The sequence below is a fragment of the Heptranchias perlo genome, chromosome 6 (assembly GCF_035084215.1).
Source record: "Heptranchias perlo isolate sHepPer1 chromosome 6, sHepPer1.hap1, whole genome shotgun sequence".
NCBI classification, from domain to species: Eukaryota; Metazoa; Chordata; class Chondrichthyes; order Hexanchiformes; family Hexanchidae; genus Heptranchias; species Heptranchias perlo.
In genome coordinates, this window is record NC_090330.1 from 8995392 (window position 1) to 9067480 (window position 72089).

The following is a 72089-nucleotide window of genomic DNA, read 5'->3' on the forward strand; positions in this document are numbered from 1 at the left end:
TCCAGTCTCTCCACATACCTGAAGTCCATCATCCCTGGTACCATTCTAGTAAATCTCTTCTGCATCCTCTCCAAGGCCAATCACAGGTCCATTCATTGATAAAGGGTGGAGAATACAACCTGCTGAAAGCTGATTCTTTTCTTTGCTCTGATTTTGTTTAGTTACAGTATCAAAGGTCACAATGTAGGTTCAGATGAATAGTCCTGTTTTTTCCAGAATACACACTGCACCGTCTTCCTATTACACATCTAGCTGTGTCTTATATGGGTTCAATCTCCTAGCCTCCAGCATCCTGCCTGGAAACCCTGTCCAGCTGTTGACTAACCTCTCTGCAAAGAAATCCTTCTGGGTGACTGTGCTATTCTATTGTATTTAATCCACAAACAAATGAACAGTAAAAGCAGATGTCAATTGTTTGTAGAACTAAACATACATATTATAACTTATAATTAGAAAAATTAAGTAGCCATGGATTGTATGTAAGTCTGTGGAGATTATTCTAAGCACCTACAACAACCAGATTGAAGGGCCTGAAAATTTTCATTTTTTATTACTTGTGTAAGAGCCAGGTAGCAAAAAGAAAGAAAGACTTGCATTTATATAGCGCCTTTCACAACCTCAGGACGTCCCAAAGCGCTTTACAGCCAATGAAGTACCTTTTTTAAGTGTAGTCACTGTTGTAATGTATAGAATCATGGAAAAGTTACAGCACGGAAGGAGGTCATTCGGCCCATCGAGTCCGCGCCGGATAAATATTGGCCAGGGCACCAGGAAGAACTCCCCTGCTCTTCAAAATAGTACAGCGGGATCTTTTACGTCCATCTGAGAGGGCAGACTGAGCCTCGGTTTAACATCTCATCCGAAAGACGGCACCTCCGACAGTGCAGCACTCCCTCGGTACCGCACTGGAGTGTTGGCCTGGATTATGGGGCACAAGTTCCTGGAGTGGAACATGAACCCACAACCTTCTGACTCCGAGGCGAGAGTACTACCCACTGAACCACAGCTGACATTGCAGTAGGAAACAATACATTTCTAACAATAATATTTCCTGTAAGGATTTGGCAGAGGCTTATGATTAGAAAGTTGATTTAAAGATTAGCACATTGGAAACATAAAGGATCTCAATTGCATGCTATATGTACAGTTGAATAAGCCTTTAATCCAGACCTGCACACAAACCATCTAAATGCCTTGATTAAATTATTGCATTGAGATCACTCCAGGATACCCATATAAATGAACCATCTTAGTACCTTTATTAAATTACTGCAGAATAATCACAAGCAGATTTCCATTATTCTTTATTTCATTGTCATCTCTCTTTTTTTTCAAATGTTCTCCCTTTATTGGACCCCTACTACCTAATGCTTATCCCATTCTGTAGCCAAGAAACAGGCCGTTTGATCTGCTCCTAGTTATCTGCCAGTTGCACTGTGTAACTGGTTGCTGCGAGGTGTACAGGCAGCTTCCACATAACATTCCCAGTGTCCTGCCGGCACTCGGGGGGAAATGCCTGCTGCTTCTCCCTCACGTGCAAAATTGAGAGAGCGGTCTGTGTCTAGACATTCTGAAAGAAGAAAGATTTGCATTTATATAGCGCCTTTCACGACCTCAGGATATTCCAAAGAGCTTTACAGCCAATGAAGTATTTTTGAAGTGTAGTCACTGTTATAATGTAGGAAATGCAGCAGCCAAATTGTGCACAGTAAGGTCCCAGATAATCTATTTTAGTGATGTTGGTTGAGGGATAAATATTGGCCAGGGCATCAGGGAAGACTCCCCTGCTCTTCTTCGAAAGAGTGCCATGGGATCTTTTATGTCCACCTGAGAGGGTAGACGGGGCCTCAGTTTAACATCTCATCTGAAAGAGGGCACCATCCAACAGTGCAGCACTCCCTCAGTACTGCACTGGAGTGTCAGCCTAGATTTTGTGCTGAAGTATCTGGAATGGGACTTGAACCAACAACCTTTTGACTCAGTGGCAAGCGTGATATCCACTGAGCAACGACTGACACCTATTACGTGAGGCACCAAAGTGCAGCATCAGCAAGCGCCATATAGAGGGGCACCTCAGTTCCGCCACCACTTTCTGATTAACGCACTAAAGTTTTCTGGTGGACTTTAGTATTATTGAAACAATACACATCCTAAAATGTGCACTGCATTTTTTTTATAGATATCTAACTATTTCCCATGGGACCAACGTGTTAGTTATACAACTCTTTTTGCAGCTTCTTGTGACTTCACTTCTGCATTGTTAGTTCCTCCTGCTCACACAAGTGGTCCACGGTCATGTGACCGAACGTGTAAACAGAGTCCTGCTTGAGAGCCATCATTCTCATGGGTTAAAGAATGTCTATAACGGTATCACTCAGAGTCAGACAGTAAACGTGTTACAAAAGAGATGTGTTACTTAGGTGTTTTTTTGTATGGTTTCACTACTATTGAGAGGCGAGAGGCAATGTGCCATACCAGAGGGGGTTATATTAATGTTTCTCTACCAGTTCGAAAGCCATAAAAAACATGTGCTGCATCAAAGAGTGTTATCATGTGGAATGTGCTAGAACAAAGGTGTCTTAAGTGGTTTCTCCATTAGCAGATGGGAGTTAATATCGGGACTCATTTCCTCTGTGTGTCACCAAGTGCTAACTGTGCATTAAAAGTGCTGTCAGTTTATTTGTTAGTGTTAATAGAGTAGCTACTACCTTTTTCCCATGCTGGGAGTAAACAGGTGTAAAGAATGTTAATGCGTATACTCTGTAATCAGGGTATTTTTGTTTGTTAAGGAGCAGTTTGGAAGTTTTCTCCCTAAATTTCTGAGGATTGACGTTTACCAGAAAGACGTTCTAATGCCCGTTCATAACTGTTTCGTAGAAGCAATAAGAAGATACGTAACGTGACTTGAAACAGTAAATGCAGCATATGGGGTGTTGGGGAAGCTGAGACAAAGGCGTAGAGTGAGGCAGAGAGTGCAGAAAACTCCAGGCTGGGAAAATAGGCCCTTCCGAGACTGGGATCGAGAGATTTTTGATAGGTAAGGGTATCAAGGGATATGGAACAAAGGCGAGACAATGGAGTTGAGGTACAGATCAGCCATGATCTAATTGAACAGTGGAGCAGGCTCGAGCAGATGAATGGCCTACTCCTGTTCTTATGTTTCCTATGAGAGCGCAGAAAACCTCAAGCTGTCCTAAAGGGAAAAGCACTGTATGTGCTCGAAGGGTAGGTACATAGAGCAATTTCCAGTCAAGGCCATTAAGTATGTTCCTATGACATTGCATACCTGTACTTGAGAAGACAAATCTCCTTGGGTATTGTTCATGATAAGTCAGATAATATGTTGGTTTTACAAAGCTATGAGCATCTTCCATGTAACATACAACACACTATCTGCTTCTAAGCTCCAATTGGCCACAATTGGACCTTGGCAAATCCCAAAAAGGCCACAAGGTGGAATTGCTGTAAATAGGCAGATATTGACATCAATTAGAGGCTACTCTGGCTCCTCCACAAGTTGAGAAAAACAAGCAAGAAATGACTGGCTTTTATTTTTCTAACGTTGTTTTGCATCTGTAACAAATTGTGACACTTTAAAGTGTTACATTTGAAGAGTGACAGACTCTGGATAGATAGATAGATCGATAGATAGGTAGATAGATAGATAGATAAATAGATGTACATTTGCTATGGAACAAAGTTGGTTTGCACTACAATGTGTGACAGATGGAATCTGCTGACACTGGAAGAACATGGCTCTTATAAAAAAAGAAAACATTTTAAGTAGTAGAGTTGCATTCTACAAATGGTGCAGCAGGTGCCTCTGTGGTTATGTTTTTAAAAATTCTTGCAAGTGCTTAAATTCATTGGTACAGTTTTAACCATGGCAATTGTGGGTGACTTAATCATAAACTTTACCAAAATAAGCAAACATTGTTTTATATATATAAAAAATACAGAAAATGACCCCAATGTCATATGGTGTTAGCGGCTTTTCCCCGTTACTGTCGCAACTATGGGTTGTTAATCCTTCAACAATAACTTCCGCTTGATTCTAGCTCGAGTGGTTATAAAATAGCAAGTTTAATAGACTTGACTCACAACAGCGTTATAGTCATAATACAACTATCTACAGATTACATTAAATGACAAGCAATCAATATAATCTGATCTGTCCATGAACCCAAGCTGATCAGACTTAACCTTCGCAGGCTGCCAGTGGCAATGGATTTCCAGCCAACCCTTATTATGAGCTCTAACTTTTGGGAGGGAGCATGCCCTATCTTTATACTATTCGGCTGCGTTGTTCAGCAAGTACACACCTCTGTCCTTCTCTCCTGTTTGTAAACCCACAGCAATGTGGTTGATTCTTAACTTGGAAATATATCGCCGTTCCTTCATCATCGCTGGGTCACAATCCTGGAACTCCCTACCTAACAGCACTGTGGGAGAACCTTCACCTCACGAACTTCAGCGGTTCAAGAAGGCGGCTCACCACACCTTCTCAAGGGCAACTAGGGATGGGCAATAAATGCTGGCCTCGCCAGCGACGCCCACATCCCATGAACGAATAAAAAAACCCCATCATATTGTGCTGACTCTCCAAAAACCACCAAGGATTGTTTAATGTCCTATTGTTTATGTAGTCTTTCACTGTTATCAGGTCGTAGTATGTTTATACTAGGTTAGGACAACCTATCACTTGAATCTTACTTGTTTTTCACTATTCTAATGCCTCACCACTCTTTCAATGACCTCTTGGGTTTTTGTGAGTTATTTTCCTCACAGAGATGCGGACCTTTGCCCTCTTACGTACACCCGCCCTCTTGCTAAGATGCATGACACTATGCGAATCAGTATTCTCTACGATTTGTTTTAAACCATATTCTTACACATGGGATCAGGTTTTTTGGCACATTTTTTTCATCCCAAGGTAACAGTTAAGAGGTGGTAAGATGGGGAGCAGAGCCCAGCTTCCATTAACATACTGCGTACGGTTCCTGAATTAATGGGACCATGGAAACATCATGCCAAACAGCAAAGATGTACAGTCTAAGGTGTAAGGTTAGATAGGCATTCTGGAGTTGGATTTACCTTTGGGGGCAGGGAGACACTGTGCAGAAGTTTCCTTCAGGGGTTTGAATGGGTTGGGTTGAGTCCATAACAGAGTGGATTGTGCATGATCTGTGGAAGGAATAATCACTAATAAATTCAATGAGGAATTCGGGAGAAACTTCTTTACTCAGAGAGTGGTTACATCAAGTTACATCGAAGCTACAGCACAGAAATAGGCCATTCAGCCCAAGTGGTCTATGCCGCCGTTTATGCTCCACATGAGCCTCCACCCTCCCTACTTCATCTAACCCTATCAGAACACCCTTCTTTTCCTTTCTACCTAATGTGCTTATCTAGCTTTCCCTTAAATGCATCTGTGCTATTTGCCTCAATTACACCTTGTGGTAGTGCGTTCCAAATTCTTACCACTCTTTGGGTAAAGAAGTTTCTCCTGAATTTCCTATTGGATTTATTAGTGACTATTTTATATTTATGACCTCTAGTTTTGGACTCCCCCACAAATGGAAGCATTTTCTCTACGTCTACCCTATCAAACCCTATCATTATCATAAAGACCTCTATCAGGTCACCCCTCAGCCTTCTCTTTTCTAGAGAAAAGAGCCCCAGCCTGTTCAGCCTTTCCTGATAAGGATATCTTCTCAGTTCTGGTATCACCCTTGTGAATCTTTTTTGCACCCTCTCTATATCCTTTCTATAATATGGAGACCAGAACTGTTCACAATACTCCAAGTCTGGTCTAACCAAGGTTCTATACAAGTTTAACATAACTTCTTTGCTTTTCAATTGTATCCCTCTAGAAATGAACCCTAGAGAATGTGGAACTCACTATCACATGGAGTGGTTGAGGTGAATAGCATAGATACATTTAAGTGGAAGCTAGATAAGTACATGAGGGAGAAAGGAATAGAAGGTTATGTTGATAGGGTTAGATAAATAAGGTGGGAGGAGGCTAGTATACCGGCATAGGCCTGTTGGGCCAAATGGCCTGTTTCTGTGCTATAACATTCTATGTAATTCTATGAATGGACTTGATGAGACAGATGTCCTTTTCTTCTACCACGCATCATATTTTGGATACTTACTGACCAACAGCTGAATGATTTCTTTCTTTTTCTGACAGAACGAGCTGGAACTTTATGGTTCTCCCAGGTCGTCACCTGCATTTTAAGCAGTTGTCCCCATCGTTGGATCACTAAACATTGGAAAAATGGCAGCGTTTCACATTTCCTGAGCGAGCTAAGGTAGAATTTGTACCGCTTGCGTGCTTAAAAGCAAACAGCGTCGTCTTACGTTCTGCTATGTACTGTGTACAAATTCTAGTATCTCTTACAGATACAGACAGGAAGAATGGCGAAGATGCTCGAGGTGTCGTACAATATGGTTCATGTGGGGACCCTCTCCATGGTGCTGATTCTGTCTCTGGGAATCCCACGCCTGACTCTATCGTGCCCCTATCCTTGTGCCTGCTATTTCTCCACTGAAGTTCACTGCACTTTTCGATCGCTGACAGTAGTGCCAGCCAGAATACCGAAGGAGGTGGAAAGAATCAATTTAGGGTTTGTACTCATCTGGATATGGCTGCTAAAATCGGTCTGATTTCTTTGATCTGTGAAGTATAATTACATAGTTAGAACGTCTACAAGTGCAATAATGTTTCCATTTGCACTGAACATATTAGCTGACAACAATTTTGCTGGAAAATGATTAATTTCAAGGCTGAATAGAATGATCCTTGTATAAACTCAATACGGGAGTTGAGTGATTGACAGTTATGGTGTCAGCCATGGCACAGTGGTAACACTCTCTCTCTCGCCTCTGAGTCAGAAGGTTGTGGGTTCAAGCCCCATTCCATAGACTTGAGCACAAAATGTAGGTTGACACTCCAATGCATTAATGAGGGAGTACTGCACGTTGGAGGTGCCGTCTTTCAGGTGAGACGTTAAACAGAGGCCCCGTCTACCCTCTCGGGTGGTTGTAAAAGATCTCATGGCACTATTTCGAAGAAGAGCAGGAGAGTTCTCCCCAATGTCCTGGCCAATATTTATCCCTCAACCAACATCACTAAAACAGATTATCTGGTCATTCTCACATTGTTGTGTGTGAGATCTTGCTGTGCGCAAATTGGCTGCCGTGTTTCCTACATTACAACAGTGACTACACTGCAAAAGTACTTAATTGTCTGTAAAGCACATTGGGATATCCTGAGATCATGAAAGGCACTATATAAATGTAAGTCTTTTCTTTATCCTTGCTGATAAGTCAGCACTTAAATCTACCATAAGAAGTAAAGATGAGTAGACAACCCCAGAAAAAGTAAGCATCTTATAGTAGCTCAGCTGATAAGTACAGTGCCTGGTATGGAAAGTTCAGAAAGATTTGATGTCCAGTCTGTGCTGAGTTAGTTTTTTAGCCCCCAAGGTGCAGGAGAGTGATCTGCTTCTTTCGTATTCTTACAGCTTTAACAATATAGAATCTGTGACCGAAGTTTCATTTGATGGACTTCAAAAGCTGGAGCTTCTAATGCTGCACGGAAATGATATCCAAACGCTTCCGGATGGAGCTTTTAAAGATTTGCAATCATTGCAGGTAGTATTTGGTTCCTGGACGCGAATATTTAAATTATTTAAGATCATATTTGTGATTTTTTTTTGTACAAGGGTAAATACCATAAAGAAACTTTAAAATATGCAAGGTTTAGAAGGACGTCTGAGCAAAGAAAGGCCATCGAACCTTTGTCTTTCTCAGAAATCAGCGTGATGGGCAAGATACTGGTTGCTTGGAAAGTGGTGCCAGGGATTTTGAATAAACATGGCTACCTGTGGATGTTCACCTGACCATCTTTTCTATCCACATTGCCAACATTCATGATTCTCAAAGGGAGTCCCAAAGTCGCATCCAAGCAAGACTCATGAAGTAGCATAATCTATATGGTTGCACTGAGACTCTCCTGTCTAATCATGAGTGTTGCTTTCTCTGCCTTTCTTTTTTTGGCCCACCTCTTAACTCTCATTGCCTAATCTCTCTCACCCTCTTCCCTTCTTTCTTTCTCTCTTTCCGGACGCAATTAAACTTGGCATAACCTGCGTTAAATATATTGGAAATGGCGGTTGCCTGAAATGTGGTATAATTTGGAGAGTTTTGCTCATTTGCCGAGAGCTCCTTGCTGTACTGCTGTAGGCAGAGAAAGTTTTTGTGTTGTGTGTTGTTCCCTGATTCTTTGCTGTAATAAATTTCTCTCACCATTGCAACTCCTGCGTTTGAATCTGAGTTGTTTTTGTGACTGGAAGCCTGTGGCCAGTGGGGTACCACAGGGATCGGTGCTGGGTCCCTTGCTGTTTGTGGTCTACATTAATGACTTGGATATGAATGTAAAAGGTATGATCAGTAAGTTCGCTGATGATACAAAAATTGGTAGGGTGGTAAATAGCGAGGAGGATAGCCTCAGTCTGCAGGACGATATAGATGGGTTGGTCAGATGGGCGGAACAGTGGCAAATGGAATTTAACCCGGAAAAGTGCGAGGTGATGCACTTTGGAGGGACTAACAAGGCAAGGGAATACACAATGAATGGGTGGACCCTAGGCAAGACAGAGGGTCAGAGGGATCTTGGTGTGCAAGTTCACAGATCCCTGAAGGCAGCGGAACAGGTAGATAAGGTGGTAAAGAAGGCATATGGGATACTTGCCTTTATTAGCCGAGGCATAGAATATAAGAGCAAGGAGGTTATGATGGAGCTGTATAAAACACTAGTTAGGCCACAGCTGGAGTACTGTGTGCAGTTCTGGTCGCCACACTACAGGAAGGATGTGATCGCTTTGGAGAGGGTGCAGAGGAGATTCACCAGGATGTTACCAGGGCTGGAGCGCTTCAGCTATGAAGAGAGACTGGGAAGATTGGGTTTGTTTTCCTTGGAGCAGAGGAGGCTGAAGGGGGACATGATTGAGGTGTACAAAATTATGAGGGGCACAGATAGGATGGATACTAAGGAGCTTTTTCCCTTCGTTGAGGGTTCTATAACAAGGGGACATAGATTCAAGGTAAAAGGCGGGAGGTTTAGAGGGGATTTGAGAAAGAACTTTTTCACCCAGAGGGTGGTTGGAGTCTGGAACTCACTGCCTGAAAAGGTTGTGGAGGCAGGAACCCTCACAACATTCAAGAAGCATTTGGATGAGCACTTGAAATGCCATAGCATACAAGGCTACGGACCAAATGCTGGAATATGGGATTAGAGTAGACAGGGCTTGATGGCCGGCGCGGACACGATGGGCCGAAGGGCCTCTATCCGTGCTGTATAACTCTATGACTCTATGACTCTAAAATAAGTAGGGACCCTGCCGTGCGTCATGTGAGACAGTGTTCAGGAAGTCTGGTTGCAGATCCTCTAAACAATAAACATTGCCCAAATCATGATAATGAGCTTGTTGTTAATTAGTTATAAAGTGTCATTGACTACAGCCACTCTGTATTCCAGGTGTCCCTTTCCTCCTGGCTGAAGGAGAAGCAAGTGATTGCAAGCAAACTATAAAATGTTAATACAATGGAGAAAAATATTTTAGCAAGTCATATGTAGTTAGATTTTGAACGAAAGAATATTATCTACTTTTCCCCTGCATTTTTCTGCCTAGTTAGTTTCTGCCTAGTTAGTTTCTCCCACTGTTGACCTGTTCCAGATCCCTATCTGTTTGTGCTGTAGATTGGCGCTCGAACTTTTCCTTCCACCATCTTCTTTATCCCCTCGAGCCTCCCAAGATGATCCAATAGAGTTCAGTAAATCTCTGTGTGGGCAGCACAAGATCTGTGAAGTTTATGCATATTGATATAGTGCCTTAGTGCTTTGGTATAAAACATTTTGCATACTGAACCGATTTTGTTTTTGTTTTGAATTGCCCCTTATTGTTGAACTTAATTATTCTTCTCTTGCAGGTACTTAAAATGAGCTACAATAAAGTGAGTACCTTAACAGGGCAGATATTTCAGGGACTGGTGAATTTATTACGATTGCACATAGACCACAACAAGATTGAGTTCATCCAACCGGGCGCATTCTATGGGCTGACTTCCCTGAAACTGATACATCTCGAAGGCAACCTGCTGCAGCAAATCCACCCAAACACCTTTGTAACCTTTTCATTTCTACAGCATTTTAAAATTTCATCAATAAAGCACCTCTACCTCTCTGATAATTCCATTAGAACACTGCCCAGGGAAATGTTGCATTCAATGTCGCAGCTGGAGAGCATCTACCTACATGGGAATCCGTGGTCATGTGATTGCAGGTTAAAATGGCTGCTGGACTGGGAAAAAGAGACTGGAGGTAAACGATGACTCACAGACGGCGCAAGTGTATATGTCAAGTTATTTTACCTATTTCTTTTGTGCTCAATAAAGTGAGGAATGTTAGTGTTGGAGAATGGAGCACTTTCCATTTTCCAGTGACAGCAACAAGCACTCCCAGGCGAGGTACAGTACCTCTAGATGCAAAGTGAAGCTCCCCATTACTTTTTGAACTGGCTGGTGCTCTTGTTTCTAGAAAAGGGAAGTCTGAGCGGTAACCTAATAAAGGTCTTTAAAATTACGAAGGGGTTTGATAGGGTAGATGTAAAAATATGTTAATCACTTGTGGGAGAGTCCAAAACTAGGGGCCATAAATATAAGGTACTAATAAATCCAAGAAGGAATTCAGGAGAAACTTTACCCAGAGAGTGGTGAGAATGTGGAACTCACCAACACATGGAATGGTGGAGGCAAATAGCATAGATGCATTTAAGGGGAAGCTAGATAAGTACATGAAGGAGAAAGGAATAGAAGGTTACGTTGACAGGGTGAGATGAAGTAAATTGAGTGGGAGGAGGCTTGTGTGGAGCATTAATACCGGCATAGACCTGTTGGGCTGAATGGCCTGTTTCTGAGCTGTAAATTCTATGTAACTCTATGTAAATCTCCCAACAATGCACTTCAGCTGTAAATTCTTCAGAGTTCCCCCAACTGCACCAATGTGACTTTTTTCCCTTACCAGTATTCCATGGCCACTTTGATTGAAGTTATCAATTCAATGCTGAATTAGGGGCACTTTTGTAACACAGAACTGGACAGAGACTGCCCAAGCTCACATTCGAGAGGACTTTCATCCATCTTTCTGGGCTAGAGTTGAATCCAGAACGCACAAGTGAAAAGCCAGTGTCTAGCCAAATGCACCACCTAATCCTCCTTATCGATTTCCACTGGTTGGGGAAATCAAGAACGAGGGGACATAATCTTCGAATTAGAACCAGACCATTTATGAAGGAAATCAGGAAGCACATTTCACACAAAGGGTAGTAGAAACCTAGAATTCTTTCCCCCAAAAGGCTGTGGATGCTGGGACAATTGGAGTTTTCAAGACAGTGATTGATAAATTTTTGTTAGGTGCGAGTATCAAGGGATATGCAGCAAAGGCGGATAAATGGAGTTGAGGTTCAGATCAGCCATGCTCTGAGTGAATGGTGGAGCAGGCCTGAGAGGCTGAATGGCCTACTCCTGTTCCTAAGTTCCTATGTTATTATCTGGCTCTTTGTCTTCTCAGTATTTGGAAAACCAAAATGAATCAATATACTGTTTGAATAGGCAACTGAAGTACAATATTTTCAATTGCCTTTGTAGCTATTCTACAATCAAAGGAATGAAAGTTGTATTAGCAGCTTCACTATTCAGTACGATGATTCGAATGGGCTCAAAATGAAAAGCTGAGTTACACAAACCAGAAGCTGCGGGGATTGGGAATGGGAAAATCAGGAAGGGCTCATGATCGCTATCCACTGATCCCTGCTGGAAAGTGCCTGTGTTTGGACATCAGGAAGAACGAGATTGGGCTTGGCTGTGGTGCGCTCAATGTCGAATAGCCCGCTCACATTCATTGATGCCAACAGTCCAATAGCCAATTCTCAATTATCGGGCACGAAGGCTGAGGTCCGTAACATGCCCAAGCCTCCTAGGATACCTCAATGTGGGTAGCCAGCCCAAACGGTGCGCAAGGTGTACTCGAGGCTGATTAGGCCCCTGAAAAATACTAAAAGTAGAAGGCAGCTCCACAATGTGATTGGAGCAGCTGATCGGTGCTTTAGCCATGCACAGTTAGAGTTCGGCCGTTCAGGGGTAATATCAGGAAGTGCTTCTTCACACAAAGGGTAGTAGAAATCTAGAACACCCTTCCAAAAAGCTGTTGAGGCTAAGGGTCAACTGAAAATTTCAAAACTGAGATTGATAGATTTTTGTTAGGCAAGGGTATTAAAGGTTACGGAACCAAGGCGGGTAGATGGAGTTAAGATACAGATCAGCCATGATCTAATTGAATAGCGGAGCAGCCCGAGGGGCTGGATGGCCTACTCCTGGTCCTATATTCCAATGTTCCAACCACTGCATGAGGGTAGGATCATCAGATCCACTATCTAGGAAGTGCATAATGGCCTCTTGGGAGAGGTACATGGCAGTAAACACCTATGGGACTGTACCCTAGCAGATCTCAGCATGCTCAGAAGAGAAATTGAGAAAAAGGAGAAGAAATGAGCAAAAGGAAAAAAATGGTTTCTGTCATTTACTTTTTGTCCCCCATTTGCAGGTGTCGTGAAATGTAAAAAGGACAGAACGTATCCAGGAGGGCATCTGTGCTCAGTGTGCTCCAAGCCCAAACAGTTCACCAAAAAACAGCTTTTTAAATTGGATTCCAACGACCTGACATGTACGAAGCCAACAATCGAATCACCTTTGAAGAAGGATAACAGTACTGAATGGGAAGACAATGAAGGCGAGGATGTACCACTTCAAAACTATCAAAAGCCATTTGGGAGCATGACTTTGAACTTAACTGACCAGCAAGGAAACAACAATGATTTGGTCTGTCAGGTCAACAGACTGAGGGACAATACAAAGATCCAGTGGGATCGTCTAAATCAACAAGAAATTGCAGTCAATTTGACCTTCTCAGTGAACCTTATGTGCTATATGGATCAAGAAAACATGGAAAGACTATGGAGCCTGATTGCCTACTATAGTGAAACGCCTGTAAAACTACAAAGGGACATAATGTTGACCAAAGAGCCTAAGCTGAGCTATCGATATAGACAAGTCATTGACAATGATGCTTACTACTACACCAGTGTAACAGCTAATGTTATGGCTGAGCCTTCATGGCTAATGGAACAGTTCGTCAACATCCAGCTCGATAGAAGGCAAACTACTACAAGCCATGTTGTCCTCCTGTTCTCAATGTTTCTGTCACAAAATTTTCCAATTAGCGACACTGCAAAAGGTGAGAGCAACTGGGTGTTAATAAAAGAAAACGACGGGACAAAGATGGATCACGTTGCAGTCACAGGGTCTATGCTGCAGCTAAATTGTCAGGTCGTTGCCTCAGGGAGCCCATCAATACAGTGGTTGCTTCCTGATGGTGCCCAACTGAAAGCTCCTTACAGCAGCAAAGATAACCGCATTTCTGTCTCTAACACTGGGAAATTAATCGTGAAGGCCGTAAATCATTATGATTCAGGTTTATATCTGTGCACTGGGACAATTCAGGGTGATACAGATACAATGACCTATAGAGTTGCTGTGCTACCTGCAAGGGTCCACGCATCTCAGGGCAAAGAAAGTGGCATCACTGTGCATTCTGGAGATACCATTTCTCTGCCCTGCACTGCTACCTCAGTACCAGATGCCCAGCTGAGTTGGATCCTTCCAAATAAGAAAGTGCTCAGTGCCCCATCAAATGCTACGAGTGGATTTGTTACGCAGAATGGCACTTTAGTCATCAAAGCTACCCGTGTTAGCAACGGCAGGCACTACAGATGCGTAGCCATCAACAAGTACGGCTTAGATTCACTGACTGTTAACGTGGCAGTCATGAAAATATTTCACCGCCGGCCAGCCAAAAACGGGAAGGCTAGTAGAATGCCGCCTCCTAAGGTCTATATAAGAACAGAGGAAGAAGAACAGGAGGGTTCAGGTCGAGAGACAGCATATGAAAGTCAGAAACAGGTAACCTACAACAAATACACTGGCAGGATACTTAATGGACAAAGAAACCTTCCTGCAGATGGCACACATGACTATTCCAAAGTAGAATCCAACAGGAACCTCAAACTAAGGAAAGGGCTACAGAGGGTTAGGGGGAGCACAGCGGCAGAAGGCAGGAGAAGATGGGATTCACGCAGAAGAATCAATATGTCTAATAAAAAGATTGACCCACAAAGGTGGGCGGACATCTTGGCAAAGGTGAGAGGGAAAACTGTTTCTAAAGTAACGGACCCTCCCTCGTTCCAAATCTATAAACCAACCACTACATCTCCAGTTAGAACCAGAAACCATGTACCTCATCCTGGACCAAAGCATTCAAACAAACTCGATCCAGCCTCAGAAGAAGAGTCTGGTGTTGAGGAATCGTCGGCAATTGGTGATCTAAATTTATCAGAGGATGAATTAATAAATGTAAGCACACCCCGTAATGCAATAGTGAAAGACTACAATATGCCCGGGACCACTACACTTAAGGAAACTCACATTCTTAAACAGCAAGAGAAACTTTTGCCGCAAACAGCAAGAGGCGGTGTAAATTCTGCTAAAAAACAAAAGTCTGGTGCATCTCACACTGACCTTATTCTCAAAAGCACCGCTGAGTCCAGCACTGCGGCCAAGCCCTTTTCAAAACCGAGGTATGAGCCAGGGATTTGGGAATTGCCAACAACCTCAGCTTCAGCACTGGAACGGGCCAGTAGTGAGCCAACAAGGGAAATGATTAGGATAGAGCCAACACGAGGGGAACGAGAAGATCATGATGTACATGTCATTCCAGATAAAACAAATGCTCCAAAGATTAATGCACATGAAGAGGTAGCAGAAACTTGGATTACTAAAGCTGTTAAACATCCATCGAGGAAACTTCCTGGAAAGTGTTCCATAATTGATGCTGCAGATGTAAATTCTAACAGTGATAAGGACAGCACATATATCAAAGGAGATCCCACCACAGCGAGTAAAACAGTCACCACTTTGACCACAACCAAAGCAACCACAACGACCAACAGAGCCCCTACCTCCACAACCAAAGCCGCAACTACCACTACGGTGGCCCCCACTACCACAGATAAAGCAACTACCGTTACAACCGAGGTCCCCATCACCACAACCAAAGCAGCTATTATCACAACTGCCGCTACCATTCTTCCCACCACTACAGCCAAGGCCACTACATCTAAAACCATGGTGCCCAGGACCACGTCAAAAACAACCACTGTCACGACTGCTAATGCAAGAGCCGCCCAAACCAGAAAAACATCAATTCTTGCTTCTCGAAACTATCCAAGGAAAAGATTACCCGGCAGAAGGAGGTATCGGCCTAACAGATATAGGCAAAGGCAGCACTTATATCCAATATCCAGGGCCAAAGAAGCAAAACCTCTGCATGAAAATATGGCCTCAACAACTCTGCCAACTGTGAAGGTTGTTCCAACAGAAATTAAAAATTCTGAAAATGGCCAAATCAAAGTCAACACCGCAATAGAAAAGGAGCCAGATTCAAAGTTGGCAACAGCAGCTTCCAGCAAAACAGATTCGCTACAACTGACCACAAAAGAACCAAAACAAAAATCTGCAGCTGTCATGACCGTTATAAAGTCTCCACGTATAACAAGACTGCCTATAAAACCTATGACTGAAGGTCCGCAGTCTTCAAAGTCGCATCAACCAAAACCATTAACTTCAACAATGCAGACAACTCGTGAAACTACAAAAGCCCCTTTCTCAAATCTTCCCCACGTAGAACCAACCAATCCTGAATCTCTAACCCATCAAACAAAAACGCTGCTTATTCAAAGGGATTATAAATTACACAATGATACAAAACTTGATGTTACAACCATTTCACCTCTTACATCGAATACCTTTGGTAAACCTCCAGATCCCGCTATTCACATAGTTTCACTGGGGTCAAGTAGTACACCCATATCAACCACAACAACCACTACGTTAGTTGTCCCAGTAGAATCTGGGAAATCAATGGGAGTGCAGGACAGCAGAAAAACTTCAGATGTTATCTTAAATCCACTAGTCCCAATTACAGTACTTCCTATTACCACAACAGTTACTTTGACATCAAAATCTGTAATGAATTACCCTGAAATATTAATCACAACCGCTGCTCCTACTATACAGCAATCCAGGGAAACTCCAAAATCAAACAGTATGCCAAAAATGCCAACCACAACAGTTTTAGAGACTGGGAATGAGCCACCAGAGATCGCCCCGTCCCATGGAATTTCCACATTTCAACAAAACAGAAGTGATATTACACCAAAAATACCTTTCTCTCCTGACACAACTATAGCTACTTCTCTATTTCCTGGTCAGAACATTCCTCCATATAGAAGATCAACAGAAAAAATTGTGCCAGGAACCAGCTGGTTAGAAACCCAACCAACCACTCCAGTCTTCAGGAACATCGCTCTTTTGCCTTCTCAAAACATGGTTACACCGGACAAAGTAATCCTGCCTCCAGTCATTAAAAAAGGGAGAATTATTTCTCCACAAGGTGTCTTCCCCACTCAGAAAACTGCTGGAATGGGAGTAATGAAACATGACCGACTGGAAACCTACAGAACATCTGAGAGCAATAATAAACCAGATAGAGTCCTTACAAGACAGCATACAGCAGCCACACAAGTCAGACAACAAGTTAAAGAAACATACATGGAACAGTCAAACAACTTAACTTGGATTCCAAAGCGTGCAAGGAAGCCAGATGCAAAACTCAGCGTGATGTCCATTCCAAACCAAGGTTCTGGACCTAAATCTCCCAAATATATTCCAGTAGCAGCAACGCTAAAACCACTGACACCTGCAACAAGGGTTTGGTCCCAATTCTTTACAGTTAGAGCACCGTCAGTAGTTACCAACAAGCCCATATTGAGCACATTTGCACCAAGGACTGTGCAAAACGTAGTAAGACCTGATAAACCTTTTATCATGTCACCCACAGCAACACCGGCACCTTCATTCCACCAAACAAGTCCAGTGATATTTAACAAACTAGCCGATAGGATAGATGTTAATTTAGGCACCAATTCGCAAACAGCAAAAACAAATTACATACCGTCATTTAGGCACTCAGTTGCGCAAATACCCAACACACACCAAGGAAATCAATGGCACCAGAGTGTACAGATCCCATTTCTGTTTACTAAAGTGAAAACCTCAGCAACTATCTCCATGTCAACCGTGCCTACAGTGGCAGTACCCACGAGTGCCCCTACAACTATACCCACAACTACTATCACTGCACAATTGTTTAGAAATACCTTATTGAACAAAAGGTTATATTATACCCCAATCCTACCAAATTTAGGAGGGAACTCATCCGATGCTGCTCAACCATCTCCCAATTTCAAGGTGATAAAGGAAAAGCCAAAAATAGTTACCAGGAATCCTCTGACAGTGTCAGTGAAAGCAGAGATGGATGCTTATCTTCCATGCGACACAACTGGGGAGCCCAAGCCTTTTGTTTCTTGGACAAAAGTGTCAACAGGTAGGAGACATTTATACCTACTTTACAGCCTTATAGTTAGTCTTTTATCAATGGAAAGGAAAATCATGGCAGTTTCTATAATGGGCAGTCGATCAGCAATGCCAGTTTTATGCCAGGTGTCAAATTGAAAATTTATGCCATAATATCTGATGAGTTTGCCAAGGCATCTACTCAATACAATATTACATCACCTTCACTACAAGTGGGACATTGGCTCAGCGTTGGGTTGCCAACTCTGGTTGGACATTTCCTGGAGGTGTCATCACCTGACCTACTGCCTCCAACCATCCCCGCCCCCCACACTCCTGCCATTGGTCGCCCAATATGCCCATACTTGCGTTGAACTGCCTTTCCACGGCCAATTGGAAAGCAAATAGATTCTTCATTACCCAATGGATGGTTCTTGACTGTCAGTCAAACAATCTTTTTTCCTATGTCCAATATCTTTATAACTAGTGAACAAAAGTGTTTGAAGAGTTTTTTTTAAAAACCACAATCAGGCAGCACTTTCCAGATCATAACTACTCGCTGCATAAAATGTTTTTCCTCAGGTCACCTTTGGTTCTTTTGCCAATCACCTTAAATCTGTGTCCTTTGGTTCTTGACCCTTCCACCAATGGGAAGTTTCTCTTTACTTACTTTATCTAAACCTTTCATGATTTTGAACACTTCTTTCAAATCTCCTCTCAACCTTCTCTGCTCTAAGGAGAACAACTCCAGCTTCTCCAGTCTATCCATATAACTGAAGTCCCTCATCCCTGGAACCATTCTAGTAAATCTTTTCTGCAACCTGTCTAAGGCCTTCACATCCTTCCTAAAGTGCGGTGCCCAGAATTGGACACAATACTCCAGTAGTGGCTGAACCGGTGTTTTATAAAGGTTCAACATGACCTCCTTGCTTTTGTACTCTATGCCTCTATTTATAAATCCCAGATCCCGTATGCTTTTTTAACCGCTTTCTCAACCTGTCCTGCCACCTTCAAAGATTTGTGCACATATACCCCCAGATCTCTCTGTTCCTGCACCCCCTTTAGAATTGTACCATTTAGTTTATATTGCCTCGCCTCATTCTTCCTGCCAAAATGTATCACTTCGCACTTCTCTGCGTTAAATTTCATCTGCCACGTGTCCGTCCATTCCACCAGCCTGTCTGTGTCCTCTTGAAGTCTATTACTGTCCTCCTCACTGTTTACTGTTTACACTTCCAAGTTTTGTGTTATCTGAAAATTTTGAAATTGTGCCCTGTACACCCAAGTCCAAGTCACTAATATATATTAAAAAAAAGCAGTGGTCCTAGTACCGACCCCTGGGGAACACCACTGTACATCTACCTCCAGTCTGAAAATCAACCGTTCACCACTGCTCTCTGTTTCTTGTCACTTAGCCAATTTCATATCCATAAGATGCTGGATAATTGCCCATTCTTTCTCAGCATTGCACAACTCATTACATTTAGACACCCAACAGAGGCTGACATACTGAAGATTACATATTAAATGTGCATTTATACAAGATGGTAGCAAGGGGGCACAAATGTAAGATAATTACAAAAAGAATTGAAGGGATGGTTAGAATTTAGACTTCCCTGCCGCAAAATGTTGAAGTACAGTCCACAAGTTCTTTTAAAAGAGAATTAGTTGCTTGAAAAAAACGAATAGTAAGTGATATGGGGACCGAGCAGGAGAGTTCGATTAGACTAGATGGTGTACTGGAGGAAAGACAGTGGAGATTTATGCCCCAAATAGTCTGTGTTGGATTCTTTTTGTGCTGTAACATTTTATGGTTCTATGATTTAACGCCTTTAGCACAGAAAATGTTCCAAACATTTTAGAGGGGAGAAGGAGGAAAATAAAATAAAAATGAAAATAGATGAGAGAGATAAAGGAACAAACACTGAGCATCATGGTGGGGGAGATGGGAGAATTGACCAAAAGGTGGGTTGAAAAGATGGGTTTTGAGAAGGTTGCTAAAGTTGGAGAGAGAAGTGGAGAGGCATAGGAGTTTATGGAAGGAGTTCCAGAGGGCCCGTAGAGACTGATGGCTCTGCTACCAGTGGTGGGGCAATGGGAGAAGGAGGTTACACAAAAGGTCACACAACATATACATGTTTAGTTTATGGTATATTAGACTGTATGGGGGTGACTTTAAACCCCAAGAACAGGTGGGTTGGTGGCGGGTGGGAATTGAAAATAGTTGTTTTTTGGATCGCGACCGCAACCCGGCTTTATTTCTGGGTTTAACGTCGGCGCGTAAAAGTTCAGGCTTCTCACTGGGAATGCAAAGTCTGAAAATGTTGCGGTTGCGACCCAAAAAAACCAACTATTTCAACTCCTACCCGCCCCAACCCACCCGTTGTTGCGGTTTAAAATCACCCCCTATTTGCCTGATTTACAGGCCTTTTGGTAATCTGGACACTTTTTTATCTGACTGACTGATTTTTGTCCCCCCCCATAGTATTTTTGTTGCAAAGGTCTCACAAACTTCAGATGCGTGTTATATGTAAAACTCCTCCCCTTCAGGATCCTAAACTCATGCTCCTCTCATTCCCAACCAAAGGGTCTAATATTTATCCCCTTTGAGGCAAAATTAAAGGGACAATGTCATTAGGATAATGCATTTTACAGACTATTTCACTTGTTTATAGACAGAGGAGGGTGCGGTGGTGATTGATTCATATCCCACTATTAATTTATTCTTTAATAGGAATGTAAGATAAAAAAAATTTTAAATGACAGTTACAACAGGCACAGTGCTTGTTTCAATGTGAGTTTGCATTGGAGGCCAACGTAACAGCACTGGAGCAGAATTCTTGGAACATGCCATTCCAGGAATTGAATTTGCCAAACATTTCCTCTAATTTATTCCCCCTCCTCTCCTGAAGACTGTAGGGTAGATTCTCACTTAAATTACATCCAATTAACAAGATCTATTATATCAGATTTCCACCCATTTAGGTCCCATCCAATTTTCTAGGAAGATTTTGCATGGGCACCAGAGACACCCATCAGTTTGCAGCTAATGATATTAAAGTTAGTCCCCGATGTTGTTAATTAGACATCCTCGCAATTTCCAAGTGTTTACGCCAGTATAGTGCGCGATCATCCATCTGACCACATAAAATGGGTGTGCTGTTTAAGGAAATGTATTTAAAGAGCCCAATAGTAAGATTTGTAGCAGCATTCTGAGGTTATTGGCGAATATTTCCTTTATCTCTTTTCTTTCTTTCCTGTGTCCAATGGTTGTGAGGCTTTGTGCCATGTATTCTGGCACTGCCATATTTTTGGTACATCTATAATACTGGGATAGTGGGCTTTCCAATGGGAATTCTCCTGTATTTTTTTTTAAAGCAGGAGAAACGGTGGGATGTCAGGCAGAACAGGCTGCAGCTGAGGTAGACTGTACTCATCTGCCAGTACCCACCTAGGCATATTTATAGACACAGGAACACCCACCTGGAAATGACCATCTGGAACCAGATACACAAGTAGAGCTGTGCTATCTGTGCAAGAACACCTGCAGCTAACATACACCATTGGGCCAGTGACAGTAACCCTCACCTGTTCCCTCAAGTCCTCAGAACATCGAGACCGATTGTAGCTAAATTCCCAAGCTGAAATAAAAGAGTTCAATGTTAAAACTCTTGTGCTTCTTCCAGGGGCTGTGATGACGGCAAGCAGCAAAACGCTGAGATTTCAAGTCTTCGGCAATGGGACATTTGGCATTCGCAACATTCAAGTTCAGGACCGTGGGCAGTACCTGTGCACCGCGCGGAACCCGTACGGCTTGGACAAGGTGACGGTCACGTTGATCGTGCTGGCCCAACAGCCACGAATAACCGGAGCCCGTTACAAAGACGCCACCGTGTACCTGGGGCAACCGTTCGCGGCGGAGTGCAGGGCCGAGGGGACGCCCACCCCGCAGGTGTCGTGGCTGCTGCCGGGCAGGAAGCTCCTGCGGAGACCGGGCGGCGCGGGGAGCAGCCTGGCGCTGCTGCCGAACGGGACGCTGGCCATCGGGGAGACGGCTTTCTCGGACCGCGGGGTTTACAAGTGCATCGCCAGTAACGCCGTGGGGGCAGACACCGTGACGGTGAGGCTGCACATCGCGGCACTGCCCCCCATCATTCAACAAGAAAGGACCGAGAACATTTCCATTGTCCCAGGGCAGGGCGTTCACATTCACTGCACTGCCAAAGCCGCGCCCCCACCAAACATTCGCTGGATTCTCTTCGATGGGACGCAGATCAGGCCCTCGCAGTTTATTAACGGCAACCTGTTTGTTTTTCCCAACGGGACCCTCTACATACGTAGCCCGTCAGACCGTGATGTCGGAAACTATGAATGTGTGGCGACTAATGTAGTTGGCATTGCCAGAAGGACAGTGAGCATCAATGTTCAAAAGCATTCAGCCACTGCCAAGATTACCGTATCATCTCCCCAAAGAGTAGACATTAGTTATGGAAGCGTTCTATATCTGGACTGCGTGGCGGCAGGAGACCCAGGGCCAAGAATACTCTGGAGACTGCCTTCAAAATCGCTTGTGGATTCACACTACAGGTACATCAATATGTACAGATAAGGATATTAAACCTTTGGGCCCCCCCGGAACGTTTTTTTTTGTTTGTTGCAGAAGCTCGCACGATGGCTTGGTGGGTAAATGCACCACCTAGTGTGTTAGTGAGCTACATGTGTCAGCCATGGCTCAGTTGGTAGTAATCTGGTACTCTGAGTTAGTAGGTCGTGGGTTCAAGCCTCGCTCCAGAGACATAAGCATAAAAATCCAGGCTGACAGTCCAATGCTCTGCTGAGGGAGTGCTGCACTCTTGGAGGTGCTGTCTTTTGGATGAGACGTAAAACCAAGGCCCCATATGCCCTCTCAGGTCGACGGAAAAGATCCCTTGGCATTATTTTGAGAAAGAGCAGGGGAGTTCTCCTGGCCAATATTTATCCCTCAACCATCATCACTAAACAAACAGATTATCTGGTCATTATCTCATTGGTGTTTGTGGGATCTTGCCATGCGCAATTTGGCTGCCGTGTTTCCTACATTACAAAAGTGACTACGCTTCAAAAAGTACTTCATTGGTTGTAAAGTGCTTTGGGATGCTCTGAGGTCGTGAAAGATGCTATATAAATGCAAGTTATTTCTTTCTTTTCACATCGACAAGGCAAGTCCCAAGCTCGATTCCTGGGCTAGTTTGATCTCAGCTGTGATAGCCAATAACCTCAAGTACCCTCAGCTCTTGTGGGTTAGGAAAGGGCAAAATCAGATGGGGTTCCTATTCCTGATTGCTATCCAGTGACTCAGGTGAGAACATCAGTGGGCTTGACTGTGATGCCCTCCATGGTGAAATAGCTGATACTCACAGGGTAGCCTTACATATGAGGAATGGCCGCTTGGGCGAGGTACTAGAGAGCTGGCAGTGCCAGTGGATCTGTACCCAGCCTTCAGGTGAGGAGGGGAGAGACTTGGAAAGTGAAATACTACTTTAAATGTGCATTGTCCTGGACACCACTCCTGCCCAGAGGATTGTTTTCCCAGTTACAGCACAACAGGAAGATTTCCTGTTTGCCATTTCTAATAAAATCATTGCAAGTGTTTATGGTATGAGGGGGAAAGAAAGAACTCGCATTTATAAAAAAAACTTTCATGTCCTCAGAATGACCCAAGTGCTTCACAGTCAACAAATTACTTTTGAAATGTAGCCATTGTTTGCAACCCGTCCTTAGCCAGTAGTGCCATGTAGATGATTCTTCTAGTCCTCCTCCTGAGGTCCCCACCACTACCGATGCCAGTCTTCAGCCAATTTCATTCATTCCACGCGATGTCAAGGGATGGCTGAGCTCACCGGCTACAAGTCCCGACAACATCCCGGCTGTAATGCTGAAACCTGTGCTCCAGAACTTTTTTTTAATTCGTTCTGGGATGCGGGCGTCGCTGGCGAGGCCAGCATTTATTGCCCATCCCTAATTGCCCTTGAGAAGGTGGTGGTGAGCCCATGTGCTTGCTGCTTTTGTCCTTCTAGGTGGTAGAGGTCGCGGGTTTGGGAGGTGCTGTCGAAGAAGCCTTGGCGAGTTGCTGCAGTGCATCCTGTGGATGGTACACACTGCAGCCACTGTGCCCCGGTGATGAAGGGAGTGAATGTTTAGGGTGGTGGATGGGGTGCCAATCAAGCGGGCTGCTTTATCTTGGATGGTGTCGAGCTTCTTGAGTGTTGTTGGAGCTGCACACATCCAAGCAAGTGGAGAGTATTCCATCACACTCCTGACTTGTGCCTTGCAGATGGTGGAAAGGCTTTGGGGAGTCAGGAGGTGAGTCACTCGCCGCAGAATACCCAGCCTCTGACCTGCTCTCGTAGCCACAGTATTTATATGGCTGGTCCAGTTAAGTTTCTGGTCAATGGTGACCGCCAGCCCCTGGCCAAGCTGTTCCGGTACAGCTACAACACTGGCATCTAACCGACAATTGTGGCAAATTACTCAGGTTGTTGTTTGTGGGATCTTGGTATGCGTATTTGTTGCTGCAGTTCAGTTGACTCGCTGTGCGTGAAGCACTTTGAGATGTTTTGCAGCGATGCATTAAAGTGCTATATAATTTTTTTTCCGATTACTTCCACAACTCTATTACCCTTTGGTTGAAAAAGATTTGCCTAATTCCCCTTCTTACTCCTAACTTCTTAAAAGGAGTTCTCCAAATGCATGTAAATATCTCCTAAAGCTTGACTTCTGACATGTTTGTAGATCTGATGGAAGCTGGGGCTTTGCAGCTGCGGTTGGACAATAAATCACTTTGTTTTTCAATAATGATGAAGCGGATTCCGTTGGGGATTTCCTCCTCACAACCCGAGATATTCATCTTAACAGATTAGTGAGGGATTCACATGAGTCAACCTGGGGATTTGGAGTCTGTAAACAGAAATGACTTTAGTCTAAAGTGTCACATGTTCATGGAATGAGGAGGGGGGCATTTTTATTCTAGTTGTGTTAAAGGGTATGAATAGAATTAAACAAGAGCTAAAAATTAATGAAACTTTGCCTGTTACAATTGTATTTTTCTGGGAAGATCTTTTTATTTTTTCCCTTATTTCCTTTGTCCACTGGTCTCCCCCAGATCAAAATCCATCCTTGGCTGAAAGGGCAACATGCAGAGGTATAACTAGCAGTTTAGAATTTGTTCAACCCCTCTCCTCATTTCCTCCAGCCATTGCGTCCAGCCCAGCAACCTTGGGATTTCAGCACAGACACCAACCTTGCAGTTATTCCTGTAAATGCTGTTTTCGGTGCCTGGATTGTCATAAATGAACTAAGCAGTGACGAACAAGTACAACTCCAACTGATATCCATGCCGATGCCGAGACTACACTGTAATAATTTTGTATGTGGTTCACATGCAGATTTCTACCCCCGTGACAGCAGGCAACCTCCTCCCAAGCGAATCTGCCTGTGCCACTTTATGACCAAGTACGCGGAGGTACATGAGAATGGCCTCGGTGATTCTTTACTCCCTCGCTATGACAATTGGAGGGAAGCACCTGGGTTTTGTTTGTTGACTCACAGCAGTGACATGCCTGAGATCTGTGGGAATCATTCCATGGCAATAATGTCTTGGTCCAACACTGCATGACTGTGCCGTCCTGTTTCAAGCAGTGTCTAAGCTTTGCAATTCTCTCGTAGTAATGTCATTGCAAGGTTAACATCACTATAATCTGTTTTATGCAGCGGAAGCTGACAGAACAGATTTCATTTCCAAGCAACAGCCAACAGTAGAATAGCCATCTAGTTACATTTTTTACCCACCAAGCTCCTACACTATGGAGTTTCTTACCAAGCCCTTCCACTTTGTTACATCTCTCCCCATTTTCAAAGTCTCCTCAAAACTTACCTCATTGATTGTGCCTTTGGTCACCACCCCTTAACACTTTCCTCAACATTTACTTGGTGTCCTTTTGTAAACCATATTGGGACACTTCCCAACATTGAAGGTACTCTATAAGTGCAAGTTGTCATAAGATCACAAGAGCTAAAAAAAAGATCTTACTGACTGTTTGACTCCCTCCTGAATCGAGTTTTATTTGGCCCAACATTGGGTTGGCGGTGGAGAAACAATTGACAGTAAGACTCAGTCTGTGATCAGTATGTTTTTTATTCATTTCTCCCCACGTCATTCTCCTTTGTCCCACTCCTCTCTTGAAGGTAGTGACTCATTTTGGAGTGCACTTCCACAGGTGCTACCAATGTTGTGGGACCACACTCCAAATAGCAAATCTTCCCGTTGAGACTGGACACTCATTTATATCTGTTGTAGTACTGCCCAACTCCAACCCCACCCCTCACAAAATGGCCCAGCTGAGATCAACTAACCCAGTACAGACTAAGGACAACAAACTAAGGATCAAGCCTGGGACTTTTTCTGGTCTTAAAAAAATATCATGAGATCCAGCTGCCCATCTAGCTATCAGAAAAGCCCCATTGTAAATATGTTTTCGAACTGTACAAACCACAAAGGATGGAACATTCCCCCATAGAAATTTTTATAAACCGAAGTTTTAATTACCAAAGTCTTCAACTGTTTGTCACTAAACTCCAATTGTGTTTTATTTTTCAGTTATAGTAAGAGAATCAAAGTGTACAACAATGGCACTCTAGTGGTCCAATCAGTTACAGATAGAGACGCAGGAGATTACCTATGTGTAGCTAGAAATAATATGGGGGATGACTTCATGGTGCTCAAGGTCAATGTCATGATGAAGCCAGCAAAGATTGAATACAAGCAAGATGCCAACCACAAAGTCATGTATGGAAAAGACCTCAAAGTTGACTGCATAGCATCAGGCTTACCAGATCCGGAGATCTCGTGGGGCCTGCCAGATGGCACCATGGTCAACAGTGTCATGCAGTCCGACGACAGTGGGACAAGAAAGCGAAGGTATATTGTTTTTGATAACGGCACCTTGTACTTCAATGAGGTTGGACTGAAAGATGCAGGTGACTACACTTGCTATGCAGTAAACCAGATTGGTAAGGATGAAATGAAAGTCAATGTCAAAGTAGTAGCAGAGCCTCCAACTTTCAACAGTGGCACACCCTCTCTTGTTAAGGTGGCATACGGCGAGTCCTGCACAATAAAGTGCGAAGCCAAAGGAGAACCAACCCCTTGGATCAGCTGGTACTCTCCAACCAACAGATTCATCCCACCTTCATCAAAGTACCAAGTCAAGACTGATGGCACTCTTCTTATACAGAAGGTACAGAGATCAGACAGCGGAAACTACACATGCATTGCGAGAAATACAGCAGGGGAGGGTAAAAGAGTCATCACTGTGGAGGTAAACATTGAACCGCCAAGTATTAATGGACAGAAGAGCACAAATATTGTAGTCAAGGAAACAGCAATGAGGGAAACCCGTAAGCAAATAGACTGTAAGTCAGAAGGGATACCCATTCCACGGGTCATGTGGGTGCTGCCAGAAAATGTTATTGTGACCGCGCCATATTATGGAAATAGAATCCAAGTGCATCGCAATGGAACACTCGACATAAGGAGCTTGAAGAAATCGGATGCAGTCCACTTAGTGTGCATTGCTCAGAATGATGGGGGAGAAGCTAGGCTCACTGTGCACCTCGAAGTGTTGGACAACCTGGAGAAGCCTTCATTTACTAACCCACTTAGTGCGGGGGTCTCCATCGTGATCGGTAACAGCGTTAACCTCAACTGCTCCTCGAGAGGGAACCCCACTCCAGAAACAACATGGATCCTTCCGGACGGAAACAAGCTCATGAGCGGTCAGCGATTGCCAAAGTTGTACCACGGAAGAGATGGCACCTTGCATATCAACAGCCCTTCTGCCACAGAGGCTGGAGCTTATCGCTGCATAGCCAGGAACGCAGTCGGCTCCATTGAGAGGCTAGTCACCTTGGAGATTGGTCACAAACCAGAAATACGTAATCGATACACAAGCTTGGTCAGGATTTTACCTGGGGAAAGCATGCGGCTTGATTGCACTGTAGGGGGCAATCCACAGCCTCAGTTATCATGGGTTTTACCCAATGGCGTGGTGCTGAATAGACCTCAAAATGTAGGCCGCTTTTCGCTCTTACAGAACGGCTCGCTCATCGTTCACGAGGCCTCCGTTTACGACAGAGGTACGTACTCGTGTAAAGCGGTGAGCGAACTGGGCTTTTCTTTTATGAGCATCGGGGTGATTGTCGTAGCCTACCCGCCGCGCATCACGAACGGACCGACGCCCGTGACATACGCGAGACACGGCGCCTCGGTTCAGCTGAACTGCATGGCCATGGGGATTCCGAAAGCGGAAATAAGCTGGGAGCTTCCGGACAAGACTCGGCTCACGGCGATGAACCAGGCTCGCCTGATTGGCAACAGATTCCTCCACCCTCAAGGATCATTAATCTTACAGAATCCATCCCACAGAGACACTGGCTTTTACAAATGCACTGCAAAAAACCTGCTGGGCAGCGACTCAAAGATAACCTACGTCCATGTTTTTTAAAGGAGCTTTTCTTTTAAATTGACGTCCAAGTTTTTTTCCCCAATAAGTGCCCAAGAAACTGCCTTCCCACGTGCAGTGGACACTCTCAGGTGAGGATCACCAAAACTGGACTCGCTGAGCTTTGTGGAAAATGTCAACGTAAGCACAAAATATTGCTTCAACATTCTCTCAAATGGTTTCTGTCCAAAGTTTTTTTTTTATACTGACAGCGTACATTTTTTGCTGAATCGTGCGCAGAAGGGGGGAGTTCAAATTAACCCACGTTAAATTGAAAATGATCAAAGATCATCCCCTTCCCCAGTGGTTCCCTGCAGCACACCCATGCTCTTGGAAGAAACTCTCTGTGTGGAGAATTAAAGAGTCATTAGTCCTGCTCCATGGCCTCACATGCATTAATTCATCAATATGCATTGCCCTGGGATTCCCCAAGTATTTGACTAAAAGCTCTCCTCGAGACACTTACAAGGCAGTGGCTGGAAAATCCCTCGGAGTTGAACTCACTCCTCCAGCCAGTGTCATATCGAAGATAATTTCAAGCATTCGAACGTCTTCATCACCTCCAGCTTCGAACTAACAGTCTACAGATCAGGAACTAGACCAGATGCTAAGAAAAACAATCCAGCACACCAATATCTAGGATCGTGTAAAGGCAAATGCCACATGTCTCTCTTAACATCACTGCCGACAGTGAAAGAGAAATCTTGACTCTATGTGCAATGCGAATTTGCTTGGCAATGAACCCTGTTCAGGTTGAGCCTGTTCATAATAAGCTCTGTCATGAACCATTGATCATTATTAGGGGGTAATAGTACTGTCAATGAACAATGGTCTCATCCAATTAACAACAAGCTGTATCAATAGAAAATGGGACTTGAAGTCTTTTCTATATTAACATGACATGAAATCAATGAACATTACAAGTCAGATAATACCGTGTGATACATTTTATAGAGTTATTAGTCCTAATTATTTTACTAACCAAAATTGTTTTTACAAAGTAAAGTACTTTGTGTTACAGGCAGCATTTTTTTTTAAAAAGCTCCCTCTATCAAGTAGCTTCATAGAATCATACAGCCTAGAAGGAGGCCATTCGGCCCATCGTGTCTGTGCCAGCTCTTTGAAAGAGCTATGCAATTAGTCCCACTCCCCCGCTCTACCCCATAGCCCTGCCATATTTTCCTTTTCAACCCGTTGCTTAAAAACATTTCTCCTCATCTCCCCTCTGTTTCTTTTGCCAATTACCTTAAATCTGTGTCCTCTGGTTACTCACCCTCCTGCCAGTAGAAGCAGTTTCTCCTTATTTACTCTGTCAAAATCCTTCATAATTTTGAACACCTCTATTTAACCTTAACCCTCTCTGCTCCAAGGAGAACAACTCCAGCTTCTCCAGTCTCTCCACATAACTGAAGTCCCTCATCCCTGGTACCATTCTGGTAAATCTCCTCTGCACCCTCCCTAAGCCCTTGACATCCTTCATAAACTGTGGTGCCCAGAATTGGACACAATACTCCAACTGAAGCCTAATCAGTGACTAATGAAGGTTTAGCATAATTTCAGTTTTTAAATTTACATATATAATAAAAATTGAATCAAAAAATGAACGTCACCATCATACCAACTGTGGAAAATAAAAAAGAATGGTTGTCTTTGTAGCATCAGTAGTTTGTAAGTTTTATGTAAATCATAGGTTTCTCTTAAAGGCAGGGATATCTGCTTTCATGGTTGCTTAGTTGGCAAGTGTCTCACTTGCTGTGGTACTAAGCTATAATGACCAGGAAGGTACAGGTTTGTGCGACATTAGCTGACCAGGATGACAGAAGGAATGCCACAATTGGCCACAGCACTCCTGAACTAAGCATTAGGGTACGGTCGTGTAGTGGTTGTGTTGCTGGACTAGTAAGTTGAACTTGAGTTCAAATCATACTACTGTGGTAGTTTGAGAATTTGAATTGAGTTCTAAAATAAAATCTGGAAATAAAAAGCTGGTGTCAGTAAAAGTGACCACAAAACTGTTGGATTCTCCTAAAAACTCAACTGGTCCATTAATGTCCTTTAGGGAAGGCAACCTGCCCTCCTTACCCGGTCTGGGCCTGTATGTGATTCCAGTCCCATAGCAACGTGGTTGACTTTTAACTGCCCTCTGAAGTGCCGTATGAAGTCACTCAGTTGTATCAGAGAAGGACCAGCACCACCCGCTCAGGGCACGTTGGGATGGGCAATAAATGCCAGCCTTGCCAGCGTCACCCACACCCCGAGAACGAATTGGAAAAAAAAATTAAGAATTGGAAAAGAAATCAACCAGGGTTTCTGCTGAGGGTGGATATCTCTGTGAACTCTGCTGTTTAGTGGCACAGAAGGTCATTAGTGTCAGAACAGACAGATTTTAATTTACTCCAGTGCTTTGTGCTTTGGATAGGGAAGGACGGTGTATGTTTGCAGTTAATTGGCATTTCAAACATGTCAGAAACCTTTTTTTTAAAATTGTCACCAACACTAATTATTTTGTTTTGCCATCAATTCGGTTGGATAATCACAAAGCTGCCAAGCCTCCCCCAAATTTATGAGAGGCAGCAAGCTGTTCACTCACATGAAGCATCACGGCCATGTCCAATCCTGCACACACACTCAGACACACACACATACATGAACACATCACACATAGACACAGACACATACACATCACATAGACACACACACATAGACACACAGTCACTCACATATAGATACGCACATCACACAGACACTCACACTTGACACACATAGACACACATGCATCATATAGATGCACATAGACACACATATATAGACAGACATACACACACATCACACAGGCACACACACATAGACACACACCATCACAAAGACATGGACACATCACATACATAGACACACAGGCCAGTCACACTCATCACAAACACATACAGACATACACACTAACACACCACACACACACACTTTCCAGCAGGAATCCCTGGATGGCAATCAGAATTGGGAAGCCTGTACAATTTTTTCTCTTCGTTTCCCCGTCACAGTGATGGCAACAGAGCCCTAACCTGCAATTTTTAAAGTAAAAAGTAAACTGAAGGAAACAGTCGATGACAAGAATGTCGCCCTCATGTTTAAAAGGATATTTCCATCCCGTCCCAGCCGGTTAAAATGGATTCATGGATGCGGCTCAGCGGAGGGAAATCACACTTCCACTCATTTAAATATTTAAATGATATTGAAATCATGCGCAAAGGAAATTAAAATATAAATGTTGCACTCAAACTTAAGGAGGCACTGTTAGCACTAAGCTAGCACTGGAGCTAATAGCACATGTAAAGCAGAGCCCTCTGATGTATAGTTATGTTTATAATGTTAATTCAATCTACTGTACATCTTGTAATAAAGAATATTTTACCACAAAATGCACGAGTGATATTATGCAAATTTTCTAAAAGGATTTTAACCGACACACATCTACATTTTAATTAAGTATTTACGTCAACAATAATTTACATAGCTCCTTTCACCAAAGGTCAGGGTTGAAGAGATACGTTTTAAGGAACTGGGGAGAGATAGCAAGGCAAAGAGGGGCCTAGGAAGAGAATTCCAGAGAGTGGGGCAAGTTGGCTGAAGGCCCTGCCACTGATGGTGGCACAGAGGGCAGTGGACATGCGCAGTTGGACAACATCAGAAGAGCAGAAGGTACTAGCTGGGCACTGAGCAGGAGGAGGTTGAAGAGATAGAGTGTAGAAGTCCACAGAGGGATTTGCAAATGAAGATGAGGATTTTGAACTTAATGCGTTGGGGGAGGCCAGCGAAAATCAATAAGGACCGAAGGAATAGGTGAGCGGGACTTAGGATAGGATGTCAAATGAGTTGGGTTTAAAAATGAAGGAAAATCTAGAAGTCAAAATAGTCTCTGGAGTGGGACTTGAACCTATGACCTTTTGACTCAGAGGCAAGAGCACTACTACTGAGCCAAGGCTGACACCAAAGTTGCACCAGCACTGCCAAACCTCCAGTAGCTCAGCTAGGCAGCCACATGACACTAAGAGCCACTAGAATATTGGTCATGGAGGACATTGCAGTTGAGTCCAGATCTTCCAGATTGTCCAGAGAATTCCAGAGTGTGGAGCAAGGTGGCTAAAGGCCCTGTCACTGATGGTGGCGCAGAGGACAGTGGGCATGCGCAGTTGGACAACGTCAGAAGAACAGAAGAATGAGAGGTGATCTCATTGAAATATACAAGATTCTGAGGGAGCTTGACAGGGTAGATCTAAGAGATTGCTTCCCATGGCTGGAGAGTCTAGAACTGGAGGGGCATAGTCTCAGGATAAGGGGTCGGAATTTCTTCACTCAGAGGGTGGTGAATCTTCGGAATTCTCTACCCGAGAGGGGTGTGGATGCTGAGTCGTTGAGTATGTTCAAGGCTGAGATCGATAGAGTTTTGGACTCTCGGGGAATCGAGGGATATGGGGATTGGGCAGGAAAGTGGAGTTGAGGTCGAAGATCAGCAATGATCATATTGAATGACGGAGCAGGCTTGAGGGGCCGTATGGCCTACTCCTGCTCCTATTTCATATGTTCTGTGTTCTTATATTCTCCTCCATTATCCACAAATGCCAATAGGGATACCTGCATAGCAATCAGCAACAGCAGCTCTGGTTATAATATAATATAAATGCAAGTTCCTAGTTGAATTGTTGCCGTCCAGAGGCTTGAGCACAAAATCTAAGCTCACACTCCGTGCAGTACTGAGGGAGTGCTGCACTGTCAGAAGTGCCATCTTTCAGATGAGATGTTAAACCGAGGCCCCGTCTGCCCCCTCAGGTGGATGTAAAAGATCCCATGGCACTATTTCAAAGAAGAGATGGGGAATTCTCCCCGATGTCCTGGCCAATATTAATCCCACAACCAACATCACTAAAACAGATTATCGGATCATTATCACATTGCTGCTTGTGGGACCTTGCTGTGCACAAATTGGCTGCCACGTTTCCTACATTACAACAGTGACTACGTTTCAATAATACTTCATTGGCTGTAAAGCGCTTTGGTACGTCCTGAGGTCGTGAAAGGCGCCATATAAATGTTAATCTTTCCCTTTTTTCTTTCTTTTGTGCCAAGTTTACTGATGTCAATTGTAGCGCTCAAAGTATCGAGAACAGCTGACATAGCCCATACATTTGAATGCAAGCAACACCTTGCAGGGCGACATGGTGCCAGCACAGCGGTAACCAGGGACTGGCACCGCTTCCAGTTTGTGCCTGAGGCTCACTCATGAATTATGATTACATTGCCATAAATATAATGGGGAGCTGTTTTCAGCTAGAAGACGTTTGGCAAACGTTTTTGTTCTTCGGGAAGGGAAAGTCAAAAGAGGCATGTGTGGCCTTTCATTATGACGACTTTGCGTACAAAAGACGCAATCACCGCCAGAGGCTGCTCCTCCCGCTCCGCCATTGTAACTTAGTCGCCAGTGCGGTGGAAAACCCGTTGATGCTTGCCGGCGGAGTTTTCGCCGCAGCGGCCAAGCGGGTGGCCTGTTCCGAGGAAATTCACCCCCCCCCCCCCCCCCGCCTCTCGTGAGACAAACTGAGGTCCGCAACTGTTCTGTGTTACAGCAACCCTTTTTAACAAGCTCCTTAAACACGTTCGGCCCAGCTCCTTGAAGAATAACTCCATGATGTTTGATGCTGGGTATGGAAAGTGCAACCAAATGGAAAGTGTAACACTACACCAATCAAAGGTTAATATGTGTCGGACAGCATTCCAAAACTTGAAGGGTCTGGAAAGAAATAAAAAAGGTATTTCGCCAGAACTATGTCTATTGTTTATGGCCTCCTCCCCGCCCCACTTTAAATCCTTTGTACTCTCAGGGAAATGCTGCTGTTTTAAAGTTTTTATGCTGAATTAATTAATGAACGTGCCCAATTTGTTTCAATAAAACATATCCAGCTGCCTTCGCTGAGTGGGAAATATAAGGAATCACTTGCACGACTCCTGTTATACTGAACTCTGCTGGGCAATGCCTTTTTTCAATTGCAAACCCTAGATACTATCAATTGGATTTCGTTGGAGCGTTCTTGGCCAGTATCTGTAGGAATATAGGAATAGACGTAGGCCATTCAGCCCCTCGAGCCTGTTCCGCCATTCAATTAGATCATGGCTGATCTGTATCTCAACTCTACCTTTGCTCCATATCCCTTGATACCCTTAACTAATAAAAATCTATCGATCTCAATCTTGAAAATTTCAATTGTCCCAGCATCCACAGTCTTTTGCAAAGAAAGTTGCAGATTTCCACTACCCTTTTGTAAACAAATGCTTCCTGATTTCACTCCTAAATGGTCTAGCCCTAATTTTAAGATTGTGCCCCCTTATTCTGGATTTCCCCACCAGAGGAAATAGTTTCTCTGTATCTAGGATGTCAAGGCCTTAGAGATGGTGTAGAGGAGATTTACCAGAATGGTACCAGGGATGAAAGACTTTAGTTACATGGAGGCACTGGAGAAACTGGGGTTGTTTTCCTCGGTCCAGAGAAGGGGAAATTTGATAGAGATGTTCAGAATCATGAAGGGTTTTAATAGAGTAAATAAGGAGAAACTGTTTCCACTGGCAGAAGGGTCGGTAACCAGAGAACACAGATTTACGGCATTGGCGACATGAGGAAAAAAATTTATGCAGTGAGTTGTTATGATCAGGAATGCACTGCCTGAAAGGGCGGTGGAAGCAGATTCAATAATAACTTTCAAAAGGGAATTGAATAAATACTTGAAGGGGAAAAAATTACAGGGCTATGGGGAAAGAGTAGGGGAGTGGGACTAATTGGATAGCACTTTCAAAGAGGCGGCACAGGCAGGATGGGCAGAATGGCCTCCTCCTGTGCTATATCATTCTGTGATTCTGATTCTATACCCTATCGAATCCCTTTATCATGTTAAACCCCTTACCCTTCAAAACTCAAAGGAATAAAAGCTACCTTTATACAACCTGTCCACTTAATTTAACCCTTTAAACCCTGGTATCATTCTGTTGAATCCGCGCTGTACCCCATCCAAGGCCAATATATCTTTCCTGAGGTTTGGCGATCAAAGTTGAATGCAATACTCCAGATGGGGTCTGAACAACTGTAAAAATGCTCCATACTTACGGGTTGATGTGCAAAATAAAAATGTATTGGCTTGGCTGGCAGACATTAACTATGAAAAAGGAGACTGAACTGAAGGCAATGAATTAAAATATGGCTCTGAAATTCAAGCCAGGTGGAAATTTCTTAGCAGGCAGGTATTTACATTGAATTTAAAGCACAGAAACATTTGGTCCAACCGTTCTATGCTGGTGTTTATGCTCCACACGAGTCTCCTCCCACTCTATTTACTTCGTCTCACCCTATCAACATATCCTTCTATTCCTTTCTCCCTCAAGTAATTATCTAGTTTCCCCTTAAATGCGTCTATGCTATTCGCCTCAACCACTCCATGTGGGAGCGAGTTCCACATTCTCACCACTCTCTGGGTAAAGAAGTTTCTCCCGAATTCCTTATTGAATTTATTAGTGACTATCTTATATTGCGCCAGGGATGAGGGACTTCAGTTATGTGGAGAGATTGGAGAAGCTGGGATTGTTCTCCTTGGAACGGAGAAGGTTAAGGGGAGATTTGATAGAGGTGTTCAAAATCATGAACGGTCTTGACAGAGTAAATAAGGAGAAACTGTTTCCAGTGGCAGAAAGGTCAGTAACCAGAGGACACAGATTTAAAGTGATCGGCAAAAGAGCCAGAGGCGATATGGGGAAACATTTCTTTACGCAGCGTGTTGTTATGATCTGGAATGCGCTGCCTGAAAGGGCGGTGGAAACAGATTCAATAGTAACTTTCAAAAGGGAATTGGATAAATACTAGAAGGGAAACAAAATTACAGGGCTATGCGGAAAGAGCAGGGAATGGGAATAATTGGACAGTTCTTTCAAAGAGCCGGCAGAGGCACGATGGGCCGAATGGCCTCCTCCTGTGCGATACCTCCCAAGACTATGACTATGATTTATGGCCCCTAGTTTTGGACACTCCACACCTTCACTTCTCCCAATCTTGGCTACCTTGTTAGCCTAATGGATAAAGGCACTATCTGGTCGAATAATACGCATGATGGGGTCGATTTTAACCCGATCTGCCCAGCGGAAACCGAGCGGGTGGGCAGTTTAAATCGAGCAAGTTACTTCCCGCTCAAATCCCACCCCTTCCGTTCCACTTCAGATTTTAACCTGTAGAGTTCTGCAGGCCAATGAGGCGCCCGCCTGAAGCAGATGGGGGCCTTGTTAATTTATGCAAATCGGAGTCCCATCACATCCATGGGGACCCAACCGCATTTCAACCAGGGCCTGAGCGAAAAGACGAGTGCTCCTTCGGGCCCCAGACTACCCCCCAACTCACTTCCCTCCTGAAACCTTCTTGCCAGAGAGCCTCCCCTTATTGCAGACCGATGGCCTGAATTGCCTCTCCAGCCCACAGGCCAACTGCTGCTTTCGGCCTGTTTTTGGAGGGCAGCTGACCGGTGGTAGGGAGGATGAGGCCTAGGAGTTAAAATACCCTGGGCCGGGCCTCAAACTTAGGCCGGCAAGTGTGTTTCGAACTTGCCCCAACCCCTGCCCACCCGAATCCCTCTCGGGGTTAAATTTGACCTCAACAATTCGGCTGATCTCAGGAGACAGTTGGGATATTTAACAGTTGGCCTTAACGTCTCTGAGCTAAGGAAAAGGGGGGGGGGGGGAGGGGAGGGGAGGGGCGGAATCAGTCAAGGTTCCTGCTCCTGATTGTTGGAGAATGTGTGTGTGTGTCCAGATGTTGTGTGAGAACAGGATCGGGCTTGACCAGTCATGCCTTCCACAATAAAGTTACATATTATTTAGATTTACATAGAATTTACAGCACAGAAACAGGCCATTCGGCCCAACTGGTCTACGTCGGTATTAAAATTCCACAAGAGCCTCCGCCCACTGAACTTTATCTCATCCTATCAGGATACCCTTCTATTCTGTTCTCCCTCATGTACTTATCTAGCTTCCCCTTAAAAGCATCTATGCTATTCGCCTCAACCACTCCACGTAGTAGCAAGTTCCACATTCTCATCACTCCCTGGGTAAAGAAGTTTCTCCTGAATTCCTTATTGGATTTATTCGTGACTATCCTATATTTATGGCCCCTAGTTTTGGACGCTCCCACAAATGGTAACATCTTTCCTATGTCTGCCTTGTCGAACCCCTTCAGATTTTTAAGGACCTCTATTAGGTCACTCCAGAGAAAAGAGCCCCGCCCTAAAAGTAGCCCACTAACACTTTGGGGCCAAAATTCCTGAGGTGAGAGAGGCTGAAACTCAGCGGGGGGACGGTCCGTGGAGTGAGGCGCAAGAATTTTCGACGGAACCTGGATCCCCTAGGTTTCCGCCCCAGGAGAACTCCATCCCAAATATCCGGGGTTGGGGGGGGGGGGGCGGGGGGGTAAGTGACTGTTCCACCCCCTCCCCATATCTGTAGTCAGCTTTGGCGGGGGGGGGGGGGCGTGACTGGGGGTTATCCTGGGCTATCCCAAGAATTCTGCCCAGTACACTCTCCTTAAGCTCAGTGGGAAGCCACGCCAGCTGACAACAGGCGTCGTGTCCATGTCCTGGGCCTTAAGTAGACCCCAAGCGTCTTAAGGAGGGAAGCTAATTGATCCCAGAAGGAACTCATTACTTCATAATTACCAACTTTGTTTCCCTGCAGGGAAGGACATTTGATTTTAAACTTTAACCTTCGGCCCATTAAGGGTTTCTAGCTCCCTCCATCGGAGCGAAAGGATGCTGCTGTCATTTCCTGAAACGTCAGCGGGTGTAATTAAATGATGCAGTACCAGGGTGAAGAAAGGCTACACAACCTGGGCAGTGAATACCTCTAAACTAATTTCACTCGATGGGAAGATTTCATCTAGTTGCTATGTGTTAGCAACGTTGTAAGCACAGCAGGGAGATTTTCCGTTTCCTTTGTTCTCTACTTGTAGCAAGCGTTCACTATCTCACTCGAAATAGTTGGTCAGGTGAAACCTGCTTGCTAGCCTTACAATGTTGTTGGCACGGCAACCAGATGAAATCTTCCCTCAAATGAAAAGTCACACCGTGCTCGTCGAGACGAGGGATCGCGGCCTTGGAGAACAGCGAATTTTTCTCTTTTCACCAGATTGTCAACATTCAGCACTCTCTTGGTGAGACACACCACATGTTGGTGCAGTTCAGAATTCCAGCAGACTGCTTTAATCACTAGAGAAGGAGAGCAACACCTCCTACTGCACAGGGGTGTCAGTCCCATTCCCTATACCAACCAGTTCTCATGGGCTCTGACTGATCTTGTTCTATAATTTCTGAGTTATAGGTGGCACAACAACAACAACTTGCATTTATATAGTGCATTTAACATAGTAAATACATCCCAAGGAGCTTCACAGGAGTGTAATCAGACAACATTTGATAACGAGCCACATAAAGAGATATTAGGACAGGTAACCAAAAGCTTGATCAAACAGGTAGGTTTTAAGGAGCATCTTAAAGGAGGAGAGAGAGGTAGAGAGGCGGAGAGGTTTAGGGAGGGAATTCCAGAGCTTAGGGCCTAGGCAGCTGAAGGCACGGCCGCCAATGGCGGAGCCAATAAAATCGGGGATGCGCAAGAGGCAAGAATTGGAGGAGCGCAAAGATCTCGGAAGGTTGTAGGGCTGGAGGAGGTTACAGAGATAGGGAGGGGTGAGGCTGTGGAGGGATTTGAAAACAACGATAAGAATTTTTAAATCGAGGCGTTGCTGGACCGGGAGCCAATGTAGGTCAGCGAACACAGGTAGTCTTGTGCTACACTCTTAAGTCCACTGGGTGCCTGTTGAGAGTCTGCTACTCCTATCACTTAGATACTTAACAGCTGTCAAGCAAGAGGTCTTCATTCATGATCTTGGGCTATTGTACCAAAATCCCAGGTGCAGCGTTAAGTTAAATAAAAACAGAAAATATTGGAAGCGCACAACCATCAGTCAGCATTCTGAAAGAGGAAGTTAGGTGGACCTCTTGCATGCGCCCCTAACACTGTCACTTTTCGGATTGATCAAGAGGGGAGGGGAGGACTTGAGGTAGAGGTCAATATGCAAATTGCTTTCCCAGAGCAGAAGCGAGTGGGGATAATAGCTTGTTTAAAAAGTTGAAAAAAGATGTTCTAACCTTTTGTGCTTCACAAGATAAATATGGATAGGGAAGGTTTATCCCAGATCGTCCATCCAGAAATACCTACAGTTCCCCCTATCACAGCATCCTATTGTTTCTTAACCAATTTCATAGCTTGTGCATCAAATACCTTCCCTGATAGTCCACTCCAAGTGTTGATTGTTCTTTGTGTGAGAACTTACTGACAATAGTCCTAAATCTACAATTGCTAGTTTGAGCCTGGGCCCTGAGTTTCACCCCCCGCTCCCCATCTCCCGCACACATACAATGATTTAATATAATTTTCTACCAATTAAAACCATAGGACAAGGGATACAGACCATGCTATTTTTGTTCAGAAGGGAAGCATGAGAGTTTGATTCTGCAAGCTAGCACAGATCAAACAATTGCTTCCCCCATGGGAAACAGTCTGTCTGAAGTTAGTCTGGATTCACCTATTTATTATGTAATCGGAAAGACCGGAAAACGATATTAGTCACCTGGAAAGCATCCAAAGCAAGAAAGCAAGATAAGCCATACCTGCTGGCCAGTATCTGCCAGATGAAAGACATGGAGGACTGTTTATATTAAGTGCGTGCTCCTAGAATGGAGGCTAACACAAGTCAAACTCAATTCATATTCAGCTGCGAGATGATCCAATGCATGTGGATGTAATGGGAGCAGCAGGAGACCTCCTAAGGTTCATAGAGAGCTGAAAGGGTCAATAGGTTTCGGGACAATCCAGGTTTCCCTCATTTGTTCCTGCTCGGTGTGCTATGCTGTTACCAGTTCAATAACAAATCAAATGGCTACAGAAACTAATGAGATGTTCTGTAATGGAAACAACAACAACTTGCATTTATATAGCACCTTTAACGTAGTAAAACGCCACAGGTCGCTTCACAGGAGCGTAAATCAGACAAAATTTGACGCCGAGCCGCATAAGGAGATATTAGGCCAAGTGACCAAAAGCTTGGTCGAAGAGGTAGGTTTTAAGGAGCATCTCAAAGAGGAAAGAGAGATTTTTTTTTTATTCGTTCACGGGATGTGGGCGTCGCTGGCGAGGCCGGCATTTATTGCCCATCCCTAATTGCCCTTGAGAAGGTGGTGGTGAGCCACCTTCTTGAACCGCTGCAGTCCATGTGGTGAAGGTTCTCCCACAGTGCTGTTAGGAAGGGAATTCCAGGATTTTGACCCAGCGACGATGAAGGAACGGTGATATATTTCCAAGTTGGGATGGTGTGTGACTTGGAGGGGAACGTGCAGGTGGTGTTGTTCCCATGTGCCTGCTGCTCTTGTCCTTCTAGGTGGTATAGGTCGCGGGATTGGGAGGTGCTGTCGAAGAAGCCTTGGCGAGTTGCTGCAGTGCATCCTGTGGATGGTACACACTGCAGCCACAGTGCACCGGTGGTGAAGGGAGTGAATGTTTAGGGTGGTTGATGGGGTGCCAATCAAGGGGGCTGCTTTGTCCTGGATGGTGTCGAGCTTCTTGAGTGTTGTTGGAGCTGCACTCATCCAGGCAAGTGGAGAGTATTCCATCACACTCCTGACTTGTGCCTTGTAGATGGTGGAAAGGCTTTGGGGAGTCAGGAGGTGAGTCACTCGCCGCAGAATACCCAGCCTCTGACCTGCTCTTGTAGCCACAGTATTTATGTGGCTGGTCCAGTTAAGTTTCTAGTCAATGGTGACCTCCAGGATGTTGATGGTGGGGGATTCGGCGATAGTAATACCATTGAATGTCAAGGGGAGGTGGTTAGACTCTCTCTTGTTGGAGATGGTCATTATCTGGCACTTGTCTAGTGCGAATGTTACTTGCCACTCATGAGCCCAAGCCTGGATGTTGTCCAGGTCTTGCTGCATGCGGGCTCGGACTGCTTCATTATTTGAGGGGTTGCGAATGGAACTGAACACTGTGCAATCATCAGCGAACATCCCCATTTCTGACCTTATGATGGAGGGAAGGTCATTAATGAAGCAGCTGCAGATGGTTGGGCCTAGGACACTGTCCTGAGGAACTCCTGCAGCAATGTTCTGGGGCTGAGATGATTGGCCTCCAACAACCACTGCCATCTTCCTTTGTGCTAGGTATGACTCCAGCCACTGGAGAGTTTTCCCCCTGATTCCCATTGACTTCAATTTTATTAGGGCTCGTTGGTGCCACATTCGGTCAAATGCTGCCTTGATGTCAAGGGCAGTCACTCTCACCTCACCTCTGGAATTCAGCTCTTTTGTCCATGTTTGGACCATGGCTGTAATGAGGTCTGGAGCCGAGTGGTCCTGGCGGAACCCAAACTGAGCATTGGTGAGCAGGTTATTGGTGAACAAGTGCCGCTTGATAGCACTGTCGACGATTGGAGCAATGGCCCTTTAAATCCAGACGCTCCAGCTGACAGCCTATCATGCGAATGCGCAGTCCGCCCACTGAGCAGCTTTCGGACGGCAAACCGAGAAACAAGATTAATGGCTACCAAATAAGTCACGATCGCGTGGGGAAAGGTAAGTTTTTATTAGTCGGGTTTGCCGCAGGCCCATTGACCACTCCCTCCCCCCGCCCCGCCCCGTTGCCATCCCACTGCCCTTTTAAAATCAAGCCCTATCTTTCAGTTCTTTTCATTACCCCTGAATTTCCTATTTCCCCTGACTGCTCTTTAAGGTGTAGTTACTTTTAATCAGCGTGTTTGCTGTTTTAAGAATACCCACAGGAGCTGCCCACTGCAATTAGGCATCTCTCTGCAATTGGTTAGCTGAACAAAATTACTCGCAGAGGGGCACATCAGCACACACCATTAATGCAGTCACAGCCCATTAGTGGTTGTAATAATACAGTTGCAAGGGAAGCCTGTTGTTTCTTGGAGCTTTGTCCCAATAATTTTCTGCAATGCGTCTCTAAGAGCTGCTGCTAATGTGTACACTGAATGGCAAATTATTGAAAGGACTTCCCGACTTGTTTTACTTTTGAAGCTTCAATGATAGAAGCCTAAAATGCTGGTTCCCACTCAGGCTTTTGATGTATAATTTGAAGGATGCTGAGACAGACGTCGGCTCGAACCCTGCTTATTAGCATGGTTCCAAGACCGGGTTCAAAACATTACACGTGTCAACTGAACTCATGCCATTTTTCTTTCCAAAACTTATAGGGACAATGAAGCAATGAATAAAATGAGCTCCAGACAGGAATGTAGCCCTTTGTACTAAGGTGAGGCGCTGCCTTCTCCACCACCACCACCACCACCTCTGGCGCCACTTCCGTCAGCAATACCTCCACTACCACTTCATCTGTCAATGCTTATGTCTCTACCACAACGTCTGCCCTCTTGACCACATCACCTCTATCTCAGCCATGCCTCAACCAACAACCACAATTTGCATTTATATAGTGCCATTGACCTAGTGAAACATCCTCAGGCGCTTCACAGGAGCAATAACGAAACAAAATTTGACACCGAGCCACGTAAGGAGATATTAGGACAGGTGACCAAAAGCTTGGCCAAAGAGGTAGGTTTTAAGGGACATCTTAAAGGAGGAGAGAGAGGTGGAGTGGAGGAGAGATTTAGGGAGGGAATTCCAGAGCTTAGTGCCTAAGCAGCTGAAGGCACGGCCGCCAATGGTGGAGCGATGGAAATCAGGGATGCGCAAGAGGCAAGAATTGGAGGAGCGCAGAGATCTCGGAGGGTTGTAGGACTGGAGGAGGTTACAGAGATGTGGAGGGGCAGGGTCATTGAGGGATTTGAAAACAAGATTGAGAATTTTAAAATCGAGGCGTTCCCCGGCCGGAAGCCAATGTAGGTCAGCGAGCACAGGAGTGATGGGTGAATGGCACTTGGTGTGAGTTAGGATATGGGCAGCAGAGTTTTGGATGAGCTCAAGTTTATGGAGGGTGGAAGATGGGAGGCTGGCCAGGAAAGCATTGGAATAGTCGAGTCAAGAGGTAACAAAGGCATGGATGAGGGTTTCAGCAGCAGATGTGCTGAGGCGGGGGCGGAGAAGGGCAATGTTATGGAGGTGGAAGTAGGCTACCAGCAATGACTCCTCAGCCCCTGCTACCACCACTGGCATCACCTCTGCTCCCATCACCACCACTATTACCAAAATTGTTTCTGGCACTGTCACCATCATTGCCTGCACTGCTGCCTCCACCATCACCATCATCACCACTTTAACCTAACCTGCCCGGCGGGAACCTGACAGGATTTTACTTTCGGTTGATGTGAAACGAACGGCTGGGCTGCTCTCGTCAGTTTACTGCCAAGCGGGAGATGACTCCGCCATCACCAACACCCCATATCAGTCACCATTATTGTCCCTATGGAGGAGTTGTACACAAAATGGCTGCACGTACGCTGACCCTAACAATGTTATGCTGTTATGCTCCCTCCAACTGTTTAGCGGGTAAATCTAGTATAGTAAAGATCAAAGGTTCCTAGGTTTGATTCATGGGCCAGTATTAAATTAGCTGATCTCAGTTACATAAAATTACATAGAATTTACAGCACAGAAACAGGCCATTCGGCCCAATTGGTCTAAGCCGGCATTTATGCTCCACATGAGCCTCCTCCCACCCCTCTTCATCTAACCCTATCAGCATATCCTTCTATTCCTTTCTCCCTCATGTGTTTATCTAGCTTCCCCTTAAATGCATCTATGCTTTCCGCCTCAACTACTCCTGGTGGTAGCAAGTTCTACATTCTAACCACTCTCTGGATAAAGAAGTTTCTCCTGAATTCCTTATTGGATTTATTAGTGACTATTTTATATTTATGACCCCTAGTTTTGGACTTCCTCACAAGCGAAAACATCTTCCCTAATAATTAAAGGCCTCTATCAGGTCACCCCTCAGCCTTCTCTTTTCCAGAGAAAGGAGTCCTAGCCTGTTCAGTCTTTCCTGATAGTTCTAACCTCTCAATTCTGGTATGACCATTGTAAATCTTTTTTCCACCTTCTCCAGTGCCTCTATAATCCTTTTAGTTGGGTGGTATTTGGCACTACAGTTGGTCTCATGAATCCGGGAGGGGAAAAAAATTAGTCAGATGTCAGGTGTGAACAGGTTTGGGCCTGGTTGGGGGCGTCTCCATGGTGGAAAAGCTCACTGACACACCCGTGAAGGGAGAGACAGCTGACATCTTTAGAAACACACACCAGCAAGAGGCGGGGAGGAAATTGAGAACAACAGCATCAACAGTCTACGCTATCACACTGCCCCCCACCCCCCCCCCCAGGTAAACAGGAAGAATAATATGAAACTAGTCCCATAAACAATCTTTACAAACTGGAAAAGAGATAAATTAAATCATTGGGGAAAAGTGTAATCTGTGAACTAGACTGCCCGGGAGACAGGGGAGTTAAGTAAGTATATTCAAGATGGGTATTTGACAGATAAAAAAATTGAGGGTTGTGAGAGACAGAGGAGTGTACTGTGCCTTTGGATTTTTGGATATGTCATTTAGATCGAGCTCTTCGAGTCCTATACATTCCTGATTTGCCTCTTGCGCATCCCTGAGTTTCATCGCTCCACCGTTAGCGGCCGTGCCTTCAGCTGCCTAGGCACTAAGCTCTGGAATTTCCTCTCTAAACCTCTCCGCCTCTCTACCTCTCTCCTCCTTTAGGTCACTCCTTAAAACCTACCTTTTTTACCAAGCTTTTGGTCGCCTGTCCTAATATCTCTTTACGTGGCTCGGAGTCAAATTTTTGTTTGATAACCGCTCCTGTGAAGCGCCTTGGGACCTTTTACTACGTTAAAGGTGCTATATAAATGCAAATTGTTGTTGTTGTTCCCATGCACCCACAATGCAAGTGATGGTGAATGGTTGGAAGCAGCAATCCGGCTGAAAGGATGTTGGGATGCACCTCGAGAGCAAAATTTAAAGGGACAGTGATTAAAAACAGATGACCAACTGGATACAAACAGCTAACCCAACCTGACCAAGTCCTTAAACCATAGTTAAAACTAATTGCTTCATGAATGTAATTAAATTGTAACCACGCATTCATATAACTGCTTTTTTATGATGGTTGTAATCGGAAACCTCTTTTTTTTTAAAACATTCTATGTGTGGTCACAAATGTCTTCGTTTACAGTCAGAATGAATAAATTATTTGTTTAAAGAAAAAGGCTACTTTACAGTTAAGCTGCTCTGTATTTCTGGTGCCAACCAGCCCCCGCCCCCAAAGTACAAATGAAAATGGATTGTAAATGTTTAATACAATAAAAATCACAATTAATGTGCAGGCAGAAAAGCAAAGGCCTTGCTCACAATGTCGGGAAATACCTCCATAAATCTTGACCTTTGGTGAAGAGACTTGACCAGCAATAAACTGTACAAAACACTCAACTAGTTTAAAAGTAAATAGAGCAATGACCCTTGCCCCTGCATCCGCCAGGCCTGATAAAATGTGGAGCAGAAAGACCTCAATGTGGGCCGCCGTAATCCACTCTTCTCAATTCTTACCTGTTTCTTCTGTTCTGACTCATGCTGGCATATTGATCTATGGTCACCAGAGCAGGAAAACAAGCATTTACTTGTATAACTTACTGCTGCTGGACATTGAGTGAGTGGAATGCTTTACTGTTGACAAAGTGATCTGATTGATGAAGGAAGCACGTATGACCATGTGAATGAAATCTATCATTTGTTTTACTTTGAGGAGAACTACTACTGAGTAAAATTGAAATGCCATGTTATGCTGCTCTGGTTGTCCATAGGGAAGGTGATGAACTGGCTTACTCTTGGAAACAAGGCATCGGTGACTTGCTTTATGCATCTGTGCACAGCTGATTGATTGATGTTAATAGTGTTTCCAGAAGCAACCTGGAATGACCCCACAGTACAAAAACTCTGGGTAGTGATGACCTTCACAGCCACTGGTCGTCCATTGCTTATGGCGCAGGTGGGCTACAGGCTAGGTTGCAGAAAGCGGCACAACTCATCTATGGCTTCCCTTGGAGTGGACAGGTATAAAAAATAATTTAAAAGGCTAATGGAATGTTAGCCTTTATCGCAAGAGGGCTGGAACACAAAGGGCTGGAAGTTATATTACAGCTGTACAGAGCTCTGGTTAGGCCCCATCTGGAGTCCTGCATTCAGTTCTGAGGACCGCACCTCAGGAAGGATATACTGGCCTTGGAAGGGGTGCAGCACTGATTCACCAGAATGATACCGGGGCTAAAAGAGTTAAACTATGAGGACATGTTGCACAGACTAGGCTATTTTTCCCTTGAGTGTAGAAGATTAAAGGGTGATCTAATTGAGGTGTTTCAGATGATCATAGGATTTGATAGGGTAGATAGGGAGAAACTATTTCCACTGGTGGGGGAGTCTAGAACAAGGGGGCATAACCATAAAATTAGAGCTAGGCCATTCAGGGGTGATGTCAGGAAGTACTTCTTCACACAAAGGGTAGTAGAAATCTGGAACTCTCTTCCCAAAAAGCTGTTGAGGCTGGGGATCTATTGAAAATTTAAACACTATATTTGATAGGTTTTTGTTAGGTAAGGATATTAAGGGTTACGGAACCATGGCGGGTAGGTGGACTTAAGATAAAAATCAGCCATGATCTAATTGAATGGTGGAACAGTCTCGAGGGGCTGAATGGCCTACTCCTGTTCCTATGTTGCTATGTTCCTTGTGAAGTGCAGCATCTGGTACAGCTCCTGGGTCAGATGGAAATAACAGCACCTTGATCCGTATATTCTGGAACGAGGGTGTTGACAGGTAAATGCCATACACCTGGCTTACCTCCATTCCTCCTCTTCCTCTACGAAAACACAGACACAGGGGTACTCCCAGTGGAAAACCTATAGTGGCATCTTTGAATTGGGGTAGGGTGCAAAACTGGAAGCTCCACATGAAAAGGCACGATGGTGGACTTTGAAGCAGTAGTCAGCAGGAAACGGTGTTTCCGCCGATATTATGGTGGCAGAGGAGGAGGAGCCTTGAGGAAATTCCCGGTGTAGGATTCAAAACTCTTTTAAAAGTGGTTGTTGCACTGAAGCGGATGGGAACACAGTAGGACAGTTATAGTTACCCTAAATGCTCCTGGGCTAGAGAAAGAAAAAAAAAATCAGCCAGCGTTCCTGCTCCTGATGGCTACCTTTCTTGCCTTTCTCTACTTCATTGATATTACTATGGCCAGTGCTCTTGTTCTTCCTAAACTGCAAATATTTTTGGGATGTGGGCGTCGCTGGCAAGGCCGGCATTTATTGCCCATCCCTTGTTGGTCTGAGAAGGTGGTGGAGGGCCTTCTCCATGGTCACGGTTTGATACAACTTGAGTGCCTTGCTAGGACACTTCAGAGGGCAGCTAACAGTCAACCACGTTGGTGTGGTACTGGAACCAGCTTTAGGCCAGACCGGGTAAAGGACGTTAGTGAACCAGTTGGGTTTTTACGACAATCCGACAGTTTCATGGTCACTTTTACTAGTATTTTTTTAATTTCATAAACTGAATTCAAATGTGCAAACTGCCATGGTGGAATTTGAACTCAGGTTCACTAGATTATTAGTCCAGGCATCTGAATTACTTGCCCAGTAACATAAACATTACGCTCCGTACCCTGTGCCATCTTACATATTATTCTTCCTTCTTGCATCTCCAATGTGTTGAAAGCAAGACTCACCCTACAGTCTCCTAATCTTTTTACTCTAACGCGTTCTTTTCCAGAATCTTACACCGAAGGTACTCCTTACCGCTCAGTCTTCTCCTCCTCCTCCAATCTTCAGGCATTTTAAAACCTAAGCTTCCTGATTTATCTCACCTTCTATTCTTTTCTTGTCAGCCTTGATGGGCCTTGGGCCTTCACCAAGACTTCTCAATTTTACGAAGCACACTCCTGCTGTGAGGACATTAGGGTGAGTACAGGATCAGGCTCGACTGTGATCCCCTCCACCATCATGTAGGAAGCCAACACTTACTGTCTACTACTACTACTACTACTACTACTACTACTACCACTACTACAACAACAACAACAACAACAACAACAACTCACATTTATATAGCACCTTTAACGTAGTCAAACATCCCAAGTTGCTTCACAGGAGCATTATTAAACAAAATTTGACGCTGAGCCAGATAAGGAGATATTAGGGCAGGTGACCAAAAACTTGGTCAAAGAAGTAGGTTTTAAGGAGCGGCTTAAAGGAGGAGAGAGAGGTAGAGAGGCGGAGAGGTTTAGGGAGGGAATTCCAGAGTTTAGGGCCTAGACAGCTGAAGGCACGGCCACCAATGGTGGAGCGATGAGAATCGGGGATGCGGAAGAGGCCAGAATTGGAAGATTGCAGAGATCTTGGAGGGTTGTCGGGCTGGAGGGTGTTACAGAGTTAAGGAGGGGCGAGGCCATGGAGGGATTTGAAAACAAGGATAAGAATTTTAAAATCGAGGTGTTGCCGGACAGGGAGCCAATGTAGGTCAGCGAGCACAGGGGTGATGGGTGAATGGGATGGTGTGAGTTAGGATAAGGACAGCAGAGTTTTGGATGAGCTCAAGTTTATGGAGGGTGGAAGATGGGAGGCCGGCCAGGAGAGCATTGGAATAGTCAAGTCTTGACATACGTATGAAGAATGATCACTTGGTTGAGGTAGTGGTGGTCATTTGGTGCCCATGAAACTGTACCCCAGTCAGCAACTTCAGGAGAGGAGGGGAGAAAATTGCCAGAAAGAAATTACAATCTGCTGATATCTTTGAAATAGTAAGGCATGGGTGATGGAACAAGAAACCTTAATGGGTATTGAGAAGGAACTAGACAGGTTCTTGGAATTCAGGGATATTAGAAATGCACCAAGGGGATACTGTGGATAGGTGGGCTGGATGGACCAAAGGTCTTCTCCTGCCTGAAACAGTTATGTTACTATGTACCATTCACAAAAACATTGCAAATGCGTGTTTCAGTGATAGAAACTAAGTCTAGACAGCAAGTTATTTTTACAAGCTCGGCAGTGATACAGTTTTACAAGATCAGTGATCTGGATCTTTTAGTGTGTGAGTGGAATTTGGTTGGGGGAGGGGGAAAGTCAGAGGAGAGACTGAAAGAAATACACAGAGCTAGACAGCTTGAGACAGAAAGAGAGACACATACAAAGGCAGAATCAGAGAGAGGAAAACAAAGATGAAGAGTGAGATAAAGATGGGCCGAGGGAGAGAGAGACATAAAACTGAACAGGCAGAGACAAAACACACACACAGAAAACTAGAGTCAGAAGCAAAAAAATACACAGAGGAAAAAGCATACTACAGAGCCAGGGACAGTGAGAAACAAGATAAATAGAGGGATAGAGACAGTCGTGTAACTGGACAGAGACAGGACACACAAATGCAACATGAGCCAAAGAGATAAAACTGTAAAATCGCTAGATAAATACAGATGAGGAAGAACCTTCAGCCGATCTTAGCTCATCTATCAAAAAGAAATAAAAAGCTTACAATTCCCCGTTACATCGTCTAACTGTCCCTTGAATTAATGCAAGGCTTTTACCTGCACTATCCTACCCATTCCAAGTGTTGATCACTTTTTAAGTGAAGAAATTCTTCTTGGTATCTGTCCTAAGCTTTCTTTCTACCTGTGGCCCCTTGTTCTAGTATCCTGTCAGACCTTAAATTAGTGCTCCAGATATAAGGTTGCCGCTTAGTTGCCCACTTTCAAAGCTAAGGAGCCCGACTTCTCCAGTCTTTCCTCAAAACTCAATCGTTTGACACCAGTAATCAGACTCATGTATGAAAGAGATAGAGGAGCAAATTTGCAGGCAAATTACAGAAAGATACAAGAACTCTAGAGTAGTGATAACGGGGGACTTCAATTATCCCAATATAGATTAGGATAGTAACAGTGTAAAGGGCAAAGAGGGGGAGGAATTCCTGAAATGTATACAAGAAGGCTTTCTTGATCAGTCCTGTTTCTAGCCCAATGAGGAAGGAAGCACTGCTAAATCTAGTTCTGGTGAATGAAGTGGGGAAAGTGGAGGGAGCATGTGTCAGTGGGGGAACATTTGGGGAACAGTGATCATAATATTATTAGGTTTCGAATAGTTATGGAAAAGGACCAGGAACAATCAAGCGTAAAAATACTTAACTGCAGGAGGGCTAATTTCAGTGAGTTAAATAGGGATCTTGCCCTGGTGGATTGGAATCAAAAATTGGTCGGCAAAACAGTAATTGAACAACGGGAGGTCTTTAAGGAGGAAATGGTTTGGGTACAGAGTAGACACATTCCCATGAGGGGGAAAGGAAGGACATCCAAATCTAGAGCTCCCTGGGTGACTAAAGGTATAGAGATTAAAATGAAACAGAAAAAGGAGGCTTATGACAAATGTAAGGTTCATAATACAGTAGAGAACTAAGCTAAATACAGAAAGTACAGAGGAGATCTAAAAAAGGGAATAAGAGGGGCAAAGAGAGTGTATGAGAATAGATTAGCAGCTAACACAAAAGGGAACCCAAAAGTCTTTTATAAACATATAAATAGTAAAACGGTAGTCAAAGGAAGGATGGGGCCAATTAAGGGCAAAAAAGGAGGTTTTCTTGTGGAGGCAGAGGGTATGGCTGAGGTACTAAATGAATACTTTGCATCGGTCCTCACGAGAAAAGAGGATGGTGCAAATGTAGCAGTAAAGGAGGAGGTAGCAGCGATATTGGATAGGATAAAAATAAAGAGGAGGTACTTAAAAGTCCAGCAGTACTCAAAATAGAAAAGTCACCTGGTCCAGATAGGATGTATCCTAGGTTACTGAGGGAAGTATGGGTAGAAATTGCAGAGGTTCTGGCCACAATCTTCCAATCCTCCTTAGATATGGGAGCAGAGCCAGAGGACTGGAGAATTGCAAATGTTACACCCCGTTCAAAAAAGGGGAGAAGGATAAACCCGCCAATTACAGGCCAGTCAGCCTAACGTCGGTGGTGGAGAAACTTTTAGAGACAATAATCCAGGACAAAATTAATTGGCACTTGGAAAAGTATGGGCCAAAAAATGAAAGTCTGCATGGATTTGTTAAAAGAAATTTGTGTTTGACTAACTTGACTGAGTTCTTTGATGAAGTAACGGAGAGGGTTGATGAGGGTAATACGGTTGATGTTGTGTATATGGACTTTCAAAAGGCATTTGATAAAGTGCCACATAATAGGCTTCTTAGCAAAATTAAAGCCCTTGGGCCAAAATCGGCTAAGGAACAGAAAGCAAAGAGTAGTCGTGAAAGGTTGTTTTTCAGACTGGAGGGAAGTATACAGTGATGTTCCTCAGGGATTGGTATTAGGATATATATTAATAACCTGGACTTGGGTATACAATGTATAATTTAAAAGTTTGCAGATGACATGAAACTCAGGAATGTAGTAAACAATGTGGAGGATAGTAACACATTTCAGGAGAGCATAGACAGACTGGTGAAATGGGCAGACACATGGCAGATGAAATTTAACACAGAGAAGTGAGAAGTGATGCATTTTGGTAGGAAGAATGAGGAGAGGCAATATAAACTAAATGGTACAATTTTAAAGGGGGTACAAGGACACGGGGGGTGTATGCACACAAATCTTTGAAGGTGGCAGGGCAAGTTGAGAGGGCTGTTATAAACCCATATGGGATTCTGGGCTTCATTAATAGAAGCATAGACTACAAAAGCAAGGAAGTTATGCTAAATCTTTATAAAACACTGGTTAGCCTCAGCCGGAGTATTGTGTTCAATTCTGGGTACCACATTTCAGGAAGGATGTCAAGGCTTTAGAGAGGGTGCAGAAGGGATTTACTAGAATGGTACAAGAGATGAGGGACTTCAGTTATATGGAGAGACTGGAGAAGCTGGGGTTGTTCTCCTTGGAGCAGAAAAGAGGAGATTTGATAGAGGTATTCAAAATCATCAATGGTTTCGACAGAGTACATATGGAGAAACTGTTACTAACGGAAGAAGGGTCAGTAACCAGAGGACGCAGATTTAAGGTGATTGGCAAAAGAACCAGAGGCGAGATGTAGAAACATTTTTTTACTCAGCGAGTTGTTATGATCTGGAATGCACTGCCTGAAAGGGCGGTGGAAGCAGATTCAATAATAATTTTCAAAAGAGAATTGGACAAATACTTGAAGGGAAAAAATTTCAACAGGGCTATGGGGAAAGAGCAGGGGAGCGGGACTAATTGGATAGCTCTTTCAAAGAGCCGGCACAGGCACGATGGGCTGAATGGCCTCTTTCTGTGCTGTACCATACTATGATACTATGATACCACCTTGTTGCTTTACATAGAATTACATGGAATCTATAGCGCAGAAACAGGCCATTCAGCCCACCTTTTCCATCCTGCTGTTTAAATTCCACACAAACAACCTCCCATTCTAATTACATCTTCAACCCTGCCCCCGTATCTCTCTATTCCCTTCTCCTCATGTATACATCGAGCCTCCCCTTAAATCTGTCCATGCTATTTGATTCAACCACTCCACGTGGCAGTGAATAGCACTTTCTTACCACTCTTTGTATGAAGAAATTTCTCCTAAATTCTTTATTTGATATTAGTGGCTGTTATATTTATGCCCATTTGTTCTGGACTCACTCACACATGGGGCCCGAATTTAGCAGGCCTGCGGGTTCCCAGCGGGTGGTCCTCCGGGAGCGTGGTCAACACGCTCGGCGAAATTAGTGGGTTGCCCACGCGATCGTAGCAGGCAACCCACTAATAGGAATCAATTACCTGCTCCTCCGGGGTCCACGGCGCTGGCCTGCGCGTCGGTCGGGCTGCGCATGCGCAGTACGATCTGTCAGCTGGAGGCTCTCTAGTTAAAGGGGCAGTCCTCCACTGACAGATGCTGCAACCAATGGGACAAATTGCAGCATGGAGCAGCCCAGGGGGAAGGCTGCTCCCAGTTTAATGATGCCTCACCCCAGGTATCATCAGATGGGGTGAGGAGGAGGGGGAGGACACAGATCTTCCCCCCGGCGGGCGGGAGGAAGCGGTCTGCCTCTGCCACCAAGAAGGCCTGGCTCGAGGTGGCAGAGGGGGTCACCTGCGCCACCAACATATCGCCCACCTGCATACAGTGCAGGAGGCGCTGCAATGACCGCAGTAGGTCAGCCACAGTGACAACATGAAGTCTTTCCCCTACACTCCGTCTGCCACAACACTGCCCCTACCCCACATCTCCTTCGGCACCGCCAACACTATTCTGTCTCATCACCCTTCATACCCACTCACACCCCATCCTCATCTTACCTCCACCTACTCACCTCGCCAGTACTCACCCTGCCACTAACACGCAACCCAATCCTCATACAATCTCATTGCTCCATCCCATACTCACCCTCTCGTGCATCTCCCTCACGGCCAGCCTCACTCAACCTGCCACCACCTGTGCTGCAGCCACAGGGCATGCATCACATATGTGCAGTAGGCAGCGTAAGGCAAACGTCTCGTCAGCATGAAGGGGGTGCACAAGGGTGTCTGAGGGTTTGTCATGGGTGTTACCCATATTGAATTTCAGAGCAACAAACAGCACACATTATATTGACACCACCACTGCCATGTCTCCGCGAATCCTGTCCGTTGTGTCCAATAATGCCCGCTCCTGGGTATCACTATGAGGACCCACCACTGATGCCACCCATCGTGTTACTGCAGAGTAGGTGCAGGTGTATTTGCAGGGCTCGTCCGCGCAGACGACTGAGAGACATCGGCGGTGTAGCCGGCTGCACCCTGGAAGGATGCGGAGGAGAAGGTGTGGAGGGCAGTGGTGACTTTGCCAGCGACAGGTAAGCAGTTGGTGCTGGGACCAGCCAGGAGCAGCTCGGCATGAAAGACGCTGCAGATCTCCACGACTACATGTCGAGCGAATCTGCGCCTCCCTGTGCACTGCTGCTCGGAGAGGTCCGGGGAGCTGCGCCTCGGTCTGTGGACCCTGTGGCGAGGGTAGTGCCCTCTGCGACGCGTCTCTCTCTGCGGTAGCCCTCCCTCCTGCTGTGCAGGTGGGCGTGCAACAACACCGTGTTGGGGGGATCCACGTCTCTGCGGCGGACGGCGTGGACTGCGAGGCTGCTGGTGCTGGTCATGCTCTTCGTCCTCCGAGGGTCTCCACACACCACCCAACTGGCAGGTGTTGGTCTGAGGGGTTGTGCAGGGTAGGTGGGTGGTTCCTCGGACTGGGGCTGCGGTTTCGTGTCGGTCTGTCCTCTGGCTTGGCGGGGGGTGGTGGAGGGCAGGGGTTGCCCTATGTGACGCGGTGGTCTCCTGCGTGGGTGAGGGCTCTCCCCCGTGGAGCGCACCTTGGCACCTGCCACAGGCTGCTGGCTGCAACACGCCTGGTAGGAGGGAGACTGTTTCCCCCAGTGTGGGAAACTCACTGCCTTGACCCGAAAATCCCACACTTCCTCTTTTGACAGCTGCTTCAGCTCATTAACTGATCACAACGAGCAAGGTAAGTACTCTCAAGTGGAACCCCGCTGGCTTTAATTGCCTGCGGGATTCCCACCAGCGGGGCTTGCGCGCGCAGCCCCGCACGTCAGCGCGGTACCCGGAAGTGGCCGGGATTTCGTCGCGATCCGGTCACGTGACCGGATATCGGGATTTTCGGGGCCACCCCGCTGGGAACCCGCCGGAAACACGATCCTAAAATCGAGCCCATGGAAACGGTTTCTCCACATCCACCCTATTGAACACTTTCACAATGTTATAGGCCTCTATCAGGTCTCCCCTTAGTTACTTTGTCCCAGAGGAAAAAGGCCCCAGCCTGCTCAATCTTTTCTGATAGTTGCATCCTCTCAATTCTGTTAACATCCTTGTCAATCTTTTCTGCTCTTTCTCCAGTGTTTCAATATCCTTTTTTTCAGTATGGAGACCAGAACTGCACACAGTACTCAAAATGCAATCAATCCACTCAGGACATCTTTGAACTGAAAACTTACCTGACTTAGGAATAGAATTTAACAATTTGTTTGCTTTGTTTAATGGTGCTCCAAATGGTTTGACATGTTGCAATCGATATCAGTCGTATAAAATAGGATCCCATTGGGTTTGCTCTTCAGACAGGTATGTTTCTACACTATACTTTCCAACTTTTAAAAACCATATCACAAATTCAGGGAGACTTGCCAGTCCATCAGAGAGATATCGTCATGTTATATCTATATCTATTTCAAATAAACATATCTTTTATATGAAATTTTTTAAAATGTGATCAATAATCTGTTTCAGGTGCAGGGTGCACCTACTTCAGTACAAAGTCCACCTTGTGCTATAATATGTGGTCCGCTCATTTAAATCAATTTTCAACACTCCCAGCACAAAACGCATGATGCGTTGGGAGCACAAAGTTTTCGGGGGTGCAGCAGCACACCTCTTAAAGGGCTGCTGCCTTTAAAGAAGAACTGCCTGCAAATCGTCGAGCAGAAATTGATAGCCAAGTTCCGCACCCATGAGGACGGCCTCAACCGGGATCTTGGGTTCATGTCACACTACACGTAACCCCACCAGCGAACAAATGTTATCTGTTTTTAATATAACGGGTCATTGACTGTCTTCCTTATCTCTCTCTCTCTCTTTTTTTTTGGGGGGTTTGTATATTCGGTGGCCTTTTTAGGTGACACCTTTCTGTCTGCTCACTGTGATTGCCTTGGCAACGGGCAGTAATCACCAGGCATTGTTCTGTGATTTTAAAATGCGAAGGATTCGAAAATGTCATTTCCACACCACCTGAGGAAGGAGGAAGCCTCCGAAAGCTTGTGGGATTAAAAATAAAATTGTTGGACTATAACTTGGTGTTGTAAAATTGTTTACAATTGTCAACCCCAGTCCATCACCAGCATCTCCACATCATGCAAATTTAAAAGCATGGCAGAAGCAAGTCACCGAGGTAGAACAGCACCATTCCAAGGTGCGGCTTTGGACGTGCTTCTGCAGGAGAAGCTACAGAGAAGAGTGGGTCTTTCTGAAGCACATTGGCCACTGTCTGGTTAAGAGTACTGCCTGGAGGAGGCAACGCAGGGAATGTTAACAGTGGTGTTTTTCAAAACATTTTAGTATCAATGCAGCATCACAACTTCTCATCTACTTTCCCAGTGCACAGGCAGGCCCTTGTTTTACCAGAGCGCCCTGCACTACTGCCACCACAGTGCCCTGTTACCTATTAAATGTGGCCAGTAACAAGCACCAAGGACACTGCCCACACAAGGCACCTGCAAGGCTGCATGTTGACACTCACATAAGGTGAAGGTTGACCTGGACACTTATTAAAAAAATGTGTTCTTTATTTGTTTTCGGAATGTAGGTGACACTGGCGAGGCTGCATTTACTGTCCATCCCTAGTTGCCCTGATCAGGCGGTGGTGGGCCTTCTCCTTGAATCACTGCAGTCCTTGTGGTGATGGCGCCCCCACAATGGTGCTAGGTAGGGAATTCCAGTATATTGACCCAGTGATGATGAAGGAGTGGCCATATATATCCACCATAATACATCCATCGAAGTGGCATTGATATACAACAGAAAATGGTGTAAGCTACCACATGCAAGAAATGAGGTAGTAATCAAACTGCCTATCGAAACATAGGCCCCAGTAGCATAGTGCTTATCTGTAAAAGGATTTGAGCACTATCTGTCGATGACATAGGACTTATCTATACATAATCTAGACTGACACTCCAGTGCAGTGCTGAGGGAACTTCAGATGAGATGATCCGTCTTTCGGATGAGACATTAAACCGAGCCCTCTTAAGTGGATGTAAAAGATCCCACGGCACTATTTTGAAGAAGAGCAGGGGAATTCTCCCAGTGTCCTGGCCAATATTTATCCCTCAATCAACATCAGCAAAAACAAAACAGGCTATCTGGTCACTATCTCATTGCTGTTTGTGGGACCTTGCTGTGCGCAAATTGTCTGCCGTGTTTCCTACATTACAACAGTGACTACACTTCTAAAGTACTTAATTGGCTGTAAAGCGTTTTGGGACATCCTGAGGTCATGTGAGGCACCATATAAATGCAAGTCTATCTTTCTTTCTTTTTCTCTTTCTTATACACGTCGTCTCCTGAAGTTCAAAACAAAGCATTGTGAAGGAAAACCGTTGTTTCTTGCAAGACAAGGATACGATATGAAAGGAAAAACTCCGTCAAGGCTGCTCACTGCAGATTACAGTAAAGCCTATCTTCACTTGAGATTCCATTGGCTGCAGATAGATATCCAACCCCCCCCCCCCCAAGGTTAAATCAACAAAGTGGTACGTTCTAAGGAATCTAGCAGAGTCATGGGGTAAAAACGCTTATTGACTTAGGAAAGACATTTTAATAGGTGGGTCAATCACTCCAAAATGTTACTGACCTTTTCTTGCCTCACAAGTTTGTGCTCCTCGGTTCTAAAATAGCGACACCATACCGACGTGACCTTTGAAGATGTTTGTGACAAAATACGCAGCACAAATAGGAGCGTTTATTAACGTTTAATGAATGAAGGGAGAACGAGGGAGAAGAAAAAGAAAGCTAAAATCAATCTACGGTCCTACTGGATGATTGGTACCATATGAGAGATTTATGAACTTAATGCAGCTACATCTGCTACGTGTTAGGAATAATGTTATTCCTTGGATCAGTATACAGAGATGTCAAGAAGAAAACACTGGTAAAATAAAGAGGATGGCAGTGATTCTTTGTCGTAACAGCACTGCCCAAACCTGCCAACTCAGGTTGAGACGCACACGTGTTATTCAATGGCGTTCAAGTTTACTTGCATTCCTTGGGTTAGTGATCTTACATATAGCAGTTTTTGCTGCAGGTGTGATGTGGGGTTAATTGCATTGACTTGTGGCTAAAAGTTGGATCTGCGGCACTCAGCTGTGTTTTTTCTCCCTGAGCTGACACTCGAATGTGAAGTTTGAACTGAAAAGCTAACCGTAACTCACTGAGGAGAAGGATAGGCTTTCAATTAACCTTCAGACCTGTGGAAAATGTGAAAGACATTATAGCACTGATTACTACTGGGCCATTCACATATAATTTTCATGAATAGGATTTTGACTGAGTGGCAATTAGTCATTTTTCAAAGAATTTCCATTAAGAAAAGACTCAAAAAGTTACATTTGCAAGTTTTACTCTGATGCACGACAATTTTTAAAGTCACATTTTTACTGACCTGCATGCCTTATTTTCCAATCTGTCAGCAGTCACCCTGCTTATTACAATGAACATGGCCATCACACTGTTGCAAAAAACATCACTTTTGGGACTCATAAAGCTCCAAAAATGAACCAGGACTGATGTGGGTCTGATGTCCACAATTATCTCTTAACATCACCGAAGGACAATTTGATTCTGACAATATTCATGTGCATTTGATCCAAATTTAAAATGGGCAGCCCACCATAAGGGCAGTTTATCACCATCATAACATTTTATGACAGGTCATTCTTCAGCTCAGCACTGTTGGATACATCATTCAGCTGCCCCTCATCATCCCAAACCATTGCCAGGCAATACATTGCTCGACACGAGTGTGAAATTAACATCAGTGGCCACAATCACCCAATATCTGGCACAACTGCCTATGGATTCTAAAGTAAAACACGAAATCTGGAAATTTAAATTTACTTCCTTACCTAATGGAGACATTTTGAAGTAAGGGGGCTCAAAAATAGTTTCTCACGAATGCTTCCAGGAATATTCTTTTCAATTGCAATAAAATGGATGCTGGTGTTTTATTCGTAGAAACATAGAAAATAGGAGCAGGAGTAGGCCATTCGGCCCCTCGAGCCTGCTCCGCCATTCAACATGATCATGGCTGATCCTCTATCTCAATACCATATTCCCCGCTCTCTCCCCATACCCCTTGATGCCTTTTCTGTCTAGAAATCTATCTAGCTCCTTCTTAAATATATTCAGTGACTTGGCCTCCACAGCCTTCTGTGGTAGAGAATTCCACAGGTTCACCACCCTCTGAGCGAAGAAATTTCTCCTCGTCTCAGTCCTAAATGTCCTACCCCGTATCCTGAGACTGTGACTCTGAGTTCTGGACACCCCAGCCAGGGGAAACATCCTCCCTGCATCCAGTCTGTCTAGCCCTGTCAGAATTTTATATGTTTCAATGAGATCCCCTCTCATTCTTCTAAACTCGAGTGAATACAGGCCGAGTCAACCCAATCTCTCCTCATATGACAGTCCTGCCATCCCAGGGATCAGTCCTTATATCACATCCTTTATAATAGACTCTAGCATTTTCCCTACTACTGATGTTAGGCTAACCGGTCTGTAGTTCCCTGTTTTCTCTCTCCCTCCTTTTTTAAATAGTGGGGTTACATTTGCCACCCTCCAATCTGCAGGAACTGTTCCATAATCTATAGAATTTTGGAAGATGACAATCAATGCACCCACTATTTCCATGGCTTCCCCCATTTAGTACTCTGGGATGCAGATTATCAGGCCCTGAGGATTTATCGGCTTTCAGTCCCATTAATTTCTCCAGCATTTTTGTTTACTAATACTAATTTCCTTTAATTCCTTCTTCTCACTAGTCCCTTGGTTCCCTAGCATTTCTGGGAAGTTATTTGTATCCTCTTCCGTGAAGACAGAACCAAAATATTTGTTTAATTGCTCTGCCATTTCCCTGTTCCCCATTATAAATTCTCCCGTTTCTGACTGTAAGGGACCTACACTTGTCTTCACTAATCTTTCTTTTTCACTGAAGTTATGAATATATTTTCACTGAAATTTGGAAACAATTCATTCAATTAAATGTTGCTATTTATCAGTTAAGAAAGGTTGCCACCGTAAACAAGGAAACCATCATTTTTTTAAAGGTTTTGTTAGCTTTCTCACTTCAAAATTTTCAATATTGAATGGCTGCCTGTGTGTATATGCTTTTTGATATATTTCAAAAAAATTGAAAAACTACAATAACTGAACCTATCACTAAATAATGTCTGGCAGTACACATGCTATTGCAATTTGCTTTTACATTTTTTATTAGATGAATGTATAGAGAAATGTTTGTTCGAAACCTTTTCTCATATAAAGCAACCTACTTTCCACAAAGACAATTGAGGCTAAGCTCCAGAAATCTATCCATCCACTACTCAACACTAGCTGGTTGCTTCCACAAATGGCACTATTATGGTCACAGAAGCAAAGGAACTGTCATGTTTCCCAATTTATATTTAACCACATAAGCCTTCAATACCATAGCTAACATGAATCTTGTACATGAATATATATACTTATACTTATGAATATGTATCCTAACTCGCACCAAGTCCTGTTCACCCGTCACCCCTCTACTTGCTGACCTACATTGGCTCCCGGTCCACCAACGCCTCAATTTTAAAATTCTTATCCTCGTGTTCAAAATCCCTCCATGGCTTCACCCCTCCTTATCTCTGTATCCTCCTGCAGCCCTACAACCCTCCGAGAACTCTGCGTTCCTCCAACATTGGCCTCTTGTGCATCCCCCACTTCCTTCGCCCCACCACTGGCGGCCGTGTAGGCCCTAAGCGCTGGAATTTCCTGCCCAAACCCCTTTGCCTCTCTACCTCTTTCTCCTCGTTTAAGACGTTGCTTAAAACCAACTCTTTGACCAAGCGTTTGGTCACCTGTCCTAATATCTCCTTCTTTGGATCGGTGTCAATTTTTTTGTCTGACATTTTACTACATTAGAGGCGCTATATAAATCCAAGTTGTTGTTTGTTTGTTATTAAAGGAAGTTATCAATACAGCATTGACTGCTTTAACTCGGAGTCTACTTCACATTGACTATTCAGTAAGGGATGCAAGTATTCCAATCTGTGGTCTAACTGGAGGCTTGCCAGTTTTGTAGTTGCATCCTCCACGTCTACATTCACAATCAAAGTTAAATAGCCTGTCAACATCTAAATGATCTATGCCTCTAAACATTTGAATGACCCAGGTCATGCTCACCCCTCTGTTTTCTGTTAAAAAAAAGCTCAATTCTGTGAATGTCTCATCAAAAGTTTAAGAGCGCCAAATTCTCAGAATTATCATTGTCACTCTTCATTGAACCCTCTCTAATTGTTTTAATGCCTTTTGAAATAAGGAGCCCACATCCAAATATGGCCTCAGCAATAAAGATGGATAGATAGGTAAAATGCAGTAGAACTTAGAATAACTTGTACTGATTTATAATCAACAGCCTTTGAGATATATCCCAAAGCTTGATTAGGCTTTTTTGCAAGCTTCACATTGACATGAAGCTTTGAGTGACTTATTATTAATGGCATCTATAGTAGATTAGCTAGGTCAACTGGAAACTGTGTTAGGAATACAAGAAAAAGCTCTAAGGGCCAGTGATAAGTGGAAGACTGCAGCTATCTGACCAACGTCCACTGCTGTTCTAAATTATATGAAAGAGCTACGTCTTGAAATATTATAAAATCTGCTATGTAGCTATTTGGTGCACATAAGGGAGACTGATAGCATTTAAAAGGGCTTGGATCAATTAAACAAATAGGTTATGGAATGGCAGATGGATTTTAATAGAGATAAGATGGATTTAAGGTTGTTATTTTTTCTGGTGAAATGACTTTCCCATTGATGAGATATGTGCAAAATCATTTGGGCCAAGTTGGGAGAATGCCTGGCTGAAGGAGTAGCAGATTGATTTCTAATTCGGAGCCTTGGTAGTTTTAGAGGAGAGCCAGATTTCAGCAAGAGAATGTGTTGTGTTTATTGCCAAAGGGGGACCATGATGGCAGGATCTATTTGGCAATGGCCCAGATCTTGGTTAGAAGAAGGACTCCCTTGTGAGATGGGCCCGCAATCTGCCACAAGCAGCTCCTGACACCTCTTATTGAGATATTCTCTTCTGGAAGTAGGAGGTAGGGGAAGCAAATTGCGCAGACCAGCACATCCTGCCTTCCCATCACCATTTGCATATGGTGAGGCAGGTGAGCGGTAGGTGTTGTGCACCATTCCCAGCGGGGAAGGAGCCTAATTGCCCAGGTATCAGCCATGATCTAATTGAATGGCAGAGCAGGCATGAGGGGCTGAATGGTACATAGGAACATAGGAACAGGAGTAGGCCATTCAGCCCCTCGTGCCTGCTCCGCCATTTGATAAGATCATGGCTGATCTGTGATCTAACTCCATATACCCGCCTTTGGCCCATATCCCTTAATACCTTTGGTTGCCAAAAACTATCTATCTCAGCTTTAAATTTAGCAATTGAGCTAGTATCAATTGCCATTTGCAGAAGAGAGATCCAAACTTCTACCACCCTGTGTGTGTAGAAATGTTTTCTAATCTCGCTCCTGAAAGGTCTGGCTCTAATTTTTAGACTGTGCCCCCTACTCCTAGAATCCCCAACCAGTGGAAATAGTTTCTCTCTATCCACCCTATCTGTTCCCCTTAATATCTTATAAACTTCAATCAGATCACCCCATAACCTTCGAAACTCCAGAGAATACAACCCCAATTTGTGTAATCTCTCCTCGTAACTTAACCCTTGAAGTTCAGGTATCATTCTAGTAAACCTACGCTGCACTCCCTCCAAGACCAATATGTCCTTCCGAAGGTATGGTGCCCAGAACAGCTCACAGTACTCCAGGTGCGGTCTAACCAGGGTTTTGTATAGCTGCAGCATAACTTCTGCCCCCTTGTACACTAGTCCTCTAGATATAAAGGCCAGAATTCCATTAGCCTTCTTGATTATTTTCTGCACCTGTTCATGACACTTCAATGATCTATGTACCTGAACCCCTAAGTCCCTTTGGACATTCACTGTTTTTAACTTTTTACCATTTAGAAAGTACCTTGTTCTATCCTTTTTTGATCCAACGTGGATGACCTCACATTTGTCTATATTGAATTCCATTTGCCACAGTTTTGCCCATTCAACTAATCTATCAATATCGCTTTGGAATTTTATGTTTTCATCTACACTGCTTACAATGCCACCAATCTTTGTGTCATCGGCAAACTTAGATATAAGGCTTTCTATGCCTTCATCTAAGTCGTTAATAAATATTGTGAATAATTGAGGCCCCAAGACAGATCCCTGCGGGACTCCACTAGTCACATCCTGCCAATGTGAGTACCTACCCATTATCCTTACTCTCTGTCGCCTTTCGCTCAGCCAACTTCCTAACCAAGTCCGTACTTTTCCCTCGATTCCATGGGCTTCTATCTTAGCTAACAGTCTCTTATGTGGGACCTTATCAAATGCCTTCTGGAAGTCCATATAAATAACATCCATTGACATTCCCCTGTCCACTACTTTAGTCACCTCTTCAAAAAATTCAATCAGATTTGTCAGGCACGACCTACCTTTCACAAATCCATGCTGGCTCTCTCTGATTAACTGAAAATTCTCGAGGTGTTCAGTCACCCTATCCTTTAATTATAGAATCCAGCATTTTCCCCACAACAGATGTTAGGCTAACGGGTCTATAATTCCCTGGATTCCCTCTCTCTCCTTTCTTAAAAAGCGGAGTGACATGTGCAATTTTCCAATCTGGAGGGATAGTTCCTGAATCTAGAGAACTTTGAAAGATTATAGTTAGGGCATCTGCAATGTGCTCACTTACTTCATTTAAAACCCTGGGATGGAAACCATCTGGTCCTGGGGATCTGTCACTCTTTAGTGCTATTATTTTCTTCGTTATTGTTGCTTTACTTATGTTAATTTTATTGAATCCCTGTCCCTGATTTAATATTAGTTTTCTTGGGATTTCCGGCATGCTATCCTCTTTTTCTACTGTAAATACTAACGCAAAGTAATTGTTCAACATGTCCGCCATTTCCCCATTGTCAATGGCAATATCCCCACTTTCAGTTTTTAAGGGGCCAACATTGCTCCTGACCGCCCTCTTTTTCCTAATGTAACTATAAAAGTTCTTCGTATTGGTTTTGATATCCCTTGAGAGTTTCTTTTCATGGTCTACTCCTACTCCTGAACGTAAGTACAGGAGTAGGCCACATATCCCCTCGAGACTGTTCCGCCATTCAATTAGATCATGGCTGATCTGTATCTTAACTCCATTTGTCAGCCATAGCTCTGTATCCTTTGATACCCTTACCCAACCAAAATATGTTCCTATGACTGTTTCCTGGAGCAGGGATTCTGCAATTAGTTCTACTGCCTCAATCTCCTCCATTAGCTGCCCCGGTACTGCCCAAAAACAAGAGGTAACACAGGAGAAATTCCAGACCATTATTTTAAACTGGTTAATAGCCTTTTTAAAATAAAAGAACAAAGAAGTTTAATCTGAGCACATTAAAAAATTCATTAAAAAATCACCCACGAAATAATTTCAACGTCAAAATGTAAACTTGTATCGAACCTTGGTTAGACCACACTTGGAGTACTGTGCACAGTTCTGGTCTCCATATTCTAAAAAGGATATAGAGGTACTGGAGAAGGTGCAAAAAAATATTCACAAGGATGATACCAGAACTGAGAGGATATACTTATCAGGAGAGGTTGAACCGACTGGAGTTCTTTTCTCTAGAAAAGAGAAGGCTGAGGGATGACCTGATAGAGGTCATTAAGATAATGATAGGGTTTGATAGGGTAGATGTAGAGAAAGTGTTTCCACTTATGGGGGTGTCCAAAATTAAAGGTCATAAATATAAAATAATCGCTAATAAATCCAATAGGGAATTCAGGAGTAACTTCTTTACCCAGAGAGTGGTTAGAATGTGGAACTCACTACCACAAGGAGTAGTTATGGCATAGATGTGTTTATGGGGAAGCTAGATAAGCATATGAGGGAGAAAGGAATAGAAAGATATGCTGATAGGGTGGAATGAAGAAGGGTGGGAGGAGGCTCAAGTGGAGCATAAACGCCAGCATAGACCAGTTGGGCCGAATGGCCTGTTCCTGTGCTGTAGACTCGAAATAACTCACGGTGAAAGAGTGTCCTTTGAGAAAAGAAAATGTTTGATGATTGACCATCACTGGAACTATCTGTTCAAATGAAGCTACTATCAGCCAGACTAATCAACTACTTAAGCCCACTCAGGCAAATTTGACAATCGGCCAGAATTTGCTTAAAAAAGAACGGTGAGCTCAACAATGCTCACTGTTGTTAGTGGCGAAATCAAGGAGCAAGTTCTGGCGTTCACACATGCAGCGTGAAACGCGGAAATCTGGTTCACCGGCAATATGACAGCTTCGAATTAGCTGGAATCAGTGGAAACAAGGGACCAGCGCTAACTTGTTCATCTGCCCAGCTGGAAAGTAACTTATATCGCCACAAAACAGGTACGCTTAAAAACACCAGATCTAAACTAAGCTTTAACACCATGGTAAGTCTTAATGACCGCCAAACAACTAAAAATTTACATTTAAAAGTGTGGAGTCTCATTACTCCTTATTTTAACAGTTCCTCACTATTAAATTTTTTTAAAAAAAATTTTTTAAAAAGTAAACTTTTTTTAATTCTCCCTTCTGTCTCTTTTATTTAATTCGTTAATGTCTTACCCTCTCTTTTTTCACTGTCTATAACTGTCCTTACAAATGATTTTAGTTTTTGTACCTTTCACCTCCTGGATTTTACGTTCTAGCTTGAAGAAAATGTCCGCAGCTTGTCAAAAATGCTGCAATCTGATTGGTCGAGGAGAGACCGTGCTCCTCTCACTTCTCCCATGGGTCCTAGCTTCGCTGGAGCAAACGCTGATCTCTTCTCCGCTTTCTATTAGAGGAAGTACATGCAGTAAGGACCGCAGTAAGTTTATGGGTTAGTATCAATCTACAGAGCGGTGAGCACTGTTGGTTTGCCGGTCCAAGCAATTTCTGGGCCAATGAGTCAAACAGGTGAACTTAACCAGTTGAGACAATTTGTGAGGTCATATTTGAATTATTGCACGCAGTTTTGGCTGCCCTATCTTTAAATGATACTGATGTGTTGGAAAGGGTTCAAAGGAGAATGGTTCCAGAAATCACAATCCTAAGTCATAAAGAAATATTCACAGAATGAAACGGTTATCACTTAAGAAGAGAGAGAGCAGATATGAGTCAGGGCTTGAAAAAGCTGAGACATGTAGATGTAAGCAAGTTATTTAACTTGGAGTGTGAGTTCAGAATTAGAAGAAACAAATATAAAATGAATAAGCTTCAAACAAGAATAGAGATTGGCTGAACTTTTCCCCACAGTGTGTTGCGTTCATATAGAAAAATCACCAAATCACCTCATGCTGCTTTAACTCCTTCAAAAAGAGCTAGACAAATGTTTGGTTCGGAATTGGATTGAAGATTCTAAGTAAAGGAGAAGCAAATTCTCCATTGAACATAATGGGTTCTTATGTTGCTGTGATCAGGGGATTGTCTTCTCTGAACAGCTGCTGGTTAGTGTTGAGTACTCTAGGTTTTAATGTTAGAACGGTGCTCTGGAGTTTTACACAAATATCTTTGGGGAGCAGGGAAATCTTTGCAGAATTTTCCCTCAGGAGATTTTATGATTGAGAATCCTAAGTGAAGAACAACGTTCAATAGCACAGAACAATAGCAAAGCTAGTTTGGGTTTTAAAAGTCTGTGGGTTACATGGGAACAGCAGTAGGCTGGGGTATGGGGAGAGAGCGGGAATATGGTATTGAGATAGAGGATCAGCTGTGATCATTTTGATCATGTTACCATGATCTAATTGAACAGCAGAACAGACTCGAAGGGGCCAAATGGCCTACTCCTGCTCCTATTTTCTATGTTTCTATGTTTCTAGGCCATTCAGCCCCTCGAGTCTGTTCCGCTGTTCAATTAGATCATGGTAAGAGGCAGTATAAAACTAAAGGAAAATGGTAATCCAGCGGACTGGGAGAAATATAAAAAGCAACAAAGGGACATAAAGAAAATATTAAAAGCTGCAAAAAAGGAATATGAAAAATAACTTGCAACTTACCAGCTTTAGAAGTTTCCATTTTATAACTACTCTGTTTCTTGCTTTTAACCAATTTTCTATCCAGCATTTCACTGTACTCCATTCTTGAGCTCTTTTCTTGAGCGTTTAATCTCTGATGAGAAATTTAGCAATGTCACCTCAATCTTGAAATCCTTGAAATGTGCTCCCAGCTAATTCTGCATAAACTCCTTTATCATAAATGTCTTTAACATAAATACAAGCTCAAAATTATGCACATTGTCTCATGGTTTTTGCTTGTAATCACCTTTCTTAATGAGGGCCCTACGGACGACAGAAATAGGCAGCAGGCCGCTACGATTGGGCCACATGACCTGAACAGAAGTAGTATCTTACCACACGATTTGAACAGCAGCGCTATCAAGACTTAGTTCATTGCATGTTGTGGAGAAGCACCATAGCTTGTGTTATAACAGCACAGTCATGATATCCCATGTCTTGTGCTTACAGTGGAATCAAAGCAATATTACAACAGTGAAATACTTCAAAAGTACTTCATTGGCAATAAAGCACTTTGAGGTCATGAAAGGTATTATATATGCAATTCTGTCTTTCTTTCTTTAATTCTTATACAGTGTCCCAAGTGCATAATATTTCCACATTATGCTATTTCCTGTACTATGCTGCAAAATAAAACTCAATAAAAAATAAATCACATGGCACAGTAGCACTAGGGTAAGGATCGTGTGGTACAATAGCACTGCTGTATGAATTACAATACTCATTCAATCACAGGAGGTTGCTGTCTGTTTGAAATGGAATTACTATTTCCGCTGCAGATTTACATTCCAAGTGTAAGAATGTGCTAGGTTTGTACATATTATAAAGAATAACAAAGATCGAAAGTGTGTGTTGTAATACAGAAACACGTCTGAGTTCAAATGGCACAAGACTGTGAGGGGTTTATAATACTCATCTTAACCCCCGAGATCCTGTTACTGGTTTGAAATCATTCCAGCGCATCTGCTTATATGCTATTTAGTTTTGAATCTTTTTTTTTGCTGGCAGCAGCAATACTCATGATTCTTGCCATTCTGCTCCATCGCATGGGTTTGTGAAGACATAAGAACCACACCCATCAGCCGTGGTAAAAGAGGCAAACCAGGTATTACTGTATAAATCCTGGCCGGACTCTGTCTGGAGAGTTATGTGTTGTATTGGCCACCTAATCATAGAAAAGGATATGAGTTACAGAAAGTACTCATTGAATCATAGTATGATACAGCACAGAAGGAGGCCATTCAGCCCATCATTCCTGTGCTGGATCTCTGAAACAGCTCACCAATTAGTCCCACTCCCCTGCTCTTTCCCCATAGCCCTGCAAATTTTTCCACTTCAAATATTTATCCAATTCCCTTTTGAATGTTACTGTTAAGGATATTAGCAGCAGACGTTCAATACATTCGTATGACAATCCCTATCTGCTATTTTAACATAGAATTTATCCCATTTATTCAAAATTGTTGAATATCTCCACTAAAACAGCGGACAAAGGAATGTTAAGTGTTCTTACACTAATACTGGCAACAGTCATTTCTGAGTTACTGTGTCCCTTAAGGGGGTGCAGTATGAGGTAACCAGCATCGGAATCTAAGTTGTGAGTAAACTTTAAAGGGATTAGAGGAGCAAAGAGACTTAGGGATTCATATGCACAGATTTTTTTAAATGTGGGAAGGCAATTTGATAAAGCTGTTAAAAAAAATCATATGGGATCCTAGGTTTTGTAAATAGGGGTGCAAAGTACAAAAGCAGAGGTAATGCTAAACCAATTGGTTCGGCACAGTTAAGAGCATTGTGTCCAGTTTTGAGTGCCTTACTCTGGCACAGAGGTTCCCAAAGTTTTTTTTAAACTGAGCTCCCCTTCCGAGATTCATATCCCTTCCCTCCCCCCCAATTCTTTCTATGGAGCAGTATTTTTGTCTAATTAATGCTAGTGTAGATATAGCTGGTTACCCGGAACACTGCAGCAGTTTTGTCACTTTAGCTGCTTTAATTCTACTCCCTTACACTTTTGGGTTTTAATATGAAGTCCAGTCGTATCGTTAGAACTCACTGTGACCAGAGAATTCCTCAGACCTGCTCCCTCTTTGCTGGCGTTGCTTTTTTGCTGGTGCAACCTTTTTGCAACGCACTTCTGGTGCAGGAGCGCCAGCCAAACGTGAGCAGATCCGAGGAATTTCCCGGCCAGTGTAATGAACCGCACTGAAAGGGGAAACTGCGGGCGTCTCCTCTCTCCGGGCTGGGGATGGGGATGCGAGCGGGGAACAGGATGAACAATCCTCTGCAGACAGAACTAGAACGGGTCTGTGGTCAGGTTGTTTGGGGGGTGTAACAGGGGGGAGTAGTGAGTCGCTGGATTGATTTGGAGGAGGGGTGAAATATAAAGTTTTATATTATTTTTTTTTGTCCAAACAGCGAGGATCCATCAGTGCGGATGCCTGTTATTAATTTTACTCCACGCCAAGGAACGCGAATTCAAAAGCAGGGCAAATTAAACTTTCCAAGAAATGTGAAGAGTACTGGGAAATAAATGAAGTTTTGAGGCCGAGACAAGGTTGTGAAGGAGGGCTAGTTATCTATTCCCTCTAAACATCAGGGGGCCCAAGGGCTCTCGAGGATTTCAATGCAGGTACAAAAAACAGACACTCCACAGATCTGAAAAACTCGGGACAAGGAACCTTATCGGCGGGCATCAACTTGTTGCTATTTATTTATTTATTTCCCAATGGCAGCAGGCAACCAAAGGACACATAAGCACTCCCAAAAAATAAATTAATGCTGCACAGAGGTACAGAGCAGAAAGCTAACCAATTTTCTGTGTTAACTGAAAAGAAACGGATTTGAACTGAGGAATAATGTGAGCTGGAACAGCTTGCAGGAGGTGCCTGAGTTTTGGAGAGGGCAGAGTTGGGAAACAGACTGAGAGTTGAGGGGAGCACAACTGCACTACCATTGGAGAAAATACGTACTGCAGGCATCACCTATTAGTGAGTTACAGCTGGAGTTCTCCTGGTGCATCCTTTCCCGTCCCCCTCGACCCCACCACCATCCCCACAACCTTATCACGCCCCCCCGCCCCTCCTCAGTTTGGGAACCTCTGCTTAATGAAAGATGTCAAAGGTCATGGAGAAGGTGCAGTAGATATTCACGAAGATGACACGAGGGTGAGAGGCTTTAGTTATAATGAGAGAAGAAACCGAGATAAGGGACCTAATAAAGGTGTTCAAAATTATGAGGGGCTTTAATAAAGTAAATGGGGAAAAATTAATTCCACTGGACAGTGAGTAGTAAACCAAAGGGCAAAGGTTGGAGAATATTTTTTATGCAGAGTATTGATAGTCCATAGAATACCCTACCAGGGACAGTGCATAGAATATCCTACCAGAGACAGTGCATAGAATATCCTACCAGGGACAGTGCATAGAATATCCTACCAGGGACAGTGCATAGAATATCCTACCAGGGACAGTGCATAGAATATCCTACCAGAGACAGTGCATAGAATATCCTACCAGAGACAGTGCATAGAATATCCTACCAGGGACAGTGCATAGAATATCCTACCAGAGACAGTGCATAGAATATCCTACCAGGGACAGTGCATAGAATATCCTACCAGAGACAGTGCATAGAATATCCTACCAGGGACAGTGCATAGAATATCCTACCAGGGACAGTGCATAGAATATCCTACCAGAGACAGTGCATAGAATACCATACCAGAGACAGTGCATAGAATATCCTACCAAGGGACAGTGCATAGAATATCCTACCAGGGACAGTGCATAGAATATCCTACCAGGGACAGTGCATAGAATATCCTACCAGGGACAGTGCATAGAATATCCTACCAAGGGACAGTGCATAGAATATCCTACCAGGGACAGTGCATAGAATATCCTACCAGGAACAGTGCATAGAATATCCTACCAGGGACAGTGCATAGAATATCCTACCAGAGACAGTGCATAGAATATCCTACCAGAGACAGTGCATAGAATATCCTACCAGAGACAGTGCATAGAATATCCTACCAGAGACAGTGCATAGAATATCCTACCAGGGACAGTGCATAGAATATCCTACCAGAGACAGTGCATAGAATATCCTACCAGAGACAGTGCATAGAATATCCTACCAGGGACAGTGCATAGAATATCCTACCAGAGACAGTGCATAGAATATCCTACCAGGGACAGTGCATAGAATATCCTACCAGGGACAGTGCATAGAATATCCTACCAGGGACAGTGCATAGAATATCCTACCAGAGACAGTGCATAGAATATCCTACCAGAGACAGTGCATAGAATATCCTACCAGGGACAGTGCATAGAATATCCTACCAGAGACAGTGCATAGAATATCCTACCAGGGACAGTGCATAGAATATCCTACCAGGGACAGTGCATAGAATATCCTACCAGGGACAGTGCATAGAATATCCTACCAGGGACAGTGCATAGAATATCCTACCAAGGACAGTGCATAGAATATCCTACCAGGGACAGTGCATAGAATATCCTACCAGGGACAGTGCATAGAATATCCTACCAAGGACAGTGCATAGAATATCCTACCAGGGACAGTGCATAGAATATCCGACCAGGGACAGTGCATAGAATATCCTACCAGAGACAGTGCATAGAATATCCTACCAAGGACAGTGCATAGAATATCCTACCAGAGACAGTGCATAGAATATCCTACCAGGGACAGTGCATAGAATATCCTACCAGGGACAGTGCATAGAATATCCTACCAGGGACAGTGCATAGAATATCCTACCAGGGACAGTGCATAGAATATCCTACCAAGGACAGTGCATAGAATATCCTACCAGGGACAGTGCATAGAATATCCTACCAGGGACAGTGCATAGAATATCCTACCAGGGACAGTGCATAGAATACCATACCAGAGACAGTGCATAGAATATCCTA

General features: G+C 44.0%; 1 protein-coding gene across 1 annotated transcript; it reads left to right on the forward strand.

Moving 5' to 3' along the window:
- Positions 1-6231: 6231 nt before the first annotated feature.
- Positions 6232-31546, forward strand: mxra5a (matrix-remodelling associated 5a). The gene is made up of 7 exons (XM_067985700.1): positions 6232-6317; positions 6409-6632; positions 7533-7662; positions 10000-10390; positions 12671-17626; positions 21282-22182; positions 26231-31546. The coding sequence occupies exons 2-7, from the start codon at positions 6424-6426 to the stop codon at positions 28134-28136; spliced, it is 8493 nt and encodes a 2830-aa protein (XP_067841801.1). The 5' UTR covers positions 6232-6317; positions 6409-6423; the 3' UTR covers positions 28137-31546.
- Positions 31547-72089: the final 40543 nt, after the last annotated feature.

Coding starts and splice junctions, on each gene's coding strand:
- mxra5a (XM_067985700.1), top strand. CDS start 6,424: ATGGCGAAGATGCTCGAGGTGTCGTACAATATGGTTCATGTGGGGACC. Junction 10,391..12,670: donor CTGGGAAAAAGAGACTGGAG/GTAAACGATGAC, acceptor CCCCATTTGCAG/GTGTCGTGAAATGTAAAAAG. Junction 17,627..21,281: donor TTGGACAAAAGTGTCAACAG/GTAGGAGACATT, acceptor TGCTTCTTCCAG/GGGCTGTGATGACGGCAAGC.